This window comes from Humulus lupulus, chromosome 1 (genome assembly GCF_963169125.1).
Source record: "Humulus lupulus chromosome 1, drHumLupu1.1, whole genome shotgun sequence".
In the NCBI taxonomy this organism is placed as follows: Eukaryota; Viridiplantae; Streptophyta; class Magnoliopsida; order Rosales; family Cannabaceae; genus Humulus; species Humulus lupulus.
This window is the reverse complement of record NC_084793.1, coordinates 306863435-306935523: the sequence shown is the minus strand read 5'-3', so window position 1 is coordinate 306935523 and position 72089 is coordinate 306863435. Positions and strand designations below refer to the sequence as shown.

At 37.0% G+C, this 72089-nt stretch overlaps 3 protein-coding genes and 1 long non-coding RNA gene across 4 annotated transcripts; 2 read left to right on the top strand and 2 right to left on the bottom strand.

Annotated features, from left to right (window-relative positions):
• The first annotated feature begins 42373 nt into the window (after nucleotides 1-42373).
• Nucleotides 42374-43402, top strand: LOC133781399 (uncharacterized). The gene is made up of 4 exons (XM_062220371.1): nucleotides 42374-42382; nucleotides 42540-43120; nucleotides 43199-43283; nucleotides 43382-43402. The coding sequence occupies exons 1-4, from the start codon at nucleotides 42374-42376 to the stop codon at nucleotides 43400-43402; spliced, it is 696 nt and encodes a 231-aa protein (XP_062076355.1).
• Nucleotides 43403-43638: 236 nt separating this feature from the next.
• On the top strand, nucleotides 43639-44215 carry LOC133782148 (uncharacterized). The gene is made up of 2 exons (XR_009870348.1): nucleotides 43639-43859; nucleotides 43934-44215. It is a non-coding gene; the product is annotated as an uncharacterized LOC133782148 (long non-coding RNA).
• Nucleotides 44216-45725: 1510 nt separating this feature from the next.
• Nucleotides 45726-48160, bottom strand: LOC133781395 (uncharacterized). The gene is made up of 2 exons (XM_062220367.1): nucleotides 45979-48160; nucleotides 45726-45823 (listed from the first exon to the last, which is right to left on the bottom strand). The coding sequence occupies exons 1-2, from the start codon at nucleotides 48158-48160 to the stop codon at nucleotides 45726-45728; spliced, it is 2280 nt and encodes a 759-aa protein (XP_062076351.1).
• A 3061-nt stretch (nucleotides 48161-51221) lies between these two features.
• On the bottom strand, nucleotides 51222-52747 carry LOC133782137 (BAHD acyltransferase BIA1-like). Its single transcript, XM_062221349.1, has one exon. It carries the CDS (start codon nucleotides 52577-52579, stop codon nucleotides 51275-51277), a length of 1305 nt encoding a protein of 434 aa, XP_062077333.1. The 5' UTR covers nucleotides 52580-52747; the 3' UTR covers nucleotides 51222-51274.
• Nucleotides 52748-72089: the final 19342 nt, after the last annotated feature.

Below are 72089 nucleotides of genomic sequence, written 5' to 3'. Positions count from 1 at the left end.
TTAACTATTCTTTTACATGTTTTACATTTCTTGGCTCGAAATATTTTGCACATTTTATGTTGGTGAATCAGTTATGTTTATTTATTCGTACAAACATAGTTTGGATTTTAAGCTCGAAACTCGATGCATTCATGCATAGTTTGTTCGAATTATCCGCTTTCGATCTCGTTATTTATCAAGGTCGGATGTTACTTTAACCATGAACCCGGAAGTACTTATGGTATGTAACGTAGATGATTTAGTTATATCTTTTTTGTTTAGTCACTTTTACTCATCCTTAGCTTTTGCTCCGAGGTTAAGAGTTTGAAACTATTTTTCTCTTAAGATATTCCAGCCTCGATCCCTACTTGTCTCGGAATAGGTTTAGGTTCCTACTTACCATCGATTAGTTTTTTGGCTGGTTTATTCCAAACCTGTTAAGTTTGCACATCTGGTTAACTCCAAACGTTTTAAGTTTTTGGTAGTTCGGTTTTGTCCGAACTATCTAAGCTCGCGTATTTGGTTATATCCAAATACTTTATATGTTTTTGATAACTCGGTTATCTAGGCTCGCGTATTTGGTTATCTCCAAATACTTTATGTTTTTGATAAGTTGGTTATGTCCGAACTATCTAAGCTCGCGTACTTGGATAAGTCGGTTATGTCCGAACTATCTAAGCTCGCGTACTTAGTTATATCCAAATACTTTATATATATATTATTTTTTAATTTTCAAGCTAATGGTATGTATACCAATGATGCCCCCTTAATATCCTATGGGTTTGACCATAGGTTATTAAATTAAGAGAGATTGCAAAAATTAAAAACAAAAAGAGATTACACATTGAACAAAATAGATCTTTTATTTGATGGAATTCAAAAACAGACAAGCAAATTCAGGTAGAAAATCATGGTTATAGGCAACACACTTCCTACACTACTGATAGTAAGGTCTAAGGTGTTCACCATTCCACGCTCGGGGTACCAGGCTTCCGTCCAATCTCGCAAGTTTGTATACGCCAGGTCGGATGACTGACTCTATCTGGTACGGTCCTTCCCAGTTTGGCCCGAGCACTCCAGCTGCTGGATCTCGGGTTGCCAAGAATACGCGTCTCAAGACCAGATCTCCCATTCTGAACTTTCGATCTCGAACCCTCTTATTGAAATATCTTGTAGTTCGTTGCTGGTAAGCAGCATTTCTCAGCTGAGTCTCTTCTCTTTTTTCTTCAATCAAGTCTAGGGTTTCTTCGAGCTGAGTATGATTGGAACTTTGGTCGTAAATATGAGTTCGAATCGTTGGGATTTCGACCTCGATGGGCAACATTGCCTCGCATCCGTATGCTAGAGAGAACGGTGTATGCCCTGTTGAGGTCCGAGCTGTGGTCCTATACCCCCAAAGGACTTGAGGTAATTCCTCAGACCATCGTCCCTTTGCTTCTTCCAAATTTTTCTTCAGAGAACTCTTGAGAGTTTTGTTAATGGCTTCGACTTGACCATTCGTCTGAGGGTGAGCCACAGATGAAAAACTCTTTATTATGCCGTTCTTTTCACAAAAGCTGGTGAACAAGTCGCAATCGAACTCGGTTCCGTTATCGGATACGATTTTTCTCGGCACTCCGTATCGGCATACGATGTTCTTTACCACGAAATCAAGGATCTTTTTCGAAGTTATGGTTGCCAATGGTTCAGCCTCCGTCCATTTCGTGAAGTAATCAACATCGACTACAGCATATTTTACTCCGCCTTTTCCGGTCGGGAGAGAGCCTATGAGGTCGATGCCCCATACTGCGAAAGGCCATGGGGATGTCAACATGGTCAGTTCGGATGGTGGAGCTCGGGGTATCGTGGCGAATCTCTGGCATTTGTCACACTTCTTCACATACTCGAAGGAATCTGTTTTAACGGTTGGCCAGAAATATCCTTGGCGTATGATCTTCTTGGACAGGCTATGCCCCCCAGTGTGGTCTCCGCAGAACCCTTCATGAATTTCTTCAATGATCTTCTTTGCTTCGAGAGGGGTTACACATCTGAGCAGCGACATGGAGTATCCCCTCCTGTATAGCTTTCCGTCTAAAATGGTGTAACGAGGAAGTTGATACATCAACTTTCGAGCCTGATTTCGATCTTTTGGAAGAATTCCATTTTCGAGATAGTCAATTATCGGACTCATCCAGGTCGGCTCCATCTCGATCATACAGACATCTTCTGGCTCGTTAATGCTGGGTGCTGATAGGTGTTCTATGGGTACAACATTCAGCTCTTCATTTTCGACGGAGGTGGCGAGTCGAGCTAAGGCATCTGCATTTGAGTTTCGTTCTCGGGGAACCTGTTCGATTGCATAAAATTCGAAATGCTCCAATGCAGATTTTGCCTTCTCCAGATAAGCTGCCATTCTTGTGCCGCGAGCCTGGTATTCTCCCAAGATTTGATTAACCACGAGCTGGGAGTCACTGTAGCAATGTATGGCTTTAGCCTTGAGCTCCTTTGCTATTCGTAGTCCCGTGAGTAGAGCCTCGTACTCGGCCTCATTATTCGATGCTTTAAAATCGAATCTCAAAGCGGAGTGAAATTTGCTCCCTGCGGGGGTGGTCAGAATAACCCCTGCCCCCGCTTCATTTTCATTTGACGAGCCATCGACGTAAAGTTTCCACAGCTCGTGGGCCGTGGTTATTACCTCGTCGTCGGCTATACCAGTACATTCCACTATAAAGTCTGCCAATGCCTGTGCCTTAATGGTCGCTCTTGGATGGTAGGTGATCTCGAACTGTCCGAGCTCAACAGCCCATTTAATAAGTCGACCTGAAGCCTCTGGTTTAGACAAGACCTGCCTAAGTGGTTGATCTGTCAGTACATGGATGGGATGTGCCTGAAAATAGGGGCGGAGCTTACGAGATGAATGAATTAGACTGAGGGCAAGTTTCTCCATCAATGGATACCTTGACTCTGCCCCCAGTAATCTTTTACTGATGTAGTAGACGGGTTTTTGTACTTTTTCTTCTTCTCGAACGAGCACCGCGCTTATCGCGTGTTCGGTGGTTGAGAGGTATAGGTACAATACTTCTCCCGTCTCAGGTTTTGACAGGATGGGTGGTTCAACTAGGTGCTTTTTGAGCTCCTGAAAGGCCAGCTCGCACTCCTCTGTCCATTCAAACTTCTTACTTCCTCTCAATAAGTTGAAGAATGGAAGGCCACGATCCGTTGACTTCGAAATGAATCTGCTTAGGGCTGCCATCCTGCCGGTTAAGCTTTGAACATCTTTGTGCTTCCGAGGTGAAGGCATGTCAATCAGGGCCTTGATCTTATCGGGGTTAGCCTCGATTCCACGAGAGTTTATAATAAAGCCCAGAAATTTTCCCGAAGATACCCCAAAAGTGCACTTCTGAGGATTTAGCTTCATGTTGTATTTCCTGAGCACGCCAAAGCACTCTTCGAGGTCATCAACATGGTTCTTGTTAAGTTGAGACTTGACAAGCATGTCATCAACATAAACCTCCATGTTTTTCCCTATCTGCTCTGAGAACATCATGTTTACGAGCCGCTGGTACGTGGCTCCAGCATTCTTAAGTCCGAATGGCATGATATTATAGCAGTAGAGCCCTTTATCTGTGATGAAGCTCGTATGTTCTTGGTCAGGGGCATGCATGGGAATCTGGTTATATCCAGAATAAGCATCCATGAATGACATCAGGCCATGCCCCGCTGTGGCGTCCACGAGCTGGTCAATCCTTGGCAGCGGAAAATAATCTTTTGGGCAAGCTTTGTTGAGATTTGCGTAGTCAATACAGGTTCTCCACGTCCCATTGGGCTTTGGGACCAACACTGGATTGGCTACCCAGTCAGGGTAAAAGGCATCCCTAATGAAATGGTTTGCTTTTAACCTGTCAACTTCCTCCTTTAATGTTTTCTTTCTGTCTTCGTCCAGCTGTCTTTGCTTTTGTCGCTTCGGGGGAAAGCTTTTGTCTATGTTTAATGCGTGGCTCACTACATTCGGGCTTATCCCCACCATGTCTGAGTGTGACCATGCGAAGACATCCTATTTTTTCTTCAGAAAGCAAATTAATTGCTATTTTGCCTCGTCTTGGAGGTGTTTTCCGACCTTCACCTTCTTCGAGGGATCAGCTTCCTCGAGCTGAATTTCTTCGAGCTCCTCTAAAGGTTCGAGGTCAACTTTCTCCTCAATCCTCGGATCGATCTCCTCGTCAATTTCTAAGACTGTTCCGTCTTTATTTTGTATGATAACGAGTGTTTGAGCGCTCGTTTGTTTCTTTCCCCTCAAAGAAATGCTATAGCATTCCCTTCCTGCCAATTGATCTCCTTTTAATGTCCCGACCCCGCTTGGAGTTGGAAACTTAAGGGCCAGATGCCTCACAGATGAAACTGCCCCCAGCCCGACCAGGGCGGGTCTCCCGAGCAATACATTGTAGGCAGATGGTAACTCTACTACCACGAACTCCATTATCTTAGTCACCGAGACCGGATAGTCTCCCAAGGTCACAGGGAGTTCAATGGATCCCACACAGGCAGTTCCTTCTCCTGAAAATCCGTACAAAGTAGTTGCACACGCCTTCAGGTCACGAAGGGAGAGTCCCATTTTCTCGAGGGTCGATTTATAAAGAATGTTGACTGAGCTCCCGTTATCTATGAGAACTCAGCGCACTCTTTTGTTGGCAAGCTGAAGAGTAATAACCAACAATTCATGATGAGGGAACTGAACATGGGAGGCGTCCTCCTCAGTGAAGGTTATTGGTTGTGCTTCAATCCTCTGGCTTTTCTGTGCCCTAGGTTCGGGTTCATAAGGGGACCCGTCCCCTGTCTTCAGCTCGTTAACATATCTTTTTTGAGCATTTCTGCCCCCTCCTGCGAGATGAGGCCCTCCCGAGATGGTTATCACATCCTCTCCATCTATCGGCGGGGGCCTGTCTTCTTCCCGAGATCGGGAATTATTATTTTGTGCCGTCGAAGGCGCGGCTACTCTCTGGCTCACAGTAGTCTGTCCAGTACTCTGGTTTTTGACATACTGCCGGAAATAACCTCTCGAGATCAACCCTTCGATCTCGTCCTTCAACTGTCGACATTCATCAGTTGTGTGTCCGGTGTCTCTGTGGAACCAGCAATACTTACTGGAATCCCTCTTGGATTTTTGATTTCTCATTGGGTCCGGACGTCTGAAGGGGACCTGATTTTCATTAGCCAGGTATATGTTTTCCCGAGACTCGTTGAGCTCGGTGTGTACTTTATACACGGAGAAATACCTCTCTCCTTTCTTTTTCTTTCCTCCCTCAGCCTCGAGGTTATTTCCCTCGCTCTTTTTCCTCTTTGAGGGATTTTCCGAGGTAGGCTGCGGAGCTGCTGGGTCAGCCGAGGTTGAGGCGGAGTTAATGTTTATCGTTGTAGTTTCGGTCTGCGAGGTCGCCTTGAGCGTTGACCTCGCCTCCTCTACATTGACAAACCTCTGCGCTCGTCTGTTAAACTCGGTTATTGACCTCACCGGTTTCCCTTGCATGTCATCCCAAAGGGCACTTCCGGGTAAAACACCAGCTCGGATAGCCATAAGGTGCCCACTGTCATCCACATCTCGAGCTCGGGCGACCTCCAGATTAAATCTTGTCAGGTAGCTTTTCAGTGTTTCGCCTGGTTGTTGTCGGACGTTGGTCAGAGTGGATGCCTCTGGCCTGACTCCCACCATAGCTCGGAACTGCTTCTTGAAGTCTCTAGACAACTGTTCCCATGAAGTTATTGAGTGTTTCTTGTACTTTTTAAACCAACTTTTGGCAGGTCCTGCCAATGATGTTGGAAACAACATGCATCTGAGCTCGTAACCCACGTTACTAGCTCTCATAATAGTGTTGAATGTACTCAGGTGACTACATGGGTTGGTTTTTCCTTCAAACGCCGGGACGTGAGGAATCCGGAATCCTTGAGGAAATTGGGTGTTGGAAATATGTGGAGCAAACGGCTCGAGCTCCTCATCAGAGTCCTCATATCAACCATTTCCTCGTTCATTCTTTAAAAGCCTAAAGGCTTTTTCGAGCTGATCGATCCTTGCTTGGACTGGGTCAGTAGGAGGTGTTGCCTGGAATTGACTATCATTGATCATGATTCCAGGCTCGCGTCTCCGTGAGGGATCTCTCCGCCTATTCAAGCGATCCCTCAGGTCCGGATTTGTCTGATCTTCCTTCCCCCTACTCTAATTTAGATGACTTCGCAGGTCATGATGATTCTTGCGACTTCCAGTATTTTTATGACCTCGGTCGTGTTTACTGACGGACCTGGTCTCTCCGGACTCGTCACTGGTGAAACTCATTGATCGGTCATTTCGTGATGTATTCTTCCTATGTCGCCTCGTCTCCGCAGTGCGAGACCGAGACGTTTGACTTTTCTCAGATGGTGCGCCTCTCCGCTCCTGGAATGTCTCCCTGTTTCCTTGTCTTTCCCTTGTACGCCCTTGATCCTGATCTCGAACAGGGTGAGCGTTTCTGCGGGGAGGTGAAGGATATCTTATGGGAGACGGAGGGAACCGTATAGGCGACGGTGGCTGTCGCCCTTGTCGCGGCCTAGAGGGGCCAGAATTTGCCCGAGATGGGTCAGTTGCATTCGGTGCACTCCCAGGTACCTGAGTCCGAGCCTCTGCAGGGGTTCGGTTATTCTCAGTTCCTGAAGGCACTTCCACGGGTGGGTTAGGCAGAGCCCGAGCTCGGGTACTCCTCTGGGGCCTAGGAGGAGCAGATGGCTCTGCTGGCGCCGAAGGTTGAGTCGACCTCCTTGTGGCAGCATCCTTTCGTGGACGCCCACGGGGCCTCCGGGGAGGAACATGCACGTCCCTTGGAGGAGGAACTTGGTTTTCGCGCGGAGGCGGGGGCTGAGCCACCTGCGCCTCTGCGACTATCCTAGTCAACTCCTCATTCCGTTTGTTGGCCTCTGCCAACAGCTGTTTCAACTGCCGGTTTTCCATTTCTACAATAGGAACGTAACACTCTGGATTGTAGTACATGTCCTCATCCCTTGGTGGAGGCGGTGGTCCCCGGGAATCAGAAGACCCACTTCTCTCCTCAGCATCCGGGTTCTCCATTGGTTGTTTTCCAGGACGCCTTGGGTAACTTTCATCAGGCGTGTTCTGATTTTTCGTGGCCATGAATCTCTCAGGGATGAATGCTTAAGGCTCTCAATGAAAGCACCAAACTGTTGACACCGTTTTTCGTCAAACAGTGAAAGAAGAGCACAAAAACAATAATTGATAATGGCCAAATATAATAAAACAAATCAAACACACGATTTTTACGTGGTTCAGCAGTTAAATTTGCCTAGTCCACGAGTCTCTGTTATTAATCTCAAGATTATCTCTAAAAATTCTTAAGCATGAATTCTTTAGAGTTTTCTCTCAAGGATAAGAATTTCAGTCCTTTACAATGGTGCATGGCCTCTCTATTTATAGAGAAAGCTGCAGAATACTATCCCACATATTTTGGGTAGTTACTCTTTTTGTGTAAATAAAATAAATGACTTTAAATGCATTTAATCAGATATAAAAGGAAACGTCCCCGAAGACCAGGAAACGCATAACTGTTCAAATAATATCCCACGATTCCAAGGGATTTACATCAATAAATGAGGATTACATCTCATATTTATAATACTTGTTGATATTCAAGATGGTTATCGCGTATCTCTAAGGCTTTAGCTTCCCAGGTTTCCCGTCATCTGTCGAGCTGAAGATATCTCTCGAGTTCACGTGGATTTCGAGATCGCACGTTCATCGAGCTCGCGACCCCTGATCCGAAGTCGTCCCTGAAGGTGAGGGTGTTCTCGGAGCTACCTTCCGATATCGCGATCGTTTCGAGGTCACCATATTCGAGGTCATATGTCGTACTTTGCAGGCTCGATATACAATCCTGGAGCATACTCTAATCCTTACGAGACCGTTTGTTGTGAATCCAACTTTCGAGGTCACATTTTCCATGGCTCGAAATCTGGGTATAACACATACATATATAACAAAATTATTATAATTAACTGCAAGCATGAAACCAAATAAAAAAACTTTCAAACTTTAGAGTTTTGTGTTGATAAATAAGCAAATGCAAGAATTTGAGGGTCAATATCAAACATGGTTGTTTCCTCTTTGGCCAAAGAAATTGAAGCCTCAGCTTCTTTGTAATGCCCCAAAATTCCTAATGCGGTTTAATGATTGGATTAGAAGGTCAGGAGGGCCATAATTATTTTACTACGCCATTAAACTATTATATGCATGTTTATGTGAATTATATTATAATATGATGTTAAATGCATGCATGTGGGTCCACATTTCAATTTTGGTAATTTGGCCCATTGAGGGCGTAATTGTACATTTGTATGCATGTCGGTGATCTATTGTTGAGGCCACATTATAATGTGGATTTGTTCGAGCTATTCGTCATGAGACGATCTTGAGTGCAGATTAGCAGTTTAGTCATAACGAGATTATGTTCGGGGCTCGGGGTGAGTCTTGGGGTGATTTTAATGATTAGAGTGTTGCCGGGAATTAATGGGTAGCGAGGTATGAATTATTGGTATTTAAGAATATCGAGAATAGCGGGAATTGGAAGGTGTTAATTATGATTAACGAAATAAGAGGAAAATGATGGTTTTACCCTTGGGAGCCTTTAGAAAACTTTATTTTACCTAAGGACATTTTAGTCTTTTCATCCCTAGGATTGATTTAAGCCATTGAAGGCTGCAGAACTTGCAAGAAACAAACTATCAAAAACACCTTTCCCATACACCATTTCTCTTCCTTTCCTTATTGAAATTTTTAGCTTAATTTGAGGAACCAAGCAAGGGAAGTAAGTCTTGAGGGCTTAGGATTGTGTTCCACCATTGAAGAGGGTCCTAATATGAACTTGAGGTAAGTTTCTAGCCATTAAAACTCTAGCTTTTCTCTTTTTTTGTTATAGTTTTCAGCTTGGTTTTCTTAATTGGTTGAGGGGAATTGATGGGAGTTTTTGGCGAGTGTTCTTGGGGTTGTGATGCCTAGGACATGTAGGGATGGTTTGTGGGTTCATTTGGGGCTTAAAATGAAGTTGGGAAGATTTTGGTTCAGGTTGGAAATGGTGGAGTCGAAGGGGAAAGATTTCTGGCCATTTCAGTCTGAGTGTAGCGCCGTAGCGCCCACTAGGGGGCGCTACAGCGCTACTCAAGAGGATTTGGGTCTAAGTATAGCGCTAGGGTGCTAGTGGGGTAGCGCTGGGGTGCTACCCTGTTCCCTCAGATTCCTGTTTTAGGCATTTTTAAGGGTTTTTGGCTCGGGGTTTCAATCCTTAAGGCTCAGGATCGAATCTACTCACCGTTTGGGTAAAATTCGGGGTCCCGAGAGTGAGGTTTAGGTCAAGACCCTATTATTGTTGAGTTTCATTAATGAAGGTTATAATTGGTTATGGCTAGTGATAACTCTACAAATTAGAGTTATTTTACCATATTTTATATGCTAATTGTTGCTTAGTTCTTGAGTTTTTAATTAACTTATTAAGTTTTTAAGTAATTTTAAATTTATTAGTCTTATTTTGATTTTATATAATTTTGTGTGTTTTTATATTTATTTTGTTGTAAAATATTGTAGTTAATTATTTGAATTAATGTTGTTTAGTTTGAGGTATAAAAAAATGTTGTTTTAGTGAAACTAAATGTTCAATTAAATTAAGTCTTAATTAATATTTTCAATGAACTAATATGATTTATGTTATAATTGAAAATATTTGAATTTGATTTAATTTATGTTTCTTTCGTTAGGGATTTTGGTGTATTTTTTCTCTTGAAAAGCAAGAAAAATAAAGATAAAGAGTGGCATTTTTGCTGAAAAAGAGATGGATAATGGCATTTTTGAAGTATGTTTAGCCAACCCAAGCCTGGTCCAAGGCCCAAGGCCCAAGCCCACGCTAGAAGCTCCCACTGCCCAGCCCAGGCCCGGCCCACCTCCAAGCAGCCATCAGCCTCTCTTCCCAGCTTGAGTCTTCACACCTTCGGCTGCCTCTTTCCCCAGCCGTACGCCCAGCTCACGCCACCTGCCCCAGCAGCCTTCAACTCTCCAAGCCATACACCATCACTTGCCTCCACATTGACTCCACCACATGGGCTTGCCTTCACCAGCCAAAAGCCCATTCGGCCAACCAAAGCTCCCAACGCCGCCTGCCCCATCTGCCAGCAGCAAGGCCACGCCCAAATCTGACCCAGCCCCCTGTTGAGCCCATCAAGTTGTACAATGTCCCCTATGTCTAAAATGCCACTTTTTACCCTTTTTTCTACACACTTTTTACCCCAAAATCATCATCACTCCTATAATTTACCCCTATTTACCATATTATTATTAATTTAATCAATTTACTTAATTTAAATTGATTATTTTAATAATCTCATTTTGGCTATAAATAAGGGTTTTGAAGACCATTTTTGGGTGCTTAATTTTTGGTTACCATCTTTTTTCTCCCATTTTCTCTCTACCATTCTCTCTTCCATTTGGGTTTTTCAAGAGCATTTTGCAATTATGTATGTCTTTTATTTTGTAATTTCTACTCTAGTTATGTGCTTCTAATCTTTTTCATAAGATTATTAAGATCATGATGAAGCAACTTGTAACTAGGTAATATTTATGTTGTATGTTGATTTCCCTTGTAATACAACAAAGTTTATGGATTTTTCTTCTACATATATTTCTTTCATCTTAAATATCTTGTATTGTAGATTGTTAGAACATATTTACACTTTGTTCTTCATTAGTGCATAAACATAATATTCTTTGTGTAAGATGTGTCATTAAATTGTACACATCCATGCTTAGAACAAAAATATTATGTTTTTCCTTATAAATAATGTTCATTGATTTATTTGTTATTTCATTAGATTGATTTACACTAAATGCTTTGAAATCATAATTTTGAAAAGTGAAGAAAAATCCTATCTTTTTATAAGAAATTTGTGCTTAAAATTATAAATCTTTTTGGAAAAGGATAGTTTAAATTATTTTAACTATCACTAAAACTTGGGAATCAATATACTAATAAATATTATTAAACTTACATTTTGTGGATTCTAGTATCTTAATAATCTTTTCTTTTAACACTTATTGTCAACTCATTATTGCTTTATTTTTATTCTCTTAAATAGCTTTATTTTTCAATCTTTTATTTTATGTTCATAATATTAAAACTCATCAATCTTTGGAGCTAGGTTAGAATTTATTACTTTTGATTTAAAATAGTTTTCTTTTTTATTTTAGACAACTCCTTTGGGTTCGATCTCGTGCTTACACGAACACTATTCTATAAATACAATTCGTGCGCTTGCGAGTATAAATATTTAAAACATACTCGTTTTGGGTCCAACAGCTAGGTAACCGCTAAGGAATCAAAAGTTTGATCATTCTCAAGGGTCGTTCTTGTTCTGTTTCTCGCTCGAAACAGAGGTAAGAGAACCGCACCCCATATGTGACATGCATGGTTGTTCATGAGGCATGTTGAATGTTTAAATGTGGACATTGATTTCATATCGAATGTTTAACAATTCTTGCTCACTTGTTCATGGCACTGACTAAATATTCAGAATTGGCAATGGTGTCAGTATTAACTGTAAAGTTGTGACTCATTAGTCAAGTTCGGCAGTAGTACTGAGCACTGGTCATATGGTATTGATTCATAAGTCAAGAACGGTCTTAGCATGTTTAACGCAAGCCGAAAAGATTAGACCTAATCGACATCTGCATTGAACGACTCAAATGACCATTAATGTCGGACGGACCTCAAGTTCGATGAATATTAAAATCGCTTGTTTAGTCACTTAGAGCCAGGGCCAGAGAGCTCCAGTGATGGTTTAGTCACATGGGTATGGGTACTGAGACCTGTAGTGACTACCCATGTAATGCCTCGAATTCTCCGATGTGGTTTAATGATGAGATTAGTAGGCTGGGAGGGCCATGCTTGTTTAATTATGCTATTAAATGATTATGTGCATGTTTATGTGAATTATATCATAATATAATGTTATATGCATGCATGTGGGTCCACATTTGTTTACTAAACTATTTTGGCAGTTTGGCCCGTTTAGGGCATAATTGTGTATATGGGTGCAAATTGTGAATTATGAATGAGATTCCATCATTATGGAGATATATTCGAGCTAGTTGACATGAGACGGTCATATATAATGTAGATTCCAAGAACTTTACTTAGCTAGTTAGATAGTAGTAGTAATAGTAATAGCTAGTAGTAGTTGTAGTATGTTTATAACTGTGGATTTTGGTTCAAGTCGGGACTTAGTTGGAAACTCCTAGCAATAATTATGAATTTTATAAGTTTAACCTATAGTTTAAGAATATTAATTATAACATAAGGTTTGATTAATATTGCTGGTTATTGATATGATAATTATTATAACCTAAGGTTTAGATAGAGCTAATAAGAATATGACACTTGTCATGAGCATGGTTATTCCTGAGGTTTAGATAGAGCTTATAAGAATATGACACTTGTCATATGCATGATTATTAAGGAATTATTATTTTAATGATAAAATAAGGGAAATATAAGACTTAGTCTTCACCAGAATTTGTTAGGAGCATGACATTTGTCACAATTTTATTTATTTGAAATTTAGATAATTAAATAGATTTTTTGTAATTTTAGGATACTGTATCTTCCAACCTATTTTTGACCCAGTTATGTTATAAATTTCGAAAAATAGTATTTCTAGAAAGTTGTAGATACTTGAATTATCTTTCTAACGGTATAAAGAGAGTCTAAATCGGAGTCCTACAGCTCCAGATATGTTGATTTTACTACAGGTGAGTTTAGAGTTACGAGATTTAGGGAGTTAGAAGTTAGGATTCTATTTGTTTTTATTATTTTTGTTTTAAAAATCAAGTTTTGACTCCTTAAATCTCTCTGAACAATTTGACCAAGTCCTAAGCCTTTGGCTGAAGGATATTCAAATATTTTCAATTAAATTCATTATTTTTATTCAAAGCCAAAAAGAAGATTTTTATTCCTAGAACTCTATAAATAGGACCTAGCACTAAGCCTTTTCATTAATTCTTCAAGCATTAATCAGAGCCTTCCAGGTGCTAGTGAGACTGTAGAGTGATAAACACTTGGGTTGGGGTTATAAGCTTAATTATTATAAGCTTAATAAACACTTGGGAAGTAAGGTTATAGTGTATTTCGGTTTCGAGGTATAATTCGGTCATAGAAGCATTCAAGGTATTCCTATTCTTAGTTCCTTTCTGTATTTTTTCATTAGTTTTATAGTCCTAACACAGTCTTCTCTATTCTTGGTTAGGCATCTAAGTTCTTCGAACTTGAGGTTTCTTGTCGGTAAGAATATTCTCGATGGTTTTTAGTTCATTCATCTCTTTCTTTTAGAATACTCACCTCTATATTAATGGTTTTTAGGAGTGTTCCAAAATCCCGACTTTGTTCTCATCATCCCGGTATATTGGTAAGGAAAAGAGGATAGTTTTATATGCTTATATGTCATGTTGATATGTTATGATAAGTTATGCTATAGTATGTTATGTTATGTTTTCTTATGTTTCATGGTTATAATTTACCCTACCTCAGATATTAGACAGGGGACGTAGATGGGTTATCATAAACCTACCATGTAATCTAACCTACCTCAGATATTAGAAAGGGGACGTAGATGGTTAATCACATGTTTTAATGGCCATTAATAGTATAGTCTTATATGATGTAGATGGTTTATCACATGTTTTATATGATCTAACCTACGTCCATGTTTTAATGGACGTAGATGGTTTATCACATGTTTTAATGGCCATTAATAGTATAGTCTTATATGATGTACGTCTTTATAGATATATGTTATATGGTTATAGCTTATAGTTATGTGTACGATTATGTTTTATGCTTGTAGTAGATTTTCCTTTTGGGCATTAGGCTCATTCCTTTATGTTTATGTGTGCAGGAAAATAGTTACGGCGGCGGAAAGATTCTTGGCAGCTTGGGGATGTGTATTGAGGCAGGATGGAATCGGTGGATTTCGCGTTCGATTTGAGGATGAAGGTTTTAAGTCTTTAGTTATGATTTCTATGTATTATTTTTCCGCACTTAATTTTGTAACCAATTTATTTAAGTTATGTTTTTTTTACAAACAATGAGATCCCATATCCTAAATGAATTTTTATGTATTTAACCTTTACTTTACAGTTTTTTTTAATAAAGTTATGGTTATTTCATATGTATGTTTTCTTAAGATTAGTATAGTAGTTATTAATGGTCCAAGGTCTAGAATAGTTGGGTCGTTACATATAATGGATTAGCGGTTTTGGCATAATGAGGTCAAATATGGGGTAATAAGAATATTTATTTGATGATAAATTGGGAGTATTTGAGATCAGGAGGAAATTTCAAAGGTTTTGACTATAATGTCCTCGGGGGTGTTTTTGAGGTCCCGAGCACTAGGTTTTATTTGAGGTTACTTAAGCATGAAGTAGTGTATCAGATAGAACGTACGTTAGAAAACCTCCCATTCTCCTTCGTTAGTTCATTTTACCATCCGAAGCTCTTTCGAAGAAATCTCGAGTTCTAGGAGTCGGAATCGAGCGAGGATCGAGGCACAGCGATCCTAGGAAAGATTAGAAGCTTCTTAACCGAAGGATTTGAGGAAAAACAACCCAATAGAAGGTAATCGAAGTTTAAAGTTTTGAGTTTTTAGAGTTTCTACGCTTTGAATTAGACTTTGTGAACCATTGAGTTTTTGGTTCAATTGAACCTTGGTTTTGATGGTTTTGGACCATTGGGAAGCTTGGGAACTTTGATTTGATGATTGGGGAATGTTTAGGTATGATTTTGGAGGCTTTGGGATGTTGAAAACGTGTTTGGGAATGGCCCAGGGTTGGGGGCCGCGACCCTGTTCTTGGGGTGCCGCTGCCCTTGTTCGATGAAGCAGCTCCCTGAAATTGCACTGGCTGGGCGCCGTGGCCCTTGCTTCAGAATGTGCTGGGGGCTGTGGCCCAAGGTGTCAGGGTTGCAGCCCTTGGTCAATTTTCACCCCGTTTGCATGTTTTGACCCCAGGAACATAGTTTTAGGCCTCGGGATTGTTCCTACTACCTGGATTAGTTTGGGTTGATCTCTCGGAGGCTAGATATTGGTTTGGAAACCTAGGATGTTCATTTTATTGATGATATTCCTTATTTGGTTATGATTAGGTGACCGCTAAAGGACTTAAATTCAGATCATTCTCAAGGGTCATTCTTTTACTCATTCTAGCTCAAATCTGAGGTAAGAAAACAGTGTAAGAAACTGCACCCCCAAATGAGACATGCATGGTTATATTTTGATGCATGTTGGATGGTTAAATGTGGATATTGATAGCATATTGAATGATTAGCAAGCTTGCTCATTTGCATAAAGATATCATCAGGGCATGCCATGAATATTGACTATGAAACTGTTCAGAGCTTTAGTCTCTGCGTTTGTGCATGATCATTATTATGCTAACAACTGTTAAGTAAGCATGATGAATGCCCACGTTTATATATTTGATCTATGATATATACTGGTAGCATTGCTTACTTGTGAATGACACTGCCTCATTAGTCAGGGCATTGACTCATAAGTCAAGGATGGTTTTAGCATGTTTAATGCAAGCCAAGAAAGATTAGATCTAATCGACATCTGCATTGAATGACTCAAATGAGCATTAATGCCGGACTGACCTTAAGTTCGATGAATATTAAAAGCGCTTGTCTAGCCTAAGGCTAGAAATCTAGAGCAAAAGCCAGAAAAGGCTAAGGTGACCCACAGGTCACATGGCTAGGAGGGTAGGGGAGCTCCAGAGCGTGGCTCATTAGTCACCTATCCTGAGCGTGTCTCATTAATCACTTATCCAGAGCATGGCTCATTAGTCACCTATCCCGAGTGTGGCTCATTAGTCACCTAACCAGAGCGTGACTCATCAGTCACCTGTCCAAGGTGTGACTCATTAGTCACTTGTTCATCTGATGGCTAGAGAATTATCCAATAGTCACTCATCAATTTAGAGCTATAAGCTCTGTGTGATGTAATTACATTATCCGATATTGTTTACATGCAATATGTGTTTTCTTACTGGGATTTTGCTCATGGGTGCTATGTGGTGCAGGTAAAGGGAAAGAAAAGCTCACCCATCCTTGAGTGGAGAGCTGAGGCGACGCTGTGTACATATGCGGCCGCTTGACCACCACGGCCAAGGAGTTCTCAGAGGAACTAGGGGGTTTACTGTAATGCCTTAGTTACCCCAGAACAGTTACGGTGAATGGTGAACCCGAAATTTGACCCACTACTCGAGTCCTTTGGTTAAAAACGTATTCTAAGTGTCATTAACAAGTTAAGGTGGAAAATCAATAAAAATGAAAGGATATATTTTATTGAATACATAAAACTGTCCATGGGCCCATAAAAACATTTACAAGTTATTTACAACTCAAAGAGGTCATTACAGTTGCAAAATTACAAACCCGCCGAACTAAGCGGCAAAAATAGGGTAAACCCCATAGTCCCTCTGAGAACTCCTTGGCCGTGGTGGTCATGCGGCCGCATATGTACACATCACCACCTAAGCTCTCCACTCAAGGCTGGGTGAGCTTTTCTTTTCCTTTACCTGCACCACACAACACCCATATGAGCCATGGCCCAACAAGAAAACACAATAAGGCATGATATAATATCAACAATGATCATAAGAATCACTCAGGACTATTAGTCCAACCAAATAGGTGACAGTCGCAAAAGTTACTAAATTGGGTACAGCTCCCTTTAGCCTTGTGACGATAGGGCCACCAGGGCTTAGCAGATAGGTGAACCTTTTATAAGTTCAAACATGATAGGTGCATGGTGACTAGTCACCAACATAACCTTCCTCATGACCATAGAGTCATAACCCTTGAACATCGTTCCCTAGCCATGTGACAAGCAGTCACTAGGGCCTCAAGCCCTGGCTCTAGTAACTAGTCTTAGACTAGACAAGCGCTTATAATTTTCATCGACCTTAGGGTCAGTCCAGTGTTAATGCCTTAGAGCCATTCAATGCTGATATCGATTAGATCTAATCTTCATTTGGCTCGGCGTTCATGACGCTATGCCATTTCTGACTCTTTAGGTCAGTGTCCCTGACTAGTCAGTACATAAACAAGTAAACAACATTCGCTAGCATTTAATAGGCAATCCATATCCACATTTACCAATCAACATGCCTCAATAGCAATCACGCATGTCATATATACACAGGTTGCAGTTTTCTTACCCCCGGTTCGAGTGAGAATTAATAATAAGAACGACCCTTGAGAACGATCAACCTTTTGGTCCTTTAGTGGTTACTTGGTCATAACCAATTATGGGATTCCATCAATAAAATGAATAACAAAGGGTTCCCAAACCAAAACCTAGCCTCCAAGACATCGAATCCTACTAAACCGGGTAGTAGGATCGATCCCGAGGCCTAAGGATTGAATCCCCAAGCCAAAAAATCATTTATGGCCAAAAATGCCTCTAAGGGCCGCGACCCTCCCTATCCGTGCCGCGGCCCACCCCTCAGATAGAGGCGGCTCTTCCTCAGCACCCAGCGTGGGTCACGGCTCACCCTAGCCGTGTCGCGGCTCTTTTCTGCAATTAAGCAAAAACCAGATTTCCTCCCTTGTGTTTTTCCTTGAAACCAACCTTCCAAACCAATCCCAAAAGTCACCCAAACATCCAATTCAACCCCTAAACTTCATCTACAACACTCCCTCGTCAAAACCCAAGTTAAACCCCAACCAAAACTTCCATTAATTCCAACCAAAACTTCCATTAATTCCACAAGGAAATCACAAGCTGAAAACTAAAGCCAAAACAGAGTAAACCAGGAAAATAGTGGCTGGAAACTTACCTCAAACTCAGGTTATGATTCTCTTCAATGGTGGAACACTCTCCCAAAATCCCAAGATCTACTTCCCAAGCTAAAATCCTCAACAAGAGCTCAAAAATCACAAAGGAAATGAAGGAAGGAGAAGGTACGGGTAAGCTTCACTAAATTGCTCTGATTTTCCCTTTTCTTCATAGCCTAAAGAGTTTATATCTATCCTAGGGGTAAAAGAACATTATACCCCTAGGTCAATTAAGGGGTTCTAAAGCTCCCAAGGGCAAAATTTTCCTTTCCAGCCTATCTGGTTAATCATAATTAACGCTCTCCACTTCCCACTAGTCTCAAACACCAATAAATCATATCCCATTACCCTTTAATTCTCAGTAACGCTCTAATCATTAAAATCACCCTGAGACTCACCCCGAGCCCCGAGCCCCGAGCCCCGAGCTTAAACCTGTTATGACCAAATCGCTAATTTATATTCTAAGATCGTCTCATGCCGAAAAACTCGAACAAATCCACATTATAATGTGGCCTCACATTTAATCACAAGCATGCATCCAAATATACAATTATGCCCTCTACAGGCCAAATTATCATCACACCCCTGTAATTAAAATGTGGACCCACATGCATGCATTTAACATCATATTATAATATAATTCACATAAACATGCATATATTCATTTAATGGAATAATTAAACAAGTATGGCCCTCCCGGCCTACTATTCCCGCCATTAAAATACATCGGAGAATTCGGGGCATTACATTTACCCTAACTTTTGCCGCTTAGGTCGGCGGGTTGTAAATTTTAAATAGTAATGGCCATTTTGAGATGTAAATAACTTGTAAATGTTATGGTGGGCCCATGAAATTTTTTTAATAAAATATTTCCTTTCCTTTTTATTGATTTTCACCTTAACCTATTAATGACATTAGAAGCATGATTTTAACCAAAGGACTCGGGCAACGAGTCAAATTTTTGGTTCACCGATCACCATCGCGTGTCTCGGGGTAGCCGGGGCTTGACAACTTGGTATCAGAGCTGTGCCAAGGTTAGGGTTCCTATAGACTGGCTGGGCATGTACACACGTCACTGAAGTCAAGCTCAACTCATGGTTTGGTAATTATTTATGTAGTTATATGTATAACTGCTTAAATATATTATAAATTCTTTACCTGTATGCATGAGACACTATGATTCACCTGTGCCCTGAATATTATATTCGCAGCAATTGTGTGCTAATTTGTACTGAGATTGTTGGAGCATACTCATTAGTATTGTTTGTTGTGAGTTATTATGTGATACATGTTAAGTGCTAAATGCTATAATCGTGTATCCATCTGTATATATGTGTGATTATCTGTTTGTTCTTGGAACGTAAGGCGGCAAGAGGATTAGTCCTTACTACCTGACTGGCCGTATTGAACATTGTTTCAACAAGGTGTAAAAGATAAGAATGAATCCAGATCAGACAGATATGATAGCTGGCCAAAGTGATCAAGGCCAGAATAATAACAATCAAGGTCAAGAGAATAACCAAGGACAGATTCCACTGCCAGCTCCTGAAAACTGGCAGCAGATACTTGCAGATCTGCAGGCAACAATACTGAGACATGGGGAAGAGCTTCGCCTCCTGAAACAACAGAAAGTACCTGCAGTAGCCAGTGTGTCAGAGGCACCTCCTGTGTTAGTGCCAGCAGCTGAGCAGCAGCCTGAGGTTGGTAATAAATGGGAGCCTCTCTACGAAAGGTTCAGGAAGCAACAACCTCTAGTTTTTGAAGGCAGTGTTGATCCTGCCTTGAGTGGAGATCTTAGGTGGCGATGTGTACATATGCGGCCGCTTGACCACCACGGCCAAGGAGTGTCTCAGAGGAACTAGGGGGTTTACCCTATTTTTGCAGCTTAGGTCGGCGGGTTGTAAATTTCAACTGTAATGACCATTTTGGATTGTAAATAACTTGTAAACACTTTTATGGGCCCATGAATAGTTTTATCTTTTAAATAAAATATATCATTTCCTTTTGATTGGTTTTACACCTTAACCTATTAATGACACCTAGATGCACGTTTATAACCAAAGAACTCGATTAGCGAGATAAGCATGGTTCAAAGATCACAGTAACGGTCTTGGAATAACCAGGGCGTTACAACTTGGTATGAGAGCATGCCAAGGTGTAGGGTTCCTGTAGACTGGCTGGGCATGTACACTCGTCACTGAAGTGAAGCTCGACTCATGGTTTGGTAACTATTTATGTGGTTATATATTTAACTGCTTAAATATATTATATATGCTTTACCTATATACATGAGATACCTTGTGTAATGCCTCAAATTTCCTAATAAGTTTTAGGACCTTGATTAGGAGGCCGGGGGGGGGGGGGGCATAATTGATTTATTACGATATTTAATGATTATATGCATGTTTATGTGAATTATATTATTATATGATGGTAAATGCATGCATATGGGTTCAATTTTAATTATAAGGGCATTTTGGTAATTTGGCATGTTGAGGGCGTGATTGTGTATTTTTATGCATGGGGGTGAATTATAAATAATACCACATGATATGTGGATTGGCTCGAGCCATTCGGCATGAGACGATCATGAAATGCAAGTGTTCGGTCTAGTCATAGCGGGTTTAAGTTCGGGGCTCGGGGTGAGTCTCGAGATGTTTAAATGATCAGAACGTTGCCGGGAATTAAAGGGGTAGCGGGATAAGAATTATTGGCATTTGAGAATGTTGGGAATAACAGGAATTTGCGGGTGTTAATTATAATTAGCAAGATAGGCGGGAAATGACGGTTTTACCCTTGAGAGACTTTAGAAGCTTTTATTTGACCTAAGGGCAAAATGGTCTTTTCACCCCTAAGATATATATCAACCTTTGGAGTTTAGAAGGCTGTGGAAGTGTAAAAAAACAGAGCATCATCATCCTCATACTTCTCCCTCACCCGTACACCATTTTACCTCTTTTTCTCTTTGGAATTTTGAGAGCCAACTTGAGGTATCAAGCTAGGAGATCAAAGGTGGGAGCTTAGGAACTTGATTCAGCCATTGAAGGGGATTCAAAATCAAGTTTGAGGTAAGTTCCAGCCATTAGTTTTATGGTATACTCTGTTTTGGCTTTAAACTTTCAGCTTGTGATTTCTTGGTAAATAGTTGGAATTAATGGAAGTTTGGTTGATGTTTAACTTGGGTTTTGATGAGGGTGAGTTGTAGATGAAGTTTAGGGGTTGAATTGGGTATTTAAATGATGTTTGGGACTGGTTTGAAGGTTTGGTTTTGAGGAAAACGCAGGGGAGAAAAATCTGGTACTTGCTGTTTTGCTTAATGTGTCGCGGCATGGCTATGGTAAGCCGCGGCCTGTGTGTGTTTCCGGGGAGGTTTTTGCCTCTGTCTGAAGGTGAGCCATGGTATGGCCAGGGAGGGCTGCGGCCCATAGAGGCAGTTTTGGCCAGAAATGGGTTTTTGACTTGGGGATGCTGGCTTTAGGCCTCGGGGTCGATCCTATTACCCGGTTAAGTGTGGATTGATGCTCCGGAGGCTAGATATCGGTTTGGGAACCTATGTTGATCATTTTTATTGATGGTATCCTATATTTGGTTATGACTAGGTGACTACTAAAGGACTAAAAGTTGATCGTTCTCAAGGGTCGTTCCTCAATTTTTCTAGCTTGAATCTGAGGTAAGAAAACTACACCCCATATGTGACATGCATGGTTATGTTTGATGCATGTTGGATGTTTAAATGTAAACATTTAAAGCATAATGAATGCTTAGCAATCTTGCTCATTTGCATATGATTATTACTGAGGCATGCTGGATGATTAAGTGTGATGCATGCGATGCACGAGAAACATGTGATTAGGGCATGCCATGAATGATGAATATAAGATTGGTCAGAGCTTGAGTCTCTGTGTTTGTGCATGATCATTATTATGCTCGCAATTATTAAGTAAGCATGCTGAATGCCTCATCTATGGATGTGTGACATATGATATATGTTTGGTAGCAATGCTTACTTGTGCATGGTACTAACTCATTAGTCGGAATTGGAAAAGGTGTTAGTATCAACTGTGAAGCTGTGACTCATTAGTCAAGTTCGGCAGTGGTACTGGGAACTGGTCACATTGCACTGACTCATTAGTCAGGACGGCCTTAGCGTGTTCCACGCAAGCCAACAAAGATTAGATCTAATCAACTTTCTGCATTGAATGACTCAAATGAGCATTAATGCCGGACCGACCTCAAGGTCGATGAATACTAAAAAACGCTTGTTTAGCCAAGGGCTAGCCATTTAGAGCCAAGGCCAGCGAGCCCCACAGTGACGTGCCTGTCAGTCACTCATCTGATAAGAGCCATTGCAGGAAAGCCTAGGTAACGATGTCGTTACACGACTATGGGCACTGAGCCCCTAGTGACTTGCTTGTCAGTCACTCAGTATGGTTTAACAGGACCTCAAAGTGATATTCACTTATCTAATCAGAGCTATGGGCTCTGTATGATTATTTTGATCATCATATGTATGGATTTGGGCACTGAGCCCCCTAGTGACTTGTTTGGCAGTCACTCAGCATGGTTTACCAGAACCTCAAGTGTTGAGACACTCATCTGATTTGGATTGACTTGATAGTCATCCAATTAGAAGGGCAGGATTTCTTATCCTGGATACCCCAGCACTGTTTGAATTCACTTGCATGCCTGAATAAAGCTATGTTTGCTAGGCATGCCAGATATGATTTGATATCATGATATGACTGTTTATCAGAATATGAGTTTTCTTGCTGGGCTTTGGCTCACGGGTGCTATGTGGTGCAGGTAAAGGCAAAAGGAAGCTGGACCATCCTTGAGTTGGAGAGCTTAGGTGATGACATGTACATATGCAGCTGCTCGACCAATACTTGGGCGAGGTTTGAAGAGGAACTAGAGCTAAACCTTGTTTTGCCGCTTAGAACGGCCTGCTGTAAATATTTTCTTGTAATAGACCTTTAAATTATATTTTTGGGATCCCAATGTAAATAGTAAACGTTATAATGAAACGTTATATCTTGACCAAAATTTTTAATCGCTAAACCGCTAATCATACTTAGTTACACGTTTATGGCCAAATGACTCGATTAGCGAGTTTAGCACTGTTTGCAATGTGCACTGTAGCGGTCCCTGGAGTTGGGGTGTTACACCTTGATAAGGCTATGCCTTGAATACTGTGTCATCAACAAATGTGTGCTAATTAGTATTGATATTGCTGGAACATACTCATTAGTATTTGTAATGCCCCAAATTTCCTAATAAGGTTTAGGACCTTGATTAGGTGGCCGGGATGGCCATAATTTATTTATCATGTTATTAAATGATTTAATGCATGTTTATGTGAATTATATTATTATATGATGATAAATGCATGCATATGGGTTAACATTTAATTATAAGGGCATTTTGGTAATTTGGCCTGTTGAGGGCGCGATTGTGTATTTTCATGCATGTGGGTGAATTATAAATAGTACCACATTGTATGTGGATTGGTTCGGGTCATTCGGCATGAGACGATCATGGAATGCAAGTTATTGGTCTAGTCATAACAGGATTAAGTTCGGGGTTCGGAGTGAGTCTCGGGGTAATTTGGTGATTAGAACGTTGCTGAGAATTAGAGGGTAACGGGATATGAATTATTGGCATTTGAGAATATTGAGAATAACGAGAATTGGAGGGTGTTAATTATAATTAACGAAATAGGCGAGAAATGACAATTTTACCCTTAGGACTCTTTAGAAGCCTTTATTTGACCTAGGGGCAAAATGGTCTTTTCACCCCTAAGATATATATATAAACTCATGGACTGTAGAACGTTAGAGAAAAACAGAGCATATTCATCCTCATCTCTCTCCCTCACCCATACACCATTTCTCCTCTTTCTTCCTTTCAATTTTTGAGAGCCAATTTGAGGATCCAAGCTAGGAGAGCAAGGCTTGAGGGCTTAGGACCTTGGTTCAACCATTGAAGGGGGTCTAAATCAAGCTTAAGGTAAGATTACATCCATGAATTTAAGCTATACTCTGTTTTTCAAGCAAGTTTTCTGTTGATAATTTGAGGTGTTAGCTGCGAGAATTCATGGAAATTTTTGTGTAAGATTGCTTGGGTTTTGATGAGGGTATGTTGTATATGAAGTTTAGGGGTTAAGTTGAATGTTTGGGATTGGTTTTGAGGCTTGGTTTCAGGGGTAAATCGCAAGGAGGGAAACTAGAAAAGTTTCTGGTCTGTTGATGGCGCCCCAGCGCCAGTCCTGGTGGCCCAGTGCTAGGCAGGGCAGGAACTGGGCTTCTCTGACTTTGGGGCAGCGCCCCAGCGCTAGTGCATTTTCCAGCAAGCCTATTTTAGGGCTCGGGATGACTTTTAAAGCTCGAGGGTTGGTTCCTTTACCCCGTTTAGGTAGATTGAGAGTCCCGAGAGTGCGAGATGGATCCTGGGAATGAGGTTTTAGATTATAAACCTTTTAATGATTTATTTTATTGATGAGATTCCATATTTGGTTATGACTAGGTGACCGCTAAAGGATTGATCGCTCTCAAGGGTCATTCTTTTACTAATTCTTGCTCGAACTAGAGGTAAGAAAACTACTCCCCATATGTGACATGCATGGTTATTCTTGATGCATGTTGGATGCTTAAATGTGGACATGGATAGCATATTGAACGCTTAACAATCTTGCTCATTTGTATATGGTTATTATTGAGGCATGCTGGGTGATTAAGTGTGATGCATGTGATGCACGAGAAACATGTGATTAGGGCATGCCGTGAATATTGACTATGAGACTGATCAGAGCTTGAGTCTCTGTGTTATGCATGATCATAATTATGCTAGCAACTGTTAAGTAAGCATGCTGAATGCCTTACTTTTGGATATTTGACATATGATATATACTGGTAGCATTGCTTACTTGTGCATGGTACTGACTAATTAGTCAGAATTGGCAAAAGTGTCAGTATCAACTGTGAAGTTGGGACTTATTAGTCAAGTTCGGCAGTGGTACTGGGCACTGGTCACACAGTGCTAACTCATAAGTCAGGACGGCCTTAGCGTGTTCAACGCAAGCCAATAAAGATTAGATTTAATCGACATCTACATTAAATGACTCAGAAGAGCATTAATGCCGGACCGACCTCAAGTTTGATGAAAACTAAAAGCGCTTGTGTGACTTACCCAGCAGTCACTCATCTGTTTAAGCTAGTGACTTACCCATCAGTCACTCATCTGTTTAAGCTAGTGACTTACCCAGCAGTCACTCATCTGTTAAGCTAGTGACTACCCCATCAATCACTCATCTGATTAGAGCCATTGCAGGAAAACCCAGGTAACAGTTTTGTTACACGGCTATGGGCACCGAGCCCTATAGTGACTTTCTTGTCAGTCACTCAGTATGGTTAACAGAACCTTAAAGTGATATTCACTCATCTGTTCAGGCCTATAAGCTCTGTATGATCATTCTGATCATCATTTGCATGGATTTGGGTACTGAGCCTCGTAGTGACTTGCTTGTCAGTCACTCATTATGGTTTACCAGAACCTCAAGTGTTAAATCACTCATTTGATTAGGATTGACTTGATAGTCATCCAATCAAGAGGGCCGGATTTCTTATCCTTGATTCCCCAGCATTATCTGAGTTTATTTGCATGCTTGAATAGAGCTATGTTTGCTAGGCATGCCAGATATGATTTGATATCATGATACGACTGTTCATGAGCATATTGAGTTTTCTTGCTGGGCTTCGGTTCACGGGTGCTATGTGGTGCAGGTAAAGGCAAAAGAAAGCTGGACCATCCTTGAGTTGGAGAGCTTAGGTGACGATGTGTACGTATGCAGCTGCTCGAGCGCCACGGCTGAGGTTTGAAGGAGAGGAACTAGGGTGAAACCCTGTTTTGCCGCTTAGATCGGCTGTTGTAAAAATTTTCTTGTAATAGACCTTTAAATTATATTTTTGGGATCCCAATGTATATAGTAAACGTTCTAATGAAACGTTATATCTTAACCAAAAATTTTAATCCCTAAACCTCTAATCATACTTAGTTACACGTTTATGGCCAAATGACTCGATTAGCGAGTTTAGCACTATTTATAAGGCATACCGTAACGGTCCCTGGAGTTTAGGGCATTACAATTGTAATGCCCCGAATTCTCCGATGAGTTTAGCGGCATGAATAGTAGGCCGGGAGGGCCATACTTGTTTAATTATGTTATTAATCGATTAAATGCATGTATATGTTGATTATATTATGATATGATGTGGAATGCATGCATATGAGTCCATATTTACAATTACAGGGGTATGATGATAATTTGGCCCGTTGAGGGTAATTATTGTATTTGGGTGCATAACTTGGTTTGTGAATGAGACTCTATTATTATGGAGATATATTCGAGCTAAGCAACATGAGACGGTTATTTTTAGTGGATTAGCGGTTTTACCATAATGGGGTCAATTTTGGGGTAATAAAAATGTTCATTTGATGATAAATTGGGAATATTTGAGATCAGGGTGAAATTTTGGAGGTTTTGACTATAATGTCCCCGGGGGTGTTTTCGGGACCCCGAGCATTAGGTTTTATTTGAGGTTACTTAAGGTTGAAGTATCTTATCAGATAGAACATACGATAGAAAACCTTCCGTTCTCCCTTTTCAAAGTTCGTTTTACCGTTTGAGCCTTTTTGAGGAAATCTTGAGTTCTAGGAGTCGGAATCGAGCGAGGATCGAGGTGTAGCGATCCTAGGGAAGATTAGAAGCTTCTTAACCGAAGGATTCGACGGAAAACAACCCAATTGAAGGTAATCGAAGTTTAAGTTTTGAGTTTTTCCGAGTTTCTAAGCTTTGAATTGATTTTGTGAATTGTCGAGTTTTCGGTTCGTTCGAGCCTTGGGTTTTGAGGGTTTTGATGCATGGGGAAGCTTGGGAACTTTGTCTTGATGATTGGGGAATGTTTAGGGATGATTTTGGAGGCCTTGGAGTGTTAGAAACGCGGTTGGGAATGGCCCAGGGTGGAGTGCCGCGGCCCTGTTCTTGAGGCGCCGCGGCCCTTCTTTGAAGAAGCAGGTGGAGGCCTTGTGCCTGCTGGGCGCCGCGGCCCTTGATGAAGGGCGCCGCGGCCCTAGCCTCTGGGAACCCTGGGGGCCGCGGCCCAAGGTGCTAGGGCCGCAGCCCTTGCCCTGTTTTCGCCCCGTTTGCTCGTTTTGACCCCGGAAACCTAGTTTTAGGCCTCGGGAGTGTCCTTGCTACTTGGATTAGCTTGGATTGATCTCTTGGAGGTTAGATAATGGTTTGAGACCCTTGATTATCTTGATTATTAATGGTATCCTAAATGTGTTGTGATTAGGTAACCGTTAAAGGACTAAAAGCATAACTGTTCTCAGAGGTTATTCTTTTGCTCATTCTAGCTCGAATCAAAGGTAAGAAAACTGCACCCCGAGTGAGACATGCATGGATATTTGTGAGGCATGTTGATTGTGTAATATGGACATGGATTGAACATGGAATGTTTAGCATATGTTGTTCACTTGAGCATAGCACTGACTAATTAGTCAGGTTTGGCAAAGGTGCTAGTATCAGCTGTGAAGTTGTGACTGATTAGTCAGGTTCGGCAGTGGTACTGGGCTCTGGTCACGTTGCACTGACTTGTTAGTCAGAATTGGCAAAGGTGTTAGTGTCAGCTGAGAAGCTGTGGCTTATTAGTCAAGTTCGGCGGTGATACTGGACACTGGTCACTTGGCGCTGACTTATTAGTCAAGGATGGACTTAGCGTGAATCACGCAAGCCAACAGAGATTAGATCTAATCGACCTTTAGCATTGAATGACTCAAGGAGCATTAATGCCTGACCGACCCTGAGGGTCGATGAACAAACAGAGCTTGAAGGCTAGTGGCTTACCTATCAGCCACTATCTTGCTAGAAAACAGAGCTTGGAGGCTAGTGGCTTACTCAACAGCCACTCTCCCGCTAAAATCATGTGATGTTCATTTGCTTGTTTGAAAGCTTTATGTTCAGTATGATTATAATGATAATCATTTGATAATGTTTATGAGAAATGTTATGTTTTCTTGCTGGGCTTTGGCTCATGGGTGCTATGTGGTGCAGGTAAAGGGAAAGAAAAGCTCACCTAGCCTTGAGTGGAGAGCTGATGTGGTGTTGTGTACATATGCGGCCGCTTGACCACCACGGCCAAGGCGTTCTAAGAGGAACTAGGGGGTTTACCCTATTTTTGCCGCTTAGGTCGACGGGACTGTAACTTTAAAACTGTAATGACCATTTTGTACTGAGAACCACTTGTAAATGTTTTGTTTAGCTCTGCAGAGCAGTTTGTAATAAAATCTCCATTTCCTTTTTATTGGTTTTGTACCTTAACCTGTTAATCATACTTAGAGCACGTTTTTGACCTAAGGACTCAGGCAATGAGTCAAATTTCCAGTCCACCGTTCACCGTAACTGTTCTGAGGTAGCCAGGGCGTTACAACAATATTGTTCATTGTGAACTATTATTTGATACATGTTAAATGTTAAATGCTATGATCATGTATACATTTGTATAACTATATGACTGTGGAATATGATATTATCTGCTTGTTCTTGGACCGTGAGGCAGCAAAAGGTTTAGTTATCACTGCCTGATTGGCTGTATTGACTATTTCAGCAAGGTTCAAGTTGATAAGAATGAATTCAGAACTGACAGATTCATCAGCTGGCCAGGGTGATCAAGGTCAGAATAATAATAAGGGTCAGGAGAATGACCAAGGCCAGATTCCACAGCCACCTCCTAAGAACTGGCAGCAATTATTCAATGATCTGCAGGCTACAGTATTGAGGCAGGGAGAAGAACTCCGCCTCCTGAGGCAACATCATGCTCCTGCAGTAGCCAGTGTATCTAAGGCACCTCCAGTATCGGTGCTAGCAGCTGGGAAACTTCCTAAGGTTGGTAATAAATGGGAGCCTCTCTATGAAAGGTTCAAGAAGCAGCAACCTCCAGTTTTTTATGGTAGTGCAGATCCTGCAAAGGCAGAGCAATGGATGATCATGATTACCACCATCCTGGATTTCATGAGGGTGACTAGTAATGAGAGGGTGGCTTCTGCCGAGTATATGTTTTGGGAGGATGCCCAAATTTGGTGGGAGGTTATATCCCAGACCAGAAACATCAATGCCCTGAGTTGGGAAGAGTTTCAGACTCTGTTCAACGAGAAGTACCACAATGATGCCATCAGGGTGGCAAAAGCTGAGGAGTTTATCAGGTTACTTCAGGGGAGTTTAACAATGACTGAGTATGCCCTAAAGTTTGATCGATTGGCAAAGTTTTCCATGGATCTGGTGCCCACTAATGGGACCAGAAGAGAGAGGTTTCTCCAGGGCTACAACCTAGATTAGCCCGGGATGTTCGCATTACCACTGTGGCTGGGGTTACTACCTATGGACAAGTGGTTGAGAAGGTACTCACAACTGAGAGTGCAGAGAACAAGATCTGGTGAGACAATGCAGCCAGAAAGAAGTTTAGGAGAGTAGGTTATCCTTTTTTGGGTTCAAGTAGGGGTGGAGGCCCCAGTGAGCAGAAGAGGAAGGTTCTTGACACCTTCCTAGTTCCAGGTCTTGATAGGCGACCTCGTGGTATTACAATGGGTCGTCAAGGTGGTAGTGAAGCATGGAAGACTAGTCTTGAATGCCCTAGATGCAAGAGGCATCATTTGGGAGAGTGTAGGGCAAAGGCCTACTTTTTGTGTGGAGCAGTGGGTCATTTTAAGAAAGATTTCCCTAAGGCAAGAAATAAAGAACCCAGGAAAGCGGACAGCTCGGCCCCAGCTCGAGTGTTCGCATTGACACAAGCAGAAGCTGAGGCTTCTCCCTCAGTTGTTACAGGTCAGATTCTTAGTGCTGGAACCCCTTATAATGTGTTAATTGATTCTAGTGCTACACATTCTTTTGTTGCTAGTAGTATTAATGATAGACTGTGCAGTGTAACACCCTGGTTACCCCAGAATAGTTACGATGAACGGTGAACCAGAAATTTGACCCGCTACTTGAGTCCTTTGGTTAAAAACGTGTTCTAAGTGTTATTAACAGGCTAAGGTGGAAGATCAATAAAAAGGAAATGTTATATTTTATTAAATACATAAAACTGTTCATGGGCCCATAAAAACATTTACAAGTTATTTACAACTCAAAGAGGTCATTACAGTTTCAAAATTACAAACTCCCCGGCCTAAGCGGCAAAAATAGGGTAAACCCCCTAGTTCCTCTGAGAACTCCTTGGCCGTGGTGGTCAAGCGGCCGCATATGTACACATCACCACCTAAGCTCTCCACTTAAGGTTGGGTGAGCTTTTTTTTTCCTTTTCTTGCACCACATAGCACCCATGAGCCATGGCCTAGCAAGAATACACAATAAAGCATGATATAATATCAACAATGATCATAATAATCATTCAGGACTATCAGTCCAAACAAATAGGTGACAGTCGCAAAAGTCACTAAGTTGGGTACAACTCCCTTTAGCCTTGTGACGATAGGGCCACTGAGGCTTAACAGATAAGTGAACCTTTTATTAGCTTAAACATGATAGGTGCATGGTGACTAGTCACCAACATAACCCTCCTCATGACCATAAAGTCATAACCCTGGAACATCGTTCCCTAGCCATGTGACAAACAGTCACCTGGGCCTTAGGCCCTGGCTCTAGTAACTAGTCTTAGACTAGTCAAGCACTTATAAGTTCATCGACCTTAGGGTCGGTCCAACGTTAATGCCTTAGAGCCATTCAATGCTGATATCGATTAGATCTAATCTTCATTCGGCCCTGCGTTCAGGATGCTTATGTCGTTTCTGACTCTTTAGGTCAGTGTCCCTGACTAGTCAGTACCATATACAAGTAAACAACATTCACTAGAATTTAATATGCAATCCATGTCCACATTTATCAATCAACATGCCTCAATAACAATCACGCATGTCATACATACACAGGGTGCAGTTTTCTTACCTCAGGTTCGAGCGAGAAATATAATAAGAACGACCTCTGAGAACGATCAACCTTTTGGTCCCTTAGCGGTTACCTGGTCATAGCCAATTATGGGATTCCATCAAAAAAATGAATAACAAAGGGGTCCCAAACCAAAACCTAGTCTCCGAGACATCGAATCCTACTAAACCGGGTAGTAGGATCGATCCCGAGGCCTAAGGCTAGAATCCCCGAGCCAAAAACTCATTTCTGGCCAAAATGCCACTAAGGGTCGCGGCCCTCCCTGGCCATGCCATGACCCGCCCCTCAAATAGAGGCGGCCTCCTTTAGCACCCCTCAAGAGCCGTGGCCCTCCTTGGCAATGCCGCGGTCCAACCTACAATTCAACCAATACTCTGGTTTTTTCCTCCCTTGCGATTTTCTTTGGAACCAACCTTTCAAACCAAGCCAAAACACCACCCAAACATCCAATACAACCCCTAAACTTGATCTACATCACACCCTTATCAAAACCCAAGTTAAACCCCAACCAAAACTTCCATTAATTCCAACTATCCACAACAAAATCACAAGCTGAAACTAAAAACCAAAACAGAGCATACCAGGGAACTAGTGGCTAGAAACTTACCTCAAACTCAGGTTGTGATGCTCTTCAATGGTGGAACACTCTCCCAACCTCCCAAGGCTTACTTCCCAAACTTGAATCCTCAACAAGTGCTCAAAAACCACAAAGGAAATGGAGGTGAAGGAAGGTATGGGTAAGCTCCAAAAACTTGCTCTGTTTTCCCTCTTTTTTCACAGCCTAACATAGTTTATACTAATCCTAGGGGTGAAAAGACCATTATACCCCTAGGTCAATTAAGGGTTTCTATAGGCTCCAATGGACAAAGTTGTCCTTTCCAACCTATCTCGTTAATCATAATTAACACTCTCCAATTCCCGTTATTCTCGATAATCCCAAACACCAATAATTTATATCTCGTTACCCTTTAATTCCCGGTAACGCTCTAATCATTAAAATCACCCCGAGACTCATCCCGAGCCCCGAACTTAAACCTGTTATGACTAGACTGCTAATCAATATTCCAAGATCATCTCATGCCGAATAGCTCGAATAAACCCACATTATAATGTGGTCTCAACAATATATCACCGACGTGCATACAAATACAATTATAACCTCAACGGGCCAAATTATCATCACACCCCTGTAATTAAAATGTGGACCCACATGCATGCATTTAACATCATATTATAATATAATTCACATAAACATGCATATACTCCTTTAATGGCATAATTAAACAAGTATGGCCCTCTCGGAGAATTCGAGGCATTACAACTGTAGACCCTGTGATTTTTATGCTGTGGGGTTTGGAACTTTATTACCCACTGGGGAGTTAGTAGTATCCAGGATGTGGGTAAGATCTTTGCCAGTGACATGGAAGGCAGAGAGTTGTTAGTGGATTTGATAGAGTTAGTTATGACTGACTTCGACATGATTCTGGGTATTGACTGGTTGGTGAAGTATGGGGCCATCATTGATTGCAGAAGGAATATGGTCACCTTTGAGTCTGAAGGTGAAGATCCTTTTGTGTTTGTTGGTACTGTGCGTGGACCTTGTTTACCTATGATTTCTGTTTTGAGGGCTAGAGATCTATTGCAAGGAGGTTGCATTGGATTCTTTGCTAGTGTGGTTGACACCACTCAGGTCATTGGTAGTTTTTTCCCTCTCAGTCTCCAACAACAGTCAAGATCTTTGCATGTGATATACCACACATCAGTACCAGTCTTTTTCGCCATATACTCAAAGTTATTCTTCATTGCAAATAGAGCAGCTTTGGTTTTTAAATCAATCTTGTCCTCAAAAGTCTTCCCAACATATATTTCTCCCATTGGTGCACTAGATGATGAAGAATGGGTTTTAGCAGATGGCTCAATATCTTCTTTTGTAAATATTGGGGTACTCCATCTGGTGTGATCTTCTCTTGATACAATTGTCTCCCTCCACCCAGTGTTATCTTCTGTCCTAGCAGGTTGATTACTGCTTCTAGCAGGTGCTCGTCATCCTTGAGTTGGGAGGTGTGCCTGTGAAAGAGGCAGTCCTGACTCTTCTTCTACTTGTTGGGCTTGGGAAATGTCTAACTGCTCATTTGAAACATCTGCACTATAATACGAGTGATCCTCGGAACCATCATCATTATCTTCAAAGCAATTACCAACTGGATCATCATTCACATAGGGATCGTACTCATATGCCTCAAGCACACCTGTGGGACCTCCTTGTGGTATATAGCGCTGAATAGTAGCCATCGGATCAGTAACTGGAACAAAAGTGCCCACCTTGCTAAGATGCTTGTAACTGCTACTTACAGGAGATGGATCGACACTGGTCGTGTCTTTTTTGTTCACACTAGGAGAAGGATCTGATATGACATAAGTCTTAAATGGAGTCACACATAAGACTATCCGTTCTTTCAAGTTTATTCCTAAGAATACACGAACTTGACAATCATTCCTCAATTGAACTAGTGCAAATGGTTGGTCGCCGCATACATATGGCACCTCGAGTTTCAATTCATACACCTCTCTATCCACCTTAAATGTCTCGTGCAGTATGTCAAGTAGTTGCAAGTAAGTGACATCATTCTCTACTGGTATCACTTCACCTTCAGCATCCTTAAAATACCATTTCCTACCATCTGTTTCCCGAACACCGTTGTAAGAAACAAATACGTAAACAGTAGAACCTGAAAAAAAAACACAAATACAATTAGCTAAAAACAGATGGTAGGAAATGGTATTTTAAGGATGCTGAAAAACATGACCATCGAGCCTACATCGAGCCTCCATCGAGCATGCACGAAATAGTGAGAATGCACATTACTATCGAGCTTGCATCGAGTAGGTATCGAGTAACCATCGAGCACAACATGCAACGTAAAAAATGATGTGCCATCGAGCCTGCATTGAGCAGGCATCGAGCATCCATCGAGCATGCATGAAATAATGAGAATGCACATTACCATCGAGCACCCATCGAGTAGGTATCGAGTAATAATCGATCACAACATTCAACCGTAAAAATTGATGTGCCATCGAGCCTACATCGAGCAGGCATTGAGCAACCATCGAGCATGCATGAAATAGTTGTTGGGTTTTATGCCCTTATAAAACCATGTCGGCCATGTAGCACGATTTCATATTATCAATAAAAGTAGAAGAAATCATTTAGTTTGAAAACCGTGTTGCTTGCTTGTTTTATTACATGATTATTGAAATAATACAAACATTTATAAAATCCCGAACATATGGATAGTTACAATTATAGTGACTAGGTCACAGTGGATTATCGTTGTAATTATATGTTCAAAAGAACGAGTCCTAAGATTAGATCAGTGCATTGGATTTTCACTGATTAGGCAATCTACGATATGATCTACTTACACATTCAGGGTGTGATGTCTTGTCCAAGGCATCGACCAAGTAGATAAGATCGGATGTATTTAGTTACATCGGACTAGGACCGATATTGATTATTGATTGATAAATAAGTATTGTTGTTATCAAATCTAATCAATGCCACAACGTTGACCGTATATTAAGTCAATCTTAATTCTGAGTGATAATATTCTGCTAATTATATTATTTAAATCTTTTGACTTGTTCGTTACCAGCTTACCCTACGGTCTAGCCCATACTTACATCTTGGAGATTTAGTAATGTAATTGAGTGGGAGTATTATTCATAGATATGAAATCTATAACTTCTGTATGAGAAGTGAAAAGATGACTTCCTTAATTGCTTTGTTCAAAAGGTTAAATGATTGAGATCTCATTTCTGTGATTAAGTTCATGGAAATATCATTTATAAGGAACTTAGTGGGAGTTAAGGATAAAATACTGATGAGGGGTAAAACGGTAATTTGTACCCAGCTTGTTAGTAAGTCATCGATAGAGGATTGACTAACTGTAATGGTTATAACAATGGATAACATATTTATGGTTTGGAAAATACGTTCTATGAATTCAAGAGTTCAATTCCAAGTCTATAGTGGAGTCACGATGAATTAATAAGGTAGTGAAATTATTCGTAAATAAATTCACGATAACTTATTGGAGCTTGATTTCATGGATCCATGGTCCCCGCATCACCTTTGAGTAAATCATCTAGAATGTCTCAATTAATTGATTTAATTATCAATTAGGATTTTTAAAGTTGACTAGGTCAATTTTGGAAAATTTATAGAGATATGAGATTTAGAGAATAAAAGAGAATCTTTGGGTAAATTTATTAATATTGATAAATTGGTATAAATATAAATAAATGATATTAAATCAAGTTTCAAATTATAATTAGTTAATTTGAAAAAGGATTTAATTAATTAATTAAAAATAAATAAATAAAAGGTTTTGATTTTAGGCCTAGTTGGGATTTAGATTCAAAACAAAGAGATTGGGCCCAAGTTCATTTATGGCAGCCCAAGGCTTTTTATTTTTGTTTATTATTTTTAATTAATTTAAATTTAAATAAATCCCATTAAGTTGCCTATATAAGGAATATGATATCTAGGGTTTTCATAAGCAGGTCAGTCTCAGTTGATTTATTGGGTAAGTGAAAACCTAGACACTCTAATCCTTTCTTAGCCACAATCTCTTATTCTTTTCTAGATCTCCATCTTATGTGTTGAGAACCAGCCCACACTAGTTCTAGGTTGATCAAAGGCTTGGTGAGGAAGACTGTGTTGCTGATCAAGTTCAATCTCTTGATAATACTCTGCTACAGAAAGGAATCAAAGGTTAGAGAGATTGAAGGATGGAGTTGTTCCAGTTCCGCTGCGTATTCGTAAATTTCTACATCATTGTGTTTATGTTAATTTATGAATCTAATGTTCATATGTATGTCATGTTATTCTATGTTTCTATTATGTGTTTGGAAAATAATAGGAAGCATGCATCTAGATTTAAATTCCAAGATCCTACAATAGTGAGAATGCATCGAGCACACATCGAGTACGTATCGAGTAGCCATCGAGCACAACATGCAACCGTAAAAATTGATGTGCCATCGAGCCTGCATCGAGCAGGCATCGAGCAACCATTGAGCACAACTCAAACCCAGAAAATTTCCAGAAAACGCAGATCGACAAAAAACTAGAAAAAAAAAATAAAAAAAGTGCAAATATTGCTCAGATCTATTCGAAATGCCCAAAAAGTTTAAAGGAAACAACACTAATCCAAGTATTTAAGAAAAAATTACTTACCCATAAGATTTTTCTCCAAGATTTCTCAAACCTTACTTTGGTCTTGATCTCTACAAATGGCTTTCGTAGGGGGTTCCTTCATAGGGGTTGCTCGACTTCCTTCTACCCTGGTGCTCTTAGTGGCGGTTTGAGGTGAGGTGAGTGAAATAGAGTGAGGAAGAAAAAAGAAGAAGGAAGAGAGGAGATAGTTGTGATAGGGGTATTTTGGGTATGCTAAAATGAATTGGCATTATTTTGTAATGATAAAAAGGCCTAGCATTATTTTGAATTACACCACCCCATGAAGCATAAAAATTCAAATTTCCCTTGCTTAGCTCCCTCGTCCTATGTTTTTGGTATTTGTATCATGTAAGACTTTCCCTCTTAAAAAAAAAAGAAGATAAATATTGTCTATGCTACACCTCATCGTGTAAAGTGTGACCTATTATTAGACCTAATTAACTTTCAAATTTTAGAGGGTGTACCCATGTGGCCATTTTTTAGGATCGCACCCTAGAAGTCTCCATCATTTTATTTATTAAAAAAAATTAAAACATTAGTAATAGAAGAAGGTAATAGTATCAATAGAGCAAGGTATTTTTTTGTTCTCATCCCTTATATTCCTCTCTAAAATGTTTAAGATGTAATCTTGTATCAATAGAGCAAGGTATTTTTTAATGGGCTAATTTATAATACATTAAAGTGTGTTTAGGTAAAGTCATTTCTTTAATTCTTTTCAGTTTCTCTTAGGGATGCACATTTTCCCCATAGGAACGGAGCCCCGTGGGGACCCACCCCTATTGGGGCAGGGAATCCCCATCTAAATGGGGAAGGGGGCGGGGACGAGGATAATTTTCAATCCTCAAATGTTAAATGGAGCGGGGGTGAGGATGACACTCCCTGCCCCAACGGGGTCCCGTTTAAATTATTATATATATTTCTAATATTTTATATATTTCTCTATGTGTTATTGTAAGTATATTAGTAACCTTTTCAATATTTTAAATTTTATTCGGGATCATGTTCAGTATTTTAAATCATAAATATTGTGTAATATTTTAATTTACATATAATTTACTCTTTTTATTTTAAAATTTTAATCTAAGATTAATTTTTTAAATAAATGGGTTCTCCGTGGGGATTCCCCGCCCAATAGGGGATTCCCTACCCCGTCCCCGACAGAGAATAAACGGGGACGAGAATTAAAATTATAAATGGAGATGGAGACGAGGGGAGCACTCCCCACCAATTCACCGCCTAGTGTGCATCACTAGTTTCTCCTTTAAAAAAAAAATTAGTTTCTTATTTAGTAGGGCATTGAAAGAAGTTCTAGTAGTCTATTGCACATAATTTTATTTTACTCAGATTATATTTCAACATTAAATTATATTTTAAAAGGGTATAATAGTTTTCCTTCTAAACTAAATTCATTAATTATAATCATTATTATTAGAGAAATTGGTGAAAATAGACCCCTTTTATAGTGTATTTTGCACAATAACCTACTTTCAAAATATTTTAGGTAAATGGCATCTTTTTTAAATGAGTGGGTATAATTTTACCCATTTACCATTTCATTTACTTTGACAGAAAAAAAATAAAAAAAAATCCAAAACATCAAAAATCCCTAAAATCCACAAATCCCTAAATCCTAAAACTCTCCTTCACGCACGGCTCACGGCGACGCACAGCGCCCCGCCACTCACGGAGGTCTTCTCCTTCACGCACGGCTCCCGAACCCGAGCAACCCATCCATCCCTCTCCTCACTCACGGCAAGCCACCCTTCCTCTTCTCCTTCAGTCACTCTTCTCCCTCCCTCCCTCCCGTCTCTCTGTTACTCTCTCTCTCTATATATATGTGTTTATGTATTTGTTTTTTAATTGATGTTTTGTTTTACTGATTATATAGAGTATTACCAAGTACTCTTCGTTTATCATTTATTTGTATTCTTGTGATGCAGATTCTTACTCTTTTGCAATTTGGAGGATATACACTTGTGAGGAACTCAAGTGACCTGTTCCTGAGTTTCAGGTTTGATACACAGCCAGTACTAAGGAAAAAAAATTTCCTGCGGCCTTGAAGGATTATGACTTATATGCATAACTCATTGATTTTTAGATTTCTTGTCCTTTACTGTTAATTTATGGTATGCATATATTAGAATAATAACAAACACTTGATGGCAGATTAGTTTGATTGCTCATCAGCTTTTTTCTGATTCCATAAGCAATATGGATTGGACTCGTTATTCCCTTCACCACCCTATCGAGAGCCATTAACATAGTTTCATTTTGAGCCCCTAAAATTTAAAATTTCATAATTTTGGCCCTCAAATTTTATTTATATTTACTATTTGGTCTCCATCTGCATAGGATAACAAATATAGAACGTTATTTTAAATTTTGGTATAGGTCTAAAAATGACATATTATAGAGTAATAATTGAAGGTGAATATTGAGAATAATAGGCCTAGCTAACTAGGGTAGAAGTAGTAGTAGGTTAACCCTGAATTGGTCCCCAACACTTAATGTGCTTGCTTATTGTAAAGTTGGGTCACGACAAGACAAGATTGACAAAACCCATCATCTCTATATATTCAAATTTTAAAAAATAAAAAACATAAAATTACAAATATATATATATATATATCATTTATTGGGTTATTGATTGGTTTCTTGCATTGAATTGTGATTTCTGAACAAATCAATTGGGTTATTTACTAGAATAGGCACAATGCATGAATAAATTTATTAGGATAGAGTATTTGTTTGTATGTTTTTCATTAGGAATATATGGTAGTGACAATATGTAGAGTCCAAGAACTTTACTTAGTTAATTGTTTAGTAGTATTATAGTATGTTTAGTGTTATCATTGTTACTTTGGATTTTTGGTTCAGACCGGGAGTTATTTGGACACTCATAGTAGTACTTATAGATTTTCTAAGTTTAACCTATAGTTTAAGAATATTAAGTATAACCTAAGGTTTGATTAATGTGTCTGATATTAAAGAATATATTATTATATTATAAGGTTTAGACATCAACCAATAGGATTTTAAGCACATGTTTTGAATGGTAATTAAGGATTTAGTATTTTTGAGGATTAAATTAAATAAGGGTAAAAGTTTGAATGTATAGGGTCAGTCAGCAGCTTTGAGCACGTTGAGGGCTTAGTCAAGGCTGTTTACTCCATTCAAACTCAGCTAAAAATGTGTAAATTCGTGTTTAAATATTCAGCGTATGCCGATATATCGCAGCTATAGGGGGCGATATGTCGCAGCACGTAGATACGGAAAACACGAATCGATGCACGGTCGCCTCGGGAACAAAGGTCCAGGCGATATATCGCCTATAGGGGGCGATATATCGCCTCCACCAGCATGAATTCAAATACATTTGAATTCTTTTCCCTTCAGCCATTCAAACTCCTTCAACAGTCCAGCATCTTCTGAACGAGTCTTCAGCCTCTGCTGAACGATTATTCAAATGATTTTCACCTAAAAAGCCATTATTTTTATTCAAGTAAAATCAAGATATTTTCATTCCCAAACTCTATAAATAGGACCTAGTACCCAGCCATTATTCACCATTTGCTCTAAGTTCAGAGGCTGCTAGTGTTAAGTGAGTGAGAGAGTGTAAACACTTGGTTTGGGGAAAAACTATAAGCTTAAACATCATAAGCTTATCAAACACTTGGGAAGTAAGTGAGTGCTATAGTATTTCGGTGGATGTTAGATTGATCTTGCAATCTTTGAGGTAAACCCAAAACTCTAGTCCTTTCTGTATTCTATGTTATTTCTTTTCTCAAAACCTTCTACTCAGTCCCCTAACCTTATTCTTATTTTTGGTTAGGGAATCCAAGTTCTTAAGCACTTAAGTGGTGGTAAGCATATTTTCGTTTAATGGTTTAGTCTTCCTATTCTCTTTCATTTCATCTCCTTTCTTTAGACTCACCCTTGTTCATTGTGGTTTTAGGAGTGTTCCAAAAGTCCTAACTCAGTCCATTTTATCCCGGTAACTTTGGTAAGGAAAATAGGCTAGAATTAATATGTTATGTGCTTATGTTATCTATATGTTTATGTTATTAAAAGTGTTATGATATGTATATGTGTATGTAGGCTTGGGCATATGACCCATATGACTAACAAGACCCCAAATGGGTTATGGGCATATGACCTACTTAGCTAGTAGGACCCCATTAACCCCATGGGCATATGCTTGTTTAGTCTATGGGACCCCAAGTAATAATGGCCATTATAATAAGTGTATGTTATATGTATTATGTTAAGTCTTTATGTTTTCTTATGAAATTGTGTATATGACTATGTGTTAGGTTTTTCCTTGCTGGGCATTAGGCTCACTCCTTTCTGTTTATGTGCAGGAAAATAAGCTTAGAGGCGGTAAGATTCGTGATGCTTGGGAGGATGTGTATCGATGATGAATGGAGTCAAGGGGCCGAGCGTTATCGATTCGAGGATGTAGTCTCCTTTTATGTTTTTTTATGGTTTTACATGTATTTTCCGCATTATTATGTAATGTCTTTTATTTTAAATCTTATTTTGTTTTAAAGACAATGGGATCCCAAAATCCTTCTTAGTATTCGTTTTTTGTAAATAACTCTTATTTTCAAGTTACTCAATAAATTATGGTATTTTCGTAAAATGTAAGTTTTTATGTATAGTTTCGATAATGGTCCAATTAGTCTAGATTAGTGGGTCATTACACAATAAGCTTTTGAGCATGGTTTGTGAACGGGTTAAATTGGTTGACTCAGTTTTTGTAATAGGTACTTAATTTTGGACAGGTTAGTTGTAAATTGTTTGTCTCATTCTTTGTAATAGGTATTTAGTTTTGGACTGTTAAATTGTAAATTACTTGTCTCAGGTCTTGCTGAATATTTTTACAGGTAGTATTATTACAAGAAAAATGGTGTCTGGATGTTCAAGCACTTCATTAGTGGCATCTCCTAAAAAACAATCAATAAGGAAGTAACAGAAAAGTCTCCAATGACATCGGCCTCTCCTCCAACTCAAGCAATAGAAGAAGCAATTAAAAAGTCTCCACAAAAATCATCTTCTCTTCCAATACATGCAAGAGAAGAGACAAATGAAAAATATTCATTGAAACCATCACCGTTGTTGTCTAAGGTATATAAATAAATAATAGAATGATATCATTGTTGGATAAGTAAGAATAATAATATAATTGATTCATAATGTTATAATTTTACAGGTGAAATCTTTAGACATACCATCACTAAGACCGATATTGATGGAGAATGAACATTTTACAAGTCGTGTATTTGTAGCCTATAGGATACAAGTGTTGAGGAATATACGATCACTACTTTGTTATGAAGATTTGGAAGCATTCACAGCTTCTTGTTTTGGTCATCTTCTTAAACTAATCGATCTAGCGAAGAGTAGTGGGCAGTTGATACATTTTCTTTTACAGAGTTGGGTACAAACTAATAAAGAAAATGAGTTATGGTTTTATATTGATAGTCAGCCTGTTAGGTTTTCAATGCACGAGTTTGCAGTGATTAGTGGCTTTAATTGCGGAAAATCCAATGACCCAAACTTGAGTAGTCTAAGAAAGGGTAATAGGCTTAGAAAAGAGTATTTTAGGGACATAGGACACATTACTCTTAAAGATTTGGAAACTATGTTTGTGGATATGAGTGAAGAAACTCTAGTAGGGGAGTTGAAAAAAAAGAAGAAATACATAAAGAAAAATCGGGATCATTTGAGACTTGCTTTGCTTTATTGTTTGGAAGGAGTAGTGCTTGCACATGAGCTTGCACAACCTATAGGGGAGGAAAACATGGGTATTGTTGAGGACTTTGATGTCTTTAACAAATATCCATGGGGTAGGTTATGCTATAATCTCACATTAGATGGTTTGAAGACGAATTTGAAGAAAAAGTCTGTTAAGTACCAAAATAAGGTTGGTGGGAAAAAAATCAAAGAATCATACAAATTATATGGTTTTCCTTATATTTTTCAGGTTAGTTGTTTAATAATATATTTGAATGAATATAAACATCAGTATCTTGTCTTTAGTTTGTCTAATTTATCTCTTTTGATTTTTGGTTTTTTAGGTTTGGATTTATGAAGCAATACTTTTACTTGGAAATTTATTTGCAAACCAAAAAGAAGGAAATGCGACTCCTCGTTGTTTACATTGGGAAGCAAAAGAGTCCGAATACAAAGAGATTGGTCAGGCATTGAAGCTTACTCATGGAAATGTAAGTCAAAATTACCATTTTGGTGATGCGTGAATTTAATTTTAATATGGGTAAGGTAAATTTAAGCTGTTATATGTTTGTTTGAAAGATTGACGTACATCATATCCTCCATGCTTCTGAGTTAGAGAAGTGCCAACCATACATGAAGGATTTTGAGTTATTGAATGATAAAGCCGATGACTTGATTGATACCTTTGTTAAAAAAACTTAAGGTTTGCAGTCCCGTTTTGAGTGAATACAATAAGGAAGAAGAGAAGGTTGATGTTTCAGATGATAAAAAAATGTGCCCTTCAGCTTCAAATGTCAATCCAAATAAGAATTCGAGCAATGTGATAAAGTTATGGGTTGATTTGGAGAAGAAAATGAACACTCGTTTTGATGAGTTGATGAAGCAACAAGATGAAATGGACTCCAAATTGGACTTGGTGTTATCAATGATGGTTCGTAGTTCTGGTTGTAAATCTAATCAGCCTGAGTTTGAGTTGGAGGCTAAACATAATGGCATAAAAGTTGATGGTGGTGAGTGCGGAGATGCATATAGCTATGTCACTCCACCTACTTTTAATGGTGATGATGTTGTTTGCAATAACAAAAATGAAGTTGAGGTCAAATCTCCTCATCCTAGGCCAATGAGAAAAAGGAAATGTGCTCCTGCCCTAATGACACCATATACAGACCCAACAAAAAGGAGAAAATTTAGAAAAGGTGAAGGGTTCAAAGTTGATCCATTTCGCAAGATTGACGAGCACAAGGAAGAGGCTTTTATGAAGTGGTTCAATGAGAACAACACAAGGTACTTTAATTTAATATTTTTCCTTGCATTATGATTGTCTTTACAGGCCTAACACAATTTAAAAATTGATGTGTGTAGCATGTTAATTAACTGTGGAACCGGCAGCTACCAAAGGAAATACTTCGAGCAGTTATTTACCCCAGCAACATGGATGTCTACTGATGTTAGTATAATTGTATTTTAATTTTACTTGTTCAAATATTATAAATGAAAGTTTTCTTACGCTACCCTTTAAAATGATATTACTAATGCAACATATAGATGAGGCTTTATGGGGCATGAGAAAAAGATCACAAAAGTATCATGAGCTCTTTGATCAGAATGTCGCCATTATTGATGAATTATTTTCTCAGTGGCTTTACGGACATTGGGAGAAGTTCAATTTAGGTAAAAATTACAAGGACTTTGTATTTGATGATGTTTTTATTAAGTATGTTAATGGTGAGAAACCACTTAGAGGAAAGGCTTGGGAGAATGTTCACACACTTTACACACCACTAAATATCGAAGGAAAACATTGGGTATCTTTGGCTGTCAAGTTGGAGAAGTGGGAGATTGTAGTGTTCGATAGTAATATAAACCTCACACCTAATCAAAAATTGGTCAAACACTTGGAGCCTTTCCGGTGCATGCTACCGTACTTGCTTCGTCAAAGTGGTAAGTTTATGGGTCGTCTTCACAAAATTCCTGAGCCATTTACATGTCGAAGGTTGTGTGACATTCCTCAAGACCAATCCAGGTACTTCATCCGAACATTTGTATGTGATTTGATTAATTTTGAACGAGTTATATAATTGTAATTGCTTTATGCAGCGGAGATTGTGGAATATTTGCCATCAAGCATATCGAGTTCGACATGTGCGGGCTAAACATGAATTATGTTCACGATGACAATATTGTCTTCTTTCGAAAAAAAATGTCATGTGAAATCTACAATAGAGATTGGGATCCATAGTAAAGGAAAATCTGGAATTGTATTTTGTTTATGTATCAAACTCTTATAGTATGACTTGTATTGGATATTTATTAGCAAAGGCAATGGAATGGTATTTTGTTTATGTATAAAACAGTTCTGGTATACCACAAATTGTTATAGACTACTTATGTTGGATGATTCTGTTTTAGACTTCTTTGTGTTATATTTCGACAGTCTGTCTAAAACTTTCGACAGCTAGTCTGAAAATTTGACTGCTTGTCTAAAAATTTCGACAGCTAGTCTAAAATTTCGACTACCTGTCTAAAGCTTTCAACGGCTAGTCTAAAATTTCGACTGCCTGTCTAAAATTTCGACAACTTGTCTAAAAATTCGACTGCCTGTCTAAAGCTTTCGACAGCTTGTCTAAAATTTCGACTGCCTGTCTAAAGCTTTTGACAGCTTGTCTAAAATTTTGACTGCCTGTCTAAAATGTTTGAAATGTCTAAAAAGGCTCCAATAACACAATAAAAGAACATATATCAAGGATTGAGTGGTAGATAATCTATTCATTATACATTTTTGACAATTAGCCATGAATTTCGACAACTTGTCTAACATTTTATAAAGTTAAACAAAGCTTAATCTTTATGAGATTATGATGATTACAGATTGAGTGGTACATATTTCAATCAAACTACTATGATGATCAAGGATTTAGTGGTAGATAATCTATTGATGTACTATTATGATGATTGTGTCTATAGTATTAGAACAACACTTTATCATGTCGAATTAGATCTTAATTCATTATACATTTTTGACAATTAGCCATGAATTTCGACAACTTGTCTAACATTTTATAAATTTAAACAAAACTTAATCTTTATGAGATTATGATGATTACAGATTGAGTGGTACATATTTCAATCAAACTACTATATGATGATCAAGGATTTAGTGGTAGATAATCTATTGAGGTACTATTATGATGATTGTGTTTATAGTATTAAAACAACACTTTATCATGTCGAATTGGATCTTAATTCATTATAAATTTTTGACAATTAGCCATGAATTTCGACAACTTGTCTAACATTTTATAAAGTTAAAAAAAACTTAATCTTTATGAGATTATGATGATTACAGATTGAGTGGTACATATTTCAATCAAACTACTATGATGATCAAGGATTGAGTGGTAGATAATCTATTGAGGTACTATTATGATGATTGTATTTATAGTATTAGAACAACACTTTATCATGTAGAATTGGATCTTAATTCATTATACCTTTTTGACAATTAGCCATGACTTTCGACAACTTGTTTAACATTTCATAAAGTTAAACAAAGCTTGATCTTTATGAGATTATGATGATTACAGATTGAGTGGTACATTTTTCAATCAAACTACTATGATGATCAAGGATTGAGTGGTAGATAATCTATTGAGGTACTATTATGATGATTGTGTTTATAGTATTAGAACAACACTTTATCATGTCGAATTGGATCTTAATTCATTATACATTTTTGACAATTAGCCATGACTTTCGACAGCTAGTCTAAAATTTCGACTGCCTGTCTTAAAACTTTCGACAGCTAGTCTGAAATTTCGACTGCTTGTCTAAAAATTTCGACAGCTAGTCTAAAATTTCGACTACTTGTCTAAAGCTTTCGACAGCTAGTCTAAAATTTCGACTGCCTGTCTAAAGCTTTCGACAGCTTGTCTAAAATTTCGACTGCCTGTCTAAAGATTTCGACAGCTTGTCTAAAATTTCGACTGCCTGTTTAAAATGTTTGAAATGTCTAAAAAGGCTCCAATAACACAATAAAAGAACATATATCTCAATATCAAACCAAGTCCAAAATATGAAATCACACAATATTATCAAAACATTAAACATCAAACCAAGTCCAAAATAAATTGAAAAATAATCACTTCTTGCATGTGGTTTTGCTGTGCCCATAACATCCACAATTGGAACACTTCCGTTGCTTTTTCCCCCATCAACATCAGAAACCTTACCCTTTACTTTCTTTGATGACGATTCAGGTGCAGAATTACTTTTCTCCTTTGGAAACTCTCCTCTCGAAGGAATTCGTTTATTCTTTGGTCTCCATGGGGGAATTAACTTAACTGGTTTGATAATGACTTGAGACTTAACCTCTTCTGGAAGAAGCCATTCTATTTCAGGTGGTAAAGGGTAAATAGATTCTGCATAAGCCATCCTCCAAAATTCAGTCGTGTAGAATTTTGAGCATAGACTATAAACATTTACTCCACGATGCATTGCTGCAGCGATGCCATGAATACATGGAATCTTATCAATGTCAAACTCTTGACATGTACAAGAATGTTCCTCAATATTAACTAGACCGTCTAGTGGCTCACCTTTAACATGGAACTCACTTAGATTAATGGGTGTAACTCTCATGTACCTTGATTGTTCGTATCTTTGTCTCATTATATCTTCTGCGTCAATTGTAAGTGGTGTTGGACAATAATTTTCATTTGTCCTTCTCTCATAGAACCATCTGGAGAGTGTAGTGATAATTTCCTCCAATAAAGGAATGATGGGCCATTCTCGAGCTTCTCTAAAAACTTGGTTCAATGACTCAGAATTGTTGGTGGTCATGATGTTGTATCGATTACCATGGAAATGACATCTGGACCAGCTTTCAAAAGATGCATTCTTCAGGTATGTTGCCAGACTTGGTTTTTTTGTAGAAATCTCGGCAAATAATTTTGTGAACTCTGAAACTCTGTACGCTTTTGCCGTCTTCTCAAACAACTTTTTCAAACCTTTACCACTAAATTTTGTCTTTATATTTTTTCCAAGATGCCACATACAAGCTCCATGGTAAGCATTTTTAAATACATTTCGAACTCCCTTTATAGTGCTTTTGTGTGTATCAGATATAAACACTAAATCAGTAGTATCATGCACTTGATCTCGTAAGCATGTCAAAAACCAATTCCAAGATGCATCATTCTCAGAATCAACAATACCAAAAGCAAGAGGATAAATTTGAAAATTTCCATCTTGTGCAGTTGCAATGAGTAAATTTCCTCCAAATTGGTTTTTCAAATGAGTTCCATCAATAGATATAAATTTTCTCATGTAACGAAAACCTCTAATGGATACTCCCAAAGACAAAAATAAATATTTGAATTTCTGTTCTTCATCAACAATTAATCTAGTGTACGTACCAGGATTAGACTTTTGGACCATGTACAAGTAAGATGGGAGTTTTGGATAACTGTTTGCCGCTAAACCCCTTATAAGTTCATGTGCACACTTTCTTGCCTTCCAATAACTACACTTTACACCAAGATTCTTGTTCATCTCATTAACTATTTGTGCTGGATTTGGACCTTTTTTCACACCTTCATATCTCGCTTTCAAGTGCTCTGCAATAATAGAACAAGTTGCTTGCCGATGATGATTTTGTCGCATTTCTAAAGAACAAGTGTGTTCATTACAATGCTTGCGAATAACAAACAAACCTGTTGCACATGTCTTTGTCGCACGAATTCTCCACTTACAATTGGGGTCAACACAAACCAAAACCACTAATTTCTTATTTGATTTTTTCACTTTGAATTCAAAGTTTCGTCGTATAGTAAGCATGTGTACTTTCATCTTCAACTCTTTCTTATCCACAAAATATTGACCAACACAAAAAATATCTTCATCAATACTTGTTGCATTTGAGCATGGTGTACTACTAACATGACTTCTTTCATTATAATGATCACTAGGGGATACACGAGGACGTGGTAAATGGTTATCTTCAAGAGTGTGAGGTGCATAACTAGCATCAAGAACATTACATATGTATGCATCGTCAAAGGAATCATCAAAAGTTCTATTTTCAAGACATGGGACATTCAAATTTACCTCAACAAAACCATCATCAATATTGTTTCTTTCCCCCTCATCATCATCATCGTTGTCGTTATCGTTGTCATCATCGTCATCATCTAAATCAACATTGTTATCATCGTTTAAACCAGCATCATCAAAATCATCATCAATAGAAATGTTTGCAATAGAATCAATATTTGTAGTAGAATCAATATTAGTAACAAGTTTATCCTTAATGAGCATATTTTCCATCTTCTTGATCAAACCCACACATAACGGAACCAAATCGCGCTCTTGCCAAGTAAAGAAACTAACAATGTCTCTACTATTTTTTATTGCAATTGGTTCAATCTCCACCATTGTCGTTATCTTGTAAGTTAATTCTATATCGAAGAGGTTGCGATCGATTTCTGTAACTTCATAAATATGTTCAACTAACTCCTCATAAGTTAGGTTAGTTTGTACCAAAATTGATCTTGATCGTGAGCCATTTGAAATCCATTTCCACGAGTCCTCATTCTTTTTCCACATTCCATCACATAATATTACAATATTTTTTAAAGACATCTGAAAATAATAATACAATAAACAAATATAAATTATTGATATTACTCTGATTAAAAAGTTATATAAAAAAATAAAAATCAAGTTGAAAAATCTAGAAATTCGACAACCTGTTTGAAAATTAGACAACCTGTCTGATAATTCGACAACCCGTCTAAAAATTAGACTACTTGTCTAAATTTTAGACAGGTGGTCGAAAAAATACGACTACTGGTCTAAAATTTAGACAACTGGTCTAAAATTTAAACTCCTTGTTGAAAAATTAGACAAGCTGTCGAAAAATTCTGGATTTTTCTATCTCGAAAATAACCTAAACCACCATTAATTTTTTCAGATTTTCAAGCTTTAACCTCCATAAAACTCCAGAAATAAACATAAATCCTTACTTATACTTTCAACATACTAAAACAATCATTTTGCATTTTAAATCTACAAAAATAATATAAAAAATCTCATATTTTATAAAAATAAAAAAAAGCTCTATAAACCAACCTTTTGAATGAGTAGTGGCTGGATTTGTGGAGAAATTGTGGCAGCCGGTGATGAACAGTGTTCGCCAGCGGTAGGGGGCGGTGGTCGGCGGTGGTGGTAGTGGTGGTGGGGGGGATTATAATGGGTGGTTGTGGATGGGTGTAGGTGGATGGGTGAGAGGAAGAAGATGATAGTTATTATTAGGGTTTTTGTTTTAAGTTATTATTATTTTATTTTAAGGGTAAAAATATAAAAAGTTCATTAATAAAAGAGGCCATTTAGCTAAAAACTATTGAAACTAGGCCATAGTGCAAATTGCACTATCAAAAGAGGCCATTTTGCCAAAGACCCCTTATTATTATTGTTGTGAATTATTGTCAATTTTTCCCTATCATATAGTTTATTTTTGTCTCATTCTAGTCTCTCCAATCTTGTAAACAATTTTAGACAGATCTCTTAAATGACTTAGCTCCTCACACACTCCACCTTAATATACAAGAATTGGAATTAATTTTACCTAAAATTAGACACTACTGCTTTATAAGTCAAATTTGAGTTCCTAACGAAAGGAAAATCCATTTGGTTAGAGATTTACTCCATTTGCGGTTTTTATTTTTTTCTCTATAATCATATAATTATTTTACTTATCTTTGTTGGTTTAATATATAGGTATCTTTTAGGGTTAATTACATCTTCTACCGTAATCTAAAAAAAAATTCGTTTTATACGGTAATGTTAACAAATTACAAAAATACGGCATTCACTACCTACCACCCGTGTGTGTATATATATATATATATTAACCATTTGTTTTACTTTTTTATTTCAATTTTTAATAAGAATTAGGTATATCAAATAATATAATAATAAAAGTAATAATAATTATAGTTACTACCTTCAATAAAATAAAATAAAATAAAGTAATTTATTTTATTTAAAATAAATATATTTATTAATATTTATACAATTACTCAAAAAATAAATAAATATTTATACAAATTACAAATATACTGTTAATTAAAATTAACATTAATAACTATATGTTACAATATATAGTTAAAGATAATCACAATATTATTATTCTTTATAAAAATATTATATATATTTTTTAAATCATAGCTAGTCAAGTCTCAACACTCCATGTTAAACCAAAATCATAATCTAATCCAAGTTTCAAGTTTTGTTACAAAAATATATTTAAAGTTAAAAAATTAGTTTTGTAAATCTTTGTAATAATCATGTTAAATTAATTTATAAATATTTATGTAAATGTGAGTTACAAAAATAAACTTTTTAATTGTGAAATTAGTTTTGTAAATTGTTGTTACAAAAATGTAAAACTTGTTTAAAGAAAAATATTGTATTTCACCACTATATTCAATAAAGTGTTTTATAAATAATGAATATCTTAAATTTATATTTTTAAGTTGTATAGCATAAATATGATGTTTCATGTAATTTTTTGGTACAATATTGTAACAATATGAAAAAGTATAATAATTTTATGTATATTTTGTTTATGATTTCTTAACTATAAAATATTTTCGTAAATATTAGTTACAAAAATATCGTTCTTAGTTGTAAAACTAGATTTGTAAATTATTGTTACAAAAATAAAAAATTTAGTTACAAATTTGTTTGTAAGTTTTATCTACAAAAAAAAAAAAAAAAAAAATCTACAATTCTATAACTGATTTTGAAAATATTATTTACAAACACGTAACAGATATTTACAAGTTCGTAACATATATTTACTAGTTTGTAAACGTTGATCACAAGAAATTGTATTTTACAGCTTTTATTTATGATTTTGCCACTCCGTATTTACAATTTTGCCATTCCGTGTTTTTATCCAAAAATTCCGTATTTTTGTAAGGTACCGTATTTTTCAGATTTTTTTTAACTTTTAGTGCATTTTTGTAAATTTCCCTATCTTTTAGCCTACCTATCAAGCAAAAGTGTTTGCTCTATGGGTGGAATTTTTTCAGCTCTAACTAGATTTGCTGGTGGCTATTGTAGGATTAAGTTTCCAGACTTTCAGTTTTCTTTTTGAATTAAGCTTTTTTGTTTAAATTTCTGGAGACATCTTTTTCTCATATTACCCGTATTTTTTACAATATGATTCATAGATTAATTTAACATGCTTTTAGTCTAGACGAAAAACTTATTAGGTTGGAAGTTATCATTCCACCTAATTGTATAATTATGTTCAATCTTGAATAATGATATATTCCGAAAAAAAAAGGAAGGTAATAGTTTTTTTTTTCCAAAAATAAAATGAAGGTAATAGTACAATAAACATATATACAGTCCAGAGCAACATTATTGTAATTAACAACGAGAATGAAACCAAACTTTAGAGTTTGTAAATGTAAGAAGGTGAGGGTCAGTCTCAAACAAAGACATGTCCTCTTTTGTCAAAGAAACTAAAGCCTCAACTCCTCCGTCTTTTGTGTCCATCAAATAGATCAAATTTCCATGAACTTCGACAGCCGGAACAGTCACCCAAATCGGCTTTCCCCACCCAAAGTCAGCCGCTTCATACAACTCAAAGTTACACAAACTCGTGAAAATCAACACCTTAGTATCTTCACTTCTAAACAACTCAGATGCCTCTTTCAAATCCTTATATATCATCTCTGATGCACCTTCTTCTCGAAGCCTTTTGGCCTTGGTTTCACTATATTCTCTTATTCCTTTTCTTAACAAAGCTATCAAACCCTGCAGGGTCGCTTCCTGTTCATGTTCCTCCGTCCATGCAGCGAAGGATCCAACGATGTTCCCCACCAAGTGTTCCGGCAATGGCGGGTCAACCCTTTTGCGTATGTTTATAGCTTTTTTCAACACAAACCTTTTTGGTCCACTAGCGTTCGATCTCGACGCACCCATGATACATTTCCATATTAGAGCAGTGACTACCTCGACCCTAGTAGGTTTCTGGACGCTATGGCTGGCTATTTCGACTTTGAGTTTCACAAGCTTTGATTTATCAAACACAAACCTCTTAGTGACTAACTCCACTTTTTTTAACTCCAAGGCAGGCCTCTGGGTGGAAAATTTCGCCGGAGGGAAGTAGGAGGTACCATTGAACTCTGGGAACACTGTTTGTCGAGACCCGTTTGAGATTTCAGCCCAACTTTTCATGAATATTCCTATGCTAGTTGCGTCGCAGGATTTGTGGGACAAGCAGATACTGAGGGCCAAACCGCCACAGTGGAAGAAAGTAGCTTGAACAAGCAGTAGTGGCCATGAGTCTGACTCCGGCGACTGGATTTTCGCTGCAGAGAATTGTTGGAGTGTGTCTGGCTGTTGCTTTAGAAAAGTTGAGAGAAGGCCATGGTATCGAGCTTCAATGTATTGAGCTCCTTCATCGTTACAATCAATGGTGGTGTTACTGATTCTTCCGGCTAATGGGTAGAAGCGAGCCAAGGTTTCCGATAACGATTTCTTAAGCTGATATGATCTTTGGTTGGAGGAGATATGGTTTTGGGGATAGAAGTAAACTAATTTGCCGTAAACTTTTGGTTGGAATTGATCCAAGAGGGAAAGTGTGTGGATTTTGAGGTGAGGAGGAGTTGGTGAAGATGGTTTTATGGTTTCTCTTTTGATGATCTCAACCTTCATCTCCTCTGCCATTGACTGTACTCCGAGCTTGGTCTCACTCTTTTGCAATCTTTTCTTTGTTATTATAATTGTTTGTGAGAACTAATATAGATATAATAACATATATTATGTGTATAAAAGTTTCTTCTCTTGAATATTGGTTAATTGGTCTCTTTTTTTTCCGAAGGCGTATGATTATTTTAGGATAATTATCATGCAGCACTTTAAGCGGCTCTAAGTGTTTACAGTCTCTTTAACAGTTTTTGACGCGATTTTTTTTTATGACCGTATATATTGTAGCTATTTAAAGCATCCTGCAAATTTTCACAGTAATGAAAACTAGGTTCAAACATGTTGTTGCAAGCGTGACTAATTTTTTTTATGCGCGTAGAAAACAACATATTTGAACCTAATTTTCGGTACTGTAATCTATTCGAAATTTTCTGAAAATTTGCAATATGTTCTAAATAGCTACAATATACACAATCATAAAAAAAAAAAATTCGTGCCGAAATTCACATGTCGAAAAACACTAAAAGCCCTACTAATAAAACTATGGTAAATCCCACATTTATAAATATATTAAAGATCCACGCCATATATAATGGTAACGTTTTCCGAATGAGACAATGATTTCAGTTATTACCCTCTCAAACAATTAATTAAAAACTCAGAATATTATTTTACTTTTTTGAAAGGACATAATAATATTATTACTATTTTATGGTGTGGTATAAATCCAAGTATTTCATTTTTTTTTTTGGCATATAATTTTTTTAGTGGCAAAACTCACTCTAGTTACACATTTAGTACTAAAATATAGGTAGCAAAGAATTATTAGAGCATCTCACTGCTATCATAGTATAGTAAAATGTGTCAAATTTGAAACATGCTAAAAATTGTATTAAATTTAACACAAAATATAATATGAACTAAATTTGGCTCACAATAAATTTTACTTTTTTTTTTATTTACTCTTTTGCTACTAATTAATAAGTTTTACTTTTTTGCTATTAATTAATACCATTTGTTGGTTAAGAAGTTTTTTAACTCTTTATTTATTGGGTGATTCTTTAGTCCCTCAGTTGGTTTTGTTGGACTAAGTCATTCATATATTTTCAGCCTTTAGATTCATACTGGACGGTGAGATTGAACTGTTTGGTTGAGAATGTGTTAAAATACACATATACCCATTTATATCATTTAGCAACCGGCTACCGTTTTCCTGATAAATTTTTTTATTTGAAATTATTAATTAAAAGGACCCAAAAAGCATGTGTTCCCTTTGATGGGTGAAATTGATGTTATTGGAAGAACGAAGAAGTGGAAATTCTTCTTGTAAAATCAGAGGATTGGGTGCAAAGGATTGTGGTAGAGCTTGCGTACACATAGGTTGAATGTCCCTCCCTCCCCCCGTGGTTTTCTGCCGTCAACGTGGTTCGTCAGTTTGGGTGCGAGGTGAGAGCGTGTGATGGTTTGTGTTAAATTTCTTCAATAGTAGGTTGATTGGTGTGGTTGACTGGTGGTGGAGCCCTTCCTTATATTTTTTTCAATGCTTTTCCATGGATCCTTGGTTTGGTACTAATATTTTCGTTTTTCGAATGTCGTGGGTTTCATTGGAGAGTTTTGCTTGTGGGTTCGGGGTAGTTGTTTCGTTAGCTACTGTGTTTGGTCAATGCATGTTCGAGGGTGGTTGTTCCTTCGTGTCGCCGAGTGGTCGAGGTATCCCTTTTGTTCGACGCTATGATCTCAATGTAGCACTATCAATCGTTGGCAATTGTTCGAGGTAGAAATTTTACATTGATCGATTATATTTTTAATTTCGTGGTATTGAGATGTTTGTTTTATTATTGTTATTTGGGGTGTATCACCATCATCAACAATTAGTGTTATCTCTTTTTGGGTTTCTTAAATTTTTTATTGAAATTTCTATATTTTCTACAACTTTTAAGAAATTTTCATGGTGGAAAATATAAATAGCTTAGGATTGTTTAAACAGTATTTTCTAGGACCCATTTCGTTTCTGAAAATTGTTGAAACCCCATAATATAGAAAACTTTAGTTATGCAAAATAGGGGAATCTCATTTTGTTTTGAGTGAGGTATACATATGCTTGGGTGATAAATTGAAATGATTGAGAAAAACCTTAACATTTAAACTTAGGTTGGGAAACATACAGAAAGAAACAGAGGAGTTGATGAAGAAAAGGAATGCTTAAAAATGTTGTTATTAAGATTGGGATTCAATAAATAAAATAAATGGCTAATGATGTTCTTATCGATTCATCAGATTAGAGAACCATGCCAAATTACTCATTATTTAGTACAATTTCTTGACTGGAAGAAAAAAAATTCACACTATATGCACAAATAATATGTGTTTCCTAAGAGAATTGTTTGGTATCTTTGAATTTTTTTAAGTCAAATCATGAATCATGAGAGAAGCTTTTGCAAGTAGTTGTTATGAAAATAATCATGCCAATGGTTGGAAAAATGAAGTAATGAACCAAATACACATTTTTCGCACTCTCACACTCTCTAATTGAATATATCTCTCCCTCTCTATCTCCCTATATATGCATTCACGTACATACATATTTATATATATATATACGTATATACAAAAGTTCATTAAGCTATATGTACAAACAATCTGTCTTTTTCTTATTAGAATTGTTTGGTACCTTAGAATTTTTATTTTCCTCATCAATCATGAAGGTCAGGGTAATTGATAGTCTAAATTATATTGGTGTACTGATAGGGTTGTTGCCTATATAAGGTGGGACTGACATATAATAATTTTTGGCAGGGAATAAAAGTAGTATTCATTGCTGAATTTTATTTATCAGTCTCTTGGTTTTTGTTTTTGGTATTTTTGAGTGAGATTTTGAAGACTGTTTATTTTGGTAATAGGAATGAAATATTGTTGTTATTGTGTTATAGTCTTTATATTGGACTCTAATAACTATTTCTGAGTATTTTCATGAGCTTATGTATTTATAATAACTAATCTAATTTTATTTTCCTTTACAACAACAATATTAAATTGTTTGGTAATTTCTATAATTTATTTTTGACTAGTATTTTAGAGCCAGTGGGGTTGAGATATTGATATTATTACTTTATTCCTGCTTCAGGGTGTCTTACAGAACATGTCATTTATGTCCAAATAAGTGGAATGTGAGTTATACAAGTTGTGGGATTACTTGAAATGAAGCATTGGTATGGTTCAAGGACTGTATTTGTATGTATGTATCTATTACTTTTAGATTGAATTTTATCACGTAGCCAAGTACATTGGTTACTTGTATATTCCAAAGTGTTACTCGAGATGGAAATTAAATGAGTGTTTCGCTTGTTTTTATTAATGTTTAGTATTATTTGATTGCGATAGTTGTCATAGTTTTTATGTTATGGACACATATTTATCACTAGAAATGGTTCAAGAGTAATAGTGTAGAAGAATATAACTCTTTAGTTTGTGCGATTATATATAGATTTGAATTATTCAAAGATGTAGATACCAAATAATGATAAACAATTGTAATATTGGAGTTTTAATTTGTTTTCTTAAATAGATCATTGTTACTTGGTGTATTGATTTTTTTCCCTGTAAATTGAAATGAATTTTGTTGACATATATCATTGTGTTTTCCTTTATTGTTTTAATGGCAAGTGAACAATCGCACTAATAAAGATAGTTCATATTGACTTAAGTGGTTGCAAAGCTCCAATCCGTGTCGATAGCCCCTAATCTTACTCAATGAAGTAATTTGTGACAACCTTGGATAACTATAAGAAATTTTGGATCTAATCAATGATCTAATTACTACACTTAATGCTCCAAGATCCATAATCGCACTTATAAAGAGTGTTCCTGTTGAAGTCAGTGGCCAAAAGTCTCATGATAAATGCTCAAAAATACATATTTATTTTACTAAAAATTGAAATTCAATTAAATTTTAATTAATATTTTCATGAATTTAATGACATATATATATTTTAAAATATTTAGTTGATATATTTTTAAAAGAATATAAAGCATTGTGGCAGATCTAAAAATAAATTTAAAGGGAGCAAAAATATAATCCATAACCAAGAAAGTAGCATTTTTGCAAATAAAATAATAACTCAAAGTGCATCTGGCCCACACGGCCCAAGGAGCAAACGACCCAAGTTCATATTTTTACTATTTTTTAATTGCAAAATTACTATATGTTATTTATAATAAGTTTTATTTCACTTCAATCATTTTATCTTATTATAAATAGGTGTTTAGGTCATTAGAAGAATATATAGTTTTAGATAAAGAAATCTAGAGAAAATGTTGCACACGCTCAAAGATAATTTTCTTTACTTATTTTGTTATGAGTTTCTAAGTTTTCTTATTATTAGAATGGACGATGAAACCTAGTATACTTACTTAATTATTTATTTTTGTGTTGATTCTCAACAATTCAATATAATGTTAATGTATTTCGCTACAATCAATAATTTCTTTCATCTTTAATATCATGTATTTTTTGTAGTTAGAAATGATTTGTAACGCCCTCCTAATCCAGGACCGTTACACTGTGTAGTTAAAATTGTGTCAGACCTCATGATCAAGTCATTTGGCTTAAAACGTGTAACTAAGGTTAGTGACAAGGGTTAGGGTTAAAGTTTTTGGTCAAAGAATCATTGACTTTTATTCCAAAAGCTTTATATAACATGGGATCCCAAAATATTACAACACAACTGTTAAAAATGGTAAAACAAAAGTTACATCAACCGGCCTAAGTGGCAAAACAGGGCTATAACCCTAGTTCCTCTGTGATAACCCCGACCGTGATGGTCGAGCAGCCGCATATGTACACGTCGCCACCGAAGCTCTCCAACTCATGGTTGGTCAAGCTTTCCCTTTCCCTTATCTGCACCACAAAGCACCCGTGAGCTGAGGCTTAGCAAGAAAACAAAAAGTATAACAACACAGAAAATAACTCTAAATAACCATTCAACAATAATCAACAACATTAATTTTATAGCCAATGCCATTTAGTTCAAACACATGATCATTGGATCGACCTGGGGTCGTTGCCCTATTCATTTGGCATTTAAGCCAACCCTCGGGCCTATGCCCTAGCTACATGACCATAGAGTCACTTGGGGCCTCGCCCGTAGCTCTGTCTCACTAGCCATAGAGCTAGCCCAACCTCCGTGGTTCATCTTCGACCTTAGAGTCGATCAACGTAATTGTACGTTGCTATATTAGGCCAATTCCTTGCGACCAACGCACTATTGCCGTCCTTGACTTATAAGTCAAGCCCTGATCCAGGATTACATACCCTACTTATAGGAAACAGATGTGGATAGGCACATCTTGTCAATTAAGCACATATTCATGCTAATCATATAATCCCACCGAATAACCATTTTCATAATACTAAGCACATTCACATAACGGGGCCACTTGCCCTATCCATAGAATTCACATAACGAATATAAGCACTTAGGCATCTAACAAGAAGCATTTAAAACAATAACCTAACATAACCAATCATGGGGCCCAATCCCTAATCACATTGATATACAACAGACGGGCCAAGCCCTAATAACATACAACACGTTCTGGGTGTAGTTTTCTTACCTTAGGTCCAAGCAAGCGTAAATAAGAACGACCCTCGAGCACGATCCCAGTTCTGAGCCCTTAGCGATAGCCGAAGTCACAACTATTAAATAGGATTTTATTAATATCGAGTGATCAAAGCCTTCTGGAAAAAGTCCTAGCCTCCAGGGCCTCGGGTTCCACCAAACCGGGTAGTGGAAACAATCCCGAGCCCTAAGGTTAAGTTCCCATGCTCAAAACCTTCTAGGGGTCCAAAAACCCCTTAAGAGTCGCGGCCCTATACCCCCATACCGCGGCCCAGCCTCCCCAATCAGCAGACACGCGCCGCGACCCGCCCTCCTTCCCTGGCTCCCACCTGTTCTAGAGGGCCGCAACACACCAAGAACAGAGCCACGGCCCGATCCCTTCGAACCCAGAAAATCCTTCATTTTCAGCAACTAAACCCAAGCCAAACCAACTCAAAAATCACCCCAAAACATTATTCAATTATCCCAAACACTCTAACATGTTCCAGCAACAAAACTCATCAAAAATCACCAAAATTGTTCAAACTCTCTAAAAAAGAAAAACACCAAAATTGTTCAAAACTTGACAATTGGAAAATTAATTGGGTCCTACTATAATTTTGTAAGTTCAAAGCTTAGATTACACAACCGTGATTGGGGATGTTCTACTATAACACATATTCATACAATCGACACATCCCAATTACTTGACCCCATCTTCCATGCAATCAATAACAAATTATTAATTTCCTCGTCAACTAAGCTGCCAATGTGATTTGCAATTTAAACCTATGTACTTCACCGTACAAGTCAAATGAAGTTACAAAAGTATAGTATGAATGATTCATCAATTGATCATCTTTTTATATTGTATGAGATTAAATTTTTAGTCTTCATTTATGATAGAAATATTTTAATCACACTTTTTTTAACGAAGTAGTGACTTCTAATCGAGCAACCATACAAATATTATAACTTAAATATGGTACGTTTAGTGGTATTATTATTATTATACTCTAATTGTGTTACACATAAGGAGATTATAAAATAACTTATGCAAATGGAAGTCTTACATACCAAATACCATATAATGACCAAAATTCATTCTAAATTAACTATACAACCTAAAGCTACATAATCAATGGTAATTCATTCTTCTAACCATTAAACAAGTCAAACAAAACTGAGATATTCACTAAGACAATTCATTTGTTACTCACAAAAAAAACAAACAATAATTACTTTCGGTTTTTTTACTTTTAACTATTATGTTATTCCTAACCACTCTATTTAATATTACTTATTGACATCAAAATGTTACTTATATGCAGATGAGTTACTGGAAATTCATTACTTTTACATGCAACATTATTCCTGACTACTCCTTTAAAAATTACTAAGTGACTCTTAAACATTACTTTCCCAATTTCGTAAATATGTTTGAACACAATACTAATTTTACCTTATTGCCCTCCACTGTAGACTTTTTTTACCTGCAAATTACTATTTTGCCCATACTTTTCAGACCATGATTCAATTTTTTTTTACAACCGGTTTACATCACCGGCTCATCAAGTAAAATCATGTAATAATAAAAACCCCAAATAATTCAATAGCTTGACACTTGGCAATTTTTTTTGGGTCCCACTTGTTGGACTAAGTCCAGTGAGGGACTTAAGAACTTGCCTTATTTATTTATATAACTTTTATACATTATTAATCAAAATTAAAATCACTTTCTTGACTTTTTGAGTAAATTTGAATTTTGTGCGGAGAGCACAATTACAAAAATTAGTCCAAATATATTATTAACTTATTTTTTAGGCCAAATTTAATACAAAATTTGTAGCTTCCAATAAAGATGGTCTTAGATATGTTATTTTCTCATTTTGTGACTATTCACTAGTCAAGTTATTTTGTCACTTTATGTTTATCTTCAACTCATAATTTATATATTTGACTGTATCGGTATTGTAAAAAAAAAAATGAACGTGTTGTAGTCGCTCCATAAATATAAATCTATATATTTAAACATAAATTACAATATACTATATATATATATAGGGGAATTCTCCTTTAGGGGTTTCACTTTAAGCCCTATTGGTAAGACTCTCAGTGTTTACAACCCGTGAACAGTTTTCGGCGAGATTTTTTTTTATGACCGTGTATATTGTAGCTATTTAGAGCATCTTGTAAATTTTTCAGAAAATTTAGAATAGTTTACAGTAGGTTTAAACATGTTGTTGCACGCGTGACTAATTTTTTTTATGCGTGTGGAAAACAACATGTTTAAACCTAGTTTTCGGTACTGTAAACTATTCGAAATTTTCTGAAAATTTGCAGGATGCTTTAAATAGCTACAATATACAGGGTCATAAAAAAAAGTCGCGCCAAAAACTATTCACGGGTCGAAAAACACTGAGAGCCCTACCGATAGGGCTTAAAGTGAAGCCCCTATAGAAGAATTGTTCAATATATATACACTCACAGAAATATATAGATTAAACCTTAGTTTTATTTATTTTTATTTAATTAATAGGTCAAGTTATTTTGTCCTCTTTTGTCCATCTTTAACTCATAATTTATTTATATAAATATATAATTAACACTACTACAAAAAAGGCTTTTTGGAATTCGCGGGGCACGTGCCCTCTATTTGAAAGCCTTAAAAACTGAGGATTTTTAGGACTCGCGTTGTAAGTCCTAAAAGAATGTTTTTAGGACTCGCATTGCTAGTCCTAAAAAGTTTTATATTTTATTTTTAAAAAATTAATTGGTGGGTTTTGAATCCCAAAACACAGTTGTGGTCGGCGACGGTGGCGACGCCACCATTCAAAGTTGGTGGTTCGGAAAACAAACTATTGGGTTTTAAAGCCCAAGTCAAGGGAAATGTCGTGGTGGCGGTGGTTTAGTTTGAAATGGCTCAAAAAAGCTCGGATCTACGCTTGAAGGTTCGGAAATCACCATGGATTCTGACGAGCATTGACTCCCAACTCCAGTGATCATTGAGTCTGATTTTTTAGTGGATTTTGAAGTCCAAGAAGCAAGGAGTATGGTGGTGGTGGTGGTGGTGGTTCAGCTCATGGTGGCCGGAATATGCTCGGAAATTTTGGGATAAACCCATGAACGACCGAACTTCGAGTGAATCATTGAGGGCCTTAGGTTGCGCGTGAGGTGTCCATCTTCGAGGGTCAGGGGTTTCGGGGGACGACGCGTCCGATGGTGTGGGGGTGGCCGGATACGGGACATCCGCCATTCGGCCCTAGCAGAGACAACGCAAGGAGAGAGAGGGAGAGAGAGAATGGACTTCGGGAGAGAGAGAATGAATCGAGGAGAGAGAGAGAGAGAGAGAAAAAGGGCTGAGTGATTTTTTTTTAATAAATAATAATAAAACTTTTGTTAAAAAAATCAAATTTTTAGGACACACATAGTTTTTAGGACTCGCGAGTCCAGGAGGTGTTTATTAAAAAAAAATTCAAACTTTTTGGACACCCATAATTTTTAAGACTCACTCCGCGAGTCCTAAAAAGTTCAGGAGCTATTTTTAGAACTCGCATTTAGGTGAGTGTCCTAAAAATGTGTTTTTGTAGTAGTGTAAACATGAATTATAGTATACTTCATATATAAACTCTCACATAGATATATACATTAAAGCTTAGTTTTATTTATTATTTAATTAATATTTAATGTTATTATCAATTATAATAAACTAAGATCAAATATATAATTAAATAAAATGAAATTTAAATACCTTTTGTATACATTAATCATACATATTAAAACATAAATTAAATTACATTTAACATATATATATAAATATCTACACTTAACCTCCTTATTATTTATTTAATCAATGCCAATATTATTAATATATTAACAATTATAATAAACTAAAATCAACTTTATAATAGAATAAAAAACTAATAATTTAAAATGCAATATCATTAAAAATTACAAAATGCACAATACAAAATATAAATTAGATTTATTATATATGAAAGTATAAAATATGAAATTGACATTACATTTTGGACAAAGAATCATTCAGAACTCTCTCTTTAGTTGTCATTTACCACATGACTTTTATCTTTTTGTCATTTTGCCCCATTATTTACAAATTAGAATATCATTTGCTCCATTCATTCCTATATTGAGGAGTGCTTGTATCGTCCTTTGATATTTCCCACTTTGATTATTTTTAATAACTAAAAAATTAACTATATATGTATATACTTGCATCATCCTTAAAAATTACCAATCCAACTTTTCATTTTTCCCATTTTTGCTTAGCTATATATATGCGCACATATTTTATAAAGGGATATTTATGAAAAAAATACTCAAGTTATACAAAATAGTATACTTAAGTACCCAAGTTATTATTTTGAAAGCGAAAATTCTTAAGTTCAACTTTTACTTGCACTGTTGATAATTGTCGTCACCATCTGTTGAGATTGGTAAACTCGGAATGTTCCCAATCTTTTCGGGCATGCTTAGATACCTCATTGTATCACTTTAGACCCATAAAAGTAAATTATAGATGCCTACAAAAAAATCTCATATTTTCACTTCAACTTAAGTGAAAATTGTTCAGTGTTTTGTACCACATTGTGTAAACAACTTAACCATTATATTTAATCAAACAACGACCCAACTCCAAACTTGTGAACATCAAGGGAAAGAGTTCAATGGGTAAGAACAAGTCATTGATAAGTGGACAGTTTCAACACTAAACAAATTGTGAGTCTCATCCAAGATGATTAGTGTTGGTTGCTACCTAGTGGGGGTTAAGCCTAGGGATTTTAATGAAGTTCAGTTGAGTGCAGCAAACATCTCTGAAGGTAGCAAAGATGTTGTAATAACTTCACCTATGTGAGGTGGTGCCGCCTCTTATGAGAGTGAGAGTTTCTTCCCATAAAGTTCATGAAATGGATGTGCACATGGCCATAATAGTGCTAAGCGAGAAAAGTGGGAAAATTAATGGTGAAGTGGAGTTGTGTGAGGTGTTACCGGTGTTATCACTAAGAATTATTTGGTTCAATCTTTAAGACACTAATCTCTTCGATAAAGGATTTGTAATGCTTATTTTATGGTAAAGTTCAAATCGAAAGATACTTTACTTTATGCACTGATATTGTTTAAGTTAAGAAAAGATGATTATATGTAACCAAGTGGGGGAATGTTGAGATTGGTTAAACATAATAGTTAAGTAGTCTTACACAAGGTAGTGTAAAGCACTTAACAATTTTTACTTAAGTTGAAGTGAAAATATGAGTTTTTGTTGTAGGAATTTATAATTGATTTTTATAGGTCTACAGTGATACAATGAAGTATCTAAGCTTACCCTAAAAGTTTGAAATCATTTGGAGGTCCTTAATGGTGATTTTGGGCACCTTAGGCAGTGAAGAGGTATGTACCCTAATTTCAGCACGAGTCTTTCATTCAGCTCGTGTACAATTGGAAAATAAACACATGGAAGAAATAGCCAAGGAGTCCATTTATTATCCACATAGACAGCATGATTTTCATGATGGTTATACGAGTTAGGGATGCATAAGTTGAGAAGTGTGAACTTATAATATTCATAAGGCACGACCTCCATAGTACGAGCTCGAAGACATATCCAACCCGTGGTAACTTGGATATATGGCATATCCGCAGATCCACGAAGACCCGAATGTTTTATACGATCATTAATGGCCAGCCTATGATATTTAATGTCCTCGATATTAGGAGACCATTTATTTCGTGATCAGATCACATCCAAGTATGAATGGGAATATTTCATATTAAATGTAATAAATATGTAAATCTGTGATTGACTTACGCGATTACCCAAACCTGTCTAAGGAATTTCTCTATAAATACCTGAGAATATTGGACAGGAAGGGGGACGATTATTCTGTAATACTGAAGCTCTGCCAAAATAGAGAGAGAAAAGAGGTAATAATATAGACTTGTGGAATAGGTGGATTTTAACCACTGAACCACATAAAAAGATCAACATTCTTGAGAGTTAATTTTTTATTTCGGTTTATCATCAAGCACTAATTCAACCTTGTTATTTTCTTAATTCACCAGTTGGCAAAAAACCGCGTCAACAAGAGGCGACATGTCGCCACAAGGCTTAAAGCCAAAACCAAGACTGTGGATAAGTGACATATCGCCTGGGGGTTTATGGGAAAGTCCAATTTGTTTATCCAAAATGATGTGTTTGAAATGTTATTTCTTATTGGTCAAGCCTAATGACAGTACATTTACTGTAAAAGGTTTCTTTCAGAGTTATAAAGCCTTGATCACACATTTCAACTCTCTCTAACATCTTTCTCTCTAGATTTCTAAGAACACCCATTTCCTCCAAGAAACTCACCAAAAATTGCTTAACTTGTGTGAGTTTCAAAGGCTTGTTGAATCCCACATCTCATTCCCTCTTGGTGAAGTTTCAAGCAACTTTGGGAATGCTTGGAATATAGATTTTGGATAACGATACTCCTCAGTATAAGCTTTTTGACGTTTCTCAAGTTTGAAGATTCAATTATTCAATTCAAAGGGTGTATCTCTCTAAAACCCTAACTATTTGAGACAGACTATTTTGATTTCATTTTTGAGTTTCCCATTAGATTTTGTGTTTTCTCCTTTGATAATTTTATTATATTTTATGAGAGGACTCTACTTATCTAGGAGGTATAATTTCACTTTCCATTTTACATCATTCTCTAGATTTTATTCTAATATTTGAATTTTCAAGATTTTCTTTCATAATATACATGTGATTCTTGATTAGTCTCCAGAGTTTGTATTATTGAATTTATTCTTATTATTCATTGTTGTTGACGTCATTTTTTGTCAACTTAAATTAGAAGAGCATTAAACAATAATTTAAGAAATAAGGAAAGAACAGTAGGATTTTTACGTGGTTTAGCAGTTAAAATCTACCTAGTCCAAGAGTCAATATTATTGATTCGTGATACTCTCTCAAAGCTTTATCAAAGCAATTCAACAGAGTATTCTCAGTACAATTTTGTGCGTCCCTACAAATGAAATTCCCCAGGCTATTTATAGACTTGGTTGACAAAATATCTTCCCCTTATTTCGGAAAGTTACAATTAAAACTTGAAATGAATATAAATAAATGCATTAATTACATAATATCCCATGATAATTGGGATTTAATATTAGATAACAACAAATTCCTAAGGAATAGGGATCTCCTAACAGTTGTCGTGTCCAAAACGCGTTGCTGACCTCGACCGCACGATTTACACGCTTTCGAGATCAACCAACACTTCGAGCTCGTTATTCTAGTCGGCCTCCTCCTTAGCCAGTGATTTCATCAAGCTCAATCTTCGGAGACCAACATGTTCGAGCTTACAACTAAGGCTCGAATAACACCCATATGCATTAGAAAAGATTCGTTCTTTCGAGCTTGATGCTTAAGCTCGGGCCTTCTGAACTTGTGCTTGATCACCAACAAGAATAAGTCAAGAATCTTGCACATTTATACAAGTGTCCAGCCACTGCTTGTTATTTTCGAGTTTACGCTTTACGAGATTATATTCCGAGGCTCATTTATGAAGGTGTCAAAATTTGGGTGTAACATCCTCTTCTTTAGGCTCGATTATGCTTGGGGTTGGTAAGAATTCTACTCAGAACACGTTGACCGTGTCAGCTTCGTTAGTCGTGGCAAGCCTTGCCAATGCATCTGCATTTGAATTTTGTTCTAGGGGAACTTTTTCTATAGCGTAGAACTCAAACCTCCCAAATGTTGCTTTAACTTTCTCCAGGTAAGCCGCCATTTTTATGCCACGAGCTTGATATTCACCCAGGACTTAGTTAATAACCAATTGTGAGTCGCTATAGCAATGAATGGCTTTTGCTTTGAGCTCGGTGGTTATCCAAAGACCTGTTAACAATGCCTTGTATTCAGCCTCATTGTTTGATGCCTCAAAACCAAATCTTAGCCGAGTGGAAGCGATTTCCCGCTGGGGTGATTAGAATAATACCTGTCCCGATCCATTTTCATTGGAGGACCCATCGACGTAAAGTCTCCATAGCTCAAAGATTGAGCTTACGACTTCCTCGTTGGAGATGCCTATGCATTCGACAATGAAATCTATCAAAGCATGTCATTTGATCGCTGTTCTAGGATGTTAAGTAATCTCAAATTGTCCAAGCTCGACAGCCTATTTCAACAATCTCCCGAATGCTTCAAGCTTGGATAATATTTGCCTCAACGGCTGATCAGTTAACTCATGAATAGGATGTGCTTGGAAATAGGGTCGAAGCTTTCAAGATGTGTGCATCATGCTCAAAGCCAGTTTATCCATTAATGGGTATCTCGATTTTGCCCTCAGTAACCTTTTGCTGACATAGTATATAGGCTTTTGTATTTTCTTATCCTCCCGTACACTACTACAAAAAAGGGCAATTGTGTCAATCAACGCAATTGACTGACGCTGTTGACCAAAAATTAACATTTGTGATAGTTGGGCACTGCCACAAATGAGGGGGCAATTGCGTCATAACATACACTGATACTGTTTAATGGGGCCGTTTGCGTCAATGGCCCACTAACGCAAATGGGCTGTTAACAGCGTCAGTGGGCCACTGACGCAAATGGCCCACATATTCAGCAAAACCCTCCATCGTCCCCAACAAACCCATTTCACCTAAAAATTTCAGAAATGCATCCTTCAAAAACCAGCGGCACCCCAACCGACTTTTACTCATTTAGGTACGTTTTTATCCATTTTTTTTTCAATTTTAATGTAAAAATAATGATTTATATATGTTTATGAAACTTATATATAGTTTTTTTTTTTGAATTTTTTGTATAGATTTTGTATTTTTGAAGATTATAGTTTGAAAACCCATAAACTTTCTTGGTTTTTTTGGGTTTTCTACTTCAAGAACCCACATTGCTCAATTACCGCAAGTAAGTGTAATTTTATTAATTTTTATGGTTTAAATTTAATTTTTGTGATTTTTTTAATATATTGACTGTATTTCAGATTTTTAATTTTTAGATAGTTTTATATTAATGATTATGAAATCGTTTTAGGTTTAAACTTTGCATTTTAATATTATAGAATTTTTTTATTATAATTTTTTTTAAATTTAATTTAATTTTGAATTTACTTATGTAAATGAGTATATATATATTAATGTATATATTTTGTATAAGTTTTATTTTATTAATTGTTTAGTTTGATTATTATTAGTAAATTTTTGTTTATGTTTTGTTAACTTTTTAAATTTTGGGTTTAATTGGTTAAATATGTATATATGTTAAAATTATTTGTTTATTTAAGTTATATTTTATTATTGATTTAGGATATTTATAGTCAATTTTTCTTTATATGATTTGTTAACTTTTAAATTTTTTTTTTTTTATTTCTGGTTTAAGTATGTAAATGAGTACATATAACAAATTATTTGTTTTCTTTAAGCACTGTATTGTTTATTTAGTTACAATATAGCTTTAATATATTTTTCTTTATATTTTGTCAACTTTTTTATTATTTTTTTGTTTATTGTTATATTTGAGTAGATGTTTCGATGACAACTTTGTTGTTGAGATCAAGCTTTGGAGGATTTTATATTTGATGTAATATTTTAAACCTTGATGTATAATTAAGATATTGAACTTAGTGGAATGGACGAATTATAAAATAGTGGAGGTAGGTTCTGAGACTGTGTGATGCGGTGATATAAGGCTGTAATTATGCATGTTTGATTGATTAATTGGTTTGTTGTATTTATGTGATAAATATAGATTTATTTAAATTTTGGGAAATATGATAGAAATAGGAAAAATGCTGCCCAATTTTTTTTTTAAGATTTAGTAATTTTAGAATTATGCATGTTTGATTGATTAATTGGTTTGATGTATTTATGTGATGAATATATGCTTATTTAAATTTTGGGAAATATGATAGAAATAGGGGAAATGCTGTCTAATTTTTTTTACGATTTAGTAATTTGGGAATTATGCATATTTGATTGATGAATTTGTTTATTGTATTTATGTGATGAATATAGGTTTATTTAAATTTTGGGATATATGATAGACATAGGGAAAATGCTGCCCAATTTTTTTTAAGATTTAGTAATTTGATAATTATGCATGTTTCTTAGTTGGATATTTTTGTATATATCATGTGCTGTACAAATGCACATTTTAAATTTGGGAAATGTGGTAGAAATAGAGGAAATGCTGCCCAATTTTTTTGGATATATTGTTTCCTTTATTTACTTGTCAATTAAGTAATCCATGAACTTAATTGTTAATGTTTGTTGCTTTGTTTGTTTATTTTTTTTGCTGTGTGAAGTTTGACAATGGATATAGATTGGATGTCAACGGATATGTTATCCGTGAAATATAGGAATGGAGTTGAGTTTTTCTAGGAATTTTGTGCAAGAAATACTCAATCTCCTAATAGTATTCCTTGTCCATGTGTTAAGTGTGGTAATGTTATGAGGATGCCAATTTTTAAAATAAAAGACCACTTATTTAGGAATGGAATAGCAAAAGTTATAAAGTAAGGTTTTTGCACGGAGAAAGAATGAAAGTCACTGATGCGGGACCATCTAAGAATAATAAGTATTTTGATGTGGATTACGAAGTTGATGATATTGCAGAAATGATTGATGATGTACAATATGAATCACATGTGGATCCAATTAAATTTCAGTCAATCTTAGAAGATGCTGAAAAACCTATTTTCCCTAATTGTACAAGGTTTACTAAATTATCAGCGCTGCTAGGTTGTATAACTTAAAAGCCAAATATGGGTGGAGTGATAAGGGAATGACAGAGTTGTTAACATTTTTAGGAGAATTATTACCCGAAGGTAATGAAATGTCATCTTCATTTTATGAAGCAAAGAAGACATTGCGTTCGTTAGACATGCAGTATGAAAAAATACATGCTTGTCCTAACGATTGCATCTTATATCGAAGAGATTTGTTGATGCAATTGTATGTCTGACATGTGGTGAGTCTAGATGGCAAAAGAAAAAAATTCAGATGCAGTTAGAAAAGGTGTCCCTGCAAAGGTTTTATGGTATCTACCACCGATACCTCGTTTGGTTAGGTTGTACTAAAATGATGATCATGCTAATTGACACAGGAGCCCACAGAAGTGCCTTTAGAGGCATTGACACAGGAGCCTACAAAAGTGCCTATCACAAGAATATTGAAGTGTTCGGTGAAGTTTATTGATAAATGGAAAGCTGACCGCGTGGTAGAAATTCCAATTGTTGAAAGGGTATTTGGATTCCAAACTATCGCTCTGTTAGGGAAAGATGATATCCTCCACTTTTGCAACTATGAGATGATTGGATAGATTGAGCTAACATTATATATAAGGTACAATAGTGTTTATAATCTTTTAGTTTAACTTGAAATTTAATAGTTTATTAAAATTTTTAATTATATGTAGCTTCCTTGATGATTTGGTGCAAACGAAGGGATTGAACCACATGTACACTTTCATGCATCCCGCTTTAGTGTCCACTAATGCAGGAACTAATGAAATGCGTGCTAAAAATCTCTTCGATCGGTTTCTACAGATGGAGCTAGAGACACAGTTTCTAATTTGTCCTTGGAACAACAAGTAAGTCAACTTAATTTTATATTCATATATTTTGTTTATTGATAAATATCTTACACAAGTTTTTTTATTGTAGCTTTCATTGGATGTTAGTATTAATCCAGCCAAACAGTCATTCGGTGGCTTTTTTGGATCCTGTATACTCACATTTTCGTCCGGAAATCAAGGAGATAATTATCATGTAAGTTTTTCATATTACTTAATTAATTTATGATTTTATTTCAAACTCATATATGGGTAAATATTAATATTGTGTGCAGGGAGTTTGATCAATATGATACACACCAAAGACTAAAAGAGTCAATCTATCTAAAAGTTTGTGTTCCTAAGGTAAGTAAATTATATTACTTATCGTATTCAACTTTTTGACATATTTCTATTATAATAACTTATTAAATATAATACTTAAATTTGGATAACTATGTTGTAATAGTGTCGAAACCAGACTGGGCCAACCAAGCGTGGCTTTTACATTATGAAATTTGCTAGAGACTTGATTTCATGGCCTAGACCGAAGGCCTACTTGAAAAATGGGGTATTGTTTTACTTTTTAATTTTAATTTAAACTATCGTTCAAGATTTTATTTGGATGATTTCTAACTTATTATATTAAATATTTTCTAATTAGTTTACGAATACGAGTCCATATTCGGCTAACGAAATCAACGAGATACGGGATGAGTGGACTGAATCAATTATGGCGTATCGCAATTAGCAAATGAGCAAGTTGGTGAGGAAATTTTAGTTTAAGTAGGTTTAATACTTAGAAATTTAGAACACAAGAGTACATATATTAACTTTGATATCTGGATTACTTTTATTGTTTTGATAAAAAATGTTAACTCTAGATAAATGTTTTAAAAAAATTATACTGTTGTTTTTCTGTTCATACTGCTGTTTTTCTGTTTCTACTGCTGTTTTTATGTTTCTGGTGCTGATTTTTTTTTTATCAAAATAGGCCAGGGAAATTGGCATAAACATTTGCAATTTTCCTGGTTAATACTTTATGTGACAGTGCCCAACTGACGCAAAAAATACTCATTTTTAACATTTGCGGCAGTGCCCCACTGACGTAAACCAGAGTGTCATTTGTGTCAGTGGGATTTGTGACAGTGCCCCACTAACGCAAATGACACTCTGATTTGTGTCATGGACAATTGCGTCACATATCAAACTGATGCAAAAACTCAATTGTGGCAGTTATAAACTGACGCAAATGGCCTTTTTTGTTGTAGTGGTACAAGTATTGCACTAATGGCATGCTCGATTGTGGCGAGGTATAGGTATACAACTTCCCCTGCGACAAGATCGATGGCTCGACGAGGTGTTCTTAAGGTCTTAAACGCGAGTTCACACTCGTCCAGCCATTCAAACTTCTTGTTCCCTCTTAAAAGATTAAAGAGTGGGAGACATCGGTCTGTAGATTTCGTGATAAACTTACTTAAGGTCGCCATTCGTCCAGTTAAGCTCTGAACATCTTTATGTTTTCAAGGTGAAAGCATATCAATTAACGCTTTGATATTGTTAGGATTAGCCTCTATTGTTATATTATTTCATATAATATAATATTAGATTAAATAATGTGACAAAATGTGATTTGTCACACAAATGTGATTTGTCACACCTTGTAACATATTATTGAGAGTCACAAAAATCAGACACATGTGTGTGCCCAAATGTAACATATTTTGGAGTTACAAAATCAGTTACAAATTTGTAACTCCCAAATATTACCTAATAATGTGTATATTATATGTTACACATTTGAGATTGGATTTCACAAAGTCATGATGATATATGACTGTTGGAGACATGGTTTTAACTCCCAATAGGTGTTTGGAGGTTACAAAATAATGTGGGAAAGGATTTGGGACGTTTTGGAACGTTTTGGAAAAATGACTTTTTTGTGCTGAAAATGGCCTGTGGCCGCGGCCTGGGGGACAGAAGCTCGTGGCCGCGGCCACTGAAAAGTCGTGGCCGCGGCCAGTGAGGCTGACAGCCTATGTGAATTTTCAGTTTTTTCCAAATTGAACGGTTCTAACATCCCAAATAACTCCCAAATCTCCATTTTAATTCCATAAACATCCAATTAAATATTGGTAACAGCCATGGGGGTTGGTGGAATTTGAAATTCAAAGGGGTATCTCAAACTCTATAAATAGGAGCCTAATGCTCACTTGTATGACATACCTTTTTTCATCCACAAAGCACTTGGCTGAAAAATACACCAAAAGGCTTGATAATTCTAGAGAGCTATTTCCTAGAGAGATCCCTTAGTGCTTAGAGAATAGGGGGAAATAAGCTTTTGGACAAAGGTCTT

Excerpts from the sequence above, each read along its gene's own strand:
- LOC133781399 (XM_062220371.1), top strand. Across the intron at positions 43,121-43,198 it reads TTCAATGAGAACAACACAAG|CATGTTAATTAACTGTGGAA; the intron begins GTACTTTAATTT and ends TGATGTGTGTAG. Across the intron at positions 43,284-43,381 it reads CAACATGGATGTCTACTGAT|ATGAGGCTTTATGGGGCATG; the intron begins GTTAGTATAATT and ends TGCAACATATAG.
- LOC133781395 (XM_062220367.1), bottom strand. The coding sequence starts at position 48,160 with ATGGAAAATATGCTCATTAAGGATAAACTTGTTACTAATATTGATTCT. Across the intron at positions 45,824-45,978 it reads AGCAAAACCACATGCAAGAA|GCAGTCGAAATTTTAGACAA; the intron begins GTGATTATTTTT and ends CATTTTAAACAG.
- LOC133782137 (XM_062221349.1), bottom strand. The coding sequence starts at position 52,579 with ATGGCAGAGGAGATGAAGGTTGAGATCATCAAAAGAGAAACCATAAAA.